Source organism: Piliocolobus tephrosceles, chromosome 1, assembly GCF_002776525.5.
Source record: "Piliocolobus tephrosceles isolate RC106 chromosome 1, ASM277652v3, whole genome shotgun sequence".
NCBI lineage: Eukaryota > Metazoa > Chordata > Mammalia > Primates > Cercopithecidae > Piliocolobus > Piliocolobus tephrosceles.
In genome coordinates this window covers 49,421,153-49,487,774 of record NC_045434.1, presented here as the reverse complement: position 1 = coordinate 49,487,774, position 66,622 = coordinate 49,421,153, and the positions used below count along the sequence as shown (strand labels likewise).

Here is a 66,622-nt window from a genome sequence, read left to right as displayed (position 1 = left end):
CCTTCCTTCCTTCCTTCCTTCCTTCCTTCCTTCCTTCCTTCCTTCCCTTTCTTTCTCTCTCTCTCTCTTCTTTCTTGATTTCTCATGAAGAGGGAAGAGTGTGGGTGAAAGGGGTTGCAGTCTCTGCCTTTGTCTGTAGAGGGAGGTAACTGAGGGGAGTAGTATCCTAGCAACCTCAGCAAACAATCCTCTGGTTTCTGTGCTGAAAGGCAGGCACTAAGAAAATCTCTCTACTTCTCTGCAGGCAGTTTTCTTCTTTTTCAGGTTATAAACATGTATCATCGAAAGACTGTGATTCCTAAATCAGCTGCCTGGGGCATTAGAGTAGCAGAATTTCCTCTCAGAAGCTGGTAATAAATTGCCTGTCAATCATAGATTTTAGTGTTTTGCTTTATTTTTATTATTATTATTATACTTTAAGTTCCAAGATACATGTGCAGAACATGCAGGTTTGTTACATAACTATACACATGCCATGGTGGTTTGCTGCACCCATCAACCCGTCATCTACATTAGGTATTTCTCTTAATGCTGTCCCTCCCCTAGCTCCCCATCCCCCAACAGGCCCTGGTGTGTGATGTTCCCCTCCCTGTGTTCATGTGTTCTCATTGTTCAACTCCCACTTATGAGTGAGAACACGTGGTGTTTGGTTTTCTGTTCCTGTGTTAGTTGCTGAGAATGATGGTTTCCAGTTTCATCCATGTCTCTGCAAGGGACATGAACTCATCCTTGTTTATGGCCACATAGTATTCCATGGTGTATGTGTGCCACATTTTCTTTTTCCAGTCTGTCGTTGACAGGCATTTGGGTTGATTCCAAGTCTTTGGTATTGTGAACAGTACTGCAATAAACTTACATGTGCATGTGTCTTTATAGTAGAATGATTTATAATCCTGTGAGTATATACCTAGTAATGGAATTGCTGGTTCAAATGGTATTTCTGGTTCTAGATCCTTGAGGAATCGCCACACTGTCTTCCATAGTGGTTGAATGAATTTACACTCCCAGCAACAGTGTAAAAGTGTTTCTATTTCTTCACATCCTCTCCAGCATCTGTTGTTTCCTGACTCTTTAATGATCGCCATTCTAACTGGCACGAGTGGTATCTCATTGTGGTTTTGATTTGCATTTCTGTAATGACCAGTGATGATGAGCTTTTTTTCATATGGTTGTTGGCTGCATAAATGTCTTCTTTCGAGAAGTGTCTGTTCATATCCTTTGCTCACTTTTTGATGGGGTGGTTTTTTTCTTGTAAATTTGTTTAAGTTCCTTGTAGATTCTGGATATTAACCCTTTGTCAGATGGGTAGATTGCAAAAATTTTCTAGCATTCTATAGGTTGCCTGCTCACTTTGATTATTGTTTCTTTTGCTGTGCAGAAGCGCTTTAGTTTAATTAGATCCCATTTGTCTATTTTGGCTTTTGTTGCCATCGCTTTTGGTGTTTTAGTCATGAAGTCTTTGCCCATGCCTGTGTCCTGAATGGTGTTGCCTAGGTTTTATTCTCGGGTTTTTATGGTTTTAGGTCTTATGTTTAAGTCTTTAATCAATCTTGAGTTAATTTTTGTATAAGGTGTAAGGAATGGATCCAGTTTCAGTTTTCTGTGTATGGCTAGCCAGTTTTCCCAACACCATTTATTAAATAGGGAATCCTTTCCCCATTGCTTGTTTTTGTCAGGTCTGTCAAAGATCAGATGGTTGTAGATGTGGGGCATTATTTCTGAGGCCTCTGTTCTGTTCCATTGGTCTACGTATCTGTTTTGGTACCAGTACCATGCTGTTTTGGTTACTGTAATATTGTAGTGTAGTTTGAAGTTGAAGTCAGGTAGCATGATGCCTCCAGCTTTGTTCTTTTTGCTTAGTATCATCTTGGCTATATGGGCTCTTTTTTGGTTTCCTATGAAATTTAAAGGAGTTTTTTTTCTAATTATATGAAGAAAGTCATTGGTAGCTTGATGGGGATACCATTGAATCTATACATTACTTTGGGCATTATGGCCATTTTCATGATATTGATTCTTCCTGTCCGTGAGCATGGAATATTTTTTCATTTGTTTGTGTCCTCTCTTATTTCCTTGAACAGTGATTTGTAGCTCTCCTTGAAGAGGTTCTTCACATCCCTTGTAAGTTGTATTCCTAGGTATTTTATTCTCTTTGTAGCAATTGTGAATGGGAGTTCACTCATGATTTGGCTCCCTGTTTGTCTCTTATTGGTGTATAGGAATACTTGTGATTTTTTTCTCATTGATTTTGTATCCTGAGAATTTGCTGAGATTGCTTATCAGCTTAAAGAGATTTCAGGCTGAGACGATGGGGTTTTCTAAATATACAATCATGTCATCTTCAAACAGAGACAATTTGATTTCCTCTCTTCCTATTTGAATACCCTTTATTTATTTCTCTTTCCTGAGTGCCCTCGCCAGAATTTACAATACTGTGTTGAATAGGAGTGGTGAGATAGGGCATCCTTGTCTTGTGATGGTTTTCAAAGGGAATGCTTCCAGTTTTTGCCCATTTAGTATGATATTGGCTGTGGGTTTGTTATAAATAGCTCTTATTATTTTGAGATACATTCCATCAATATTTAATTTATTGAGAGTTTTTAGCATGAAATGGTGTTGAATTTTATCGAAGGCCTTTTCTGCGTCTATTGAGATAATCATGTGGTTTTCGTCACTGGTTCTGTTTATGTGATGGATTACGATTATTGATTTGTGTATGTTGAACCAGCCTTGCATCTCAGGGAAGAAGCCCACTTGATTGTGGTGGATAGGTTTTTGATGTGCTGCTGGATTCGGGTGGCTGTTTTGCTTTTTTTTAAAAAAATTCTTCACAGAAACTTTAGGGAGCATTGTGAGATACACCCTCAAGGAGTGCTAGCCAAATGGTCATTTAAAACTGTAATCTTGGCTGCAGCATTTAAATAAGCACATTTATAAGGCCAATCAAAATAATTTTTTCTATTTAGAAATAAAAAAGAAGTTATCAATACTAATTTGCTGTGATGCCTATTTAAATGCCTAACTCCACTTTGACTTAATTACTGATTTTTCTACTGGAAGTTAATACATAATTTTTAAAGCAATATTTTCTCTTCAAATCTAAAAAAAAGTTGTCTAGCTTCTTTAGAAAAGTATGTTGAGTGAACTACCTATACCCAAACTTCTTTATCAAAGCATTCCTGATATCAGCACTTATTGTACATGCCACAGAATTTCTTCTTAGCAAGTAATATGGACTTGTAACTAACTTTACAAATATCTGTGTTTTGTATGCACTGTGCTCATAACATATCTAAAATATGTTTTGTATTTTATTGAAACTTTGTTTACTTCCATTTTTGTTTTATTTTAATTCAAACCACAAATCTATTTTTATTTAAGCATAGAAATCAAATCATCTACCTTAAAAATCCTCTTTTCTTATCTATCTGGGCTATGCAGAAGGTGTGCCCTCTGAAACCTGACTGAATCTATTAATTCTTCCATGGTTCCTATCTCACTGATGAAGAGTTCTGGACAGGTTATTCATTCATTACTGTCGTCAGTGGCCTCACTCACAGTATTAGCTGTCAGTTTCACTGCCAAGCTGTCTTTGTCATTGGCCTTAGTAAGACAAACCCAGATTTATCTTTTATGACAGTTCATAGGATGTCCTGTAAGCCCTACCCAGATAGGAGGCGTGGAATGTCACCCTTCTTTACAAATTGTCATACTTGATGCTGGAACCATTTTCTAACTCTTAGTCATTTCCTTTCAATTCCTGGATAATATTCATTCCACTTCTTGAACTTATCTGGGTAGCTAGTTAACATAAGAAGTTAATTTTTTAAATCATTATTTGCTTTCAGGAAGACTTTGCTATGGAGTAGGGCTACATAAGTTTAAGATTTATGAGATTACACTCAAGATTTTTATCTTTTTGTATTTTTGAACTCTGGCTAACTAAAGATATTACCATTAGTCACTGGCAGATCACTCGGGGGTTTATCTGAATCAATCTTATTTCTAGGGTTATACTCTCCAGACTGTTGCCCCAGGACGTATTTCTCTTGGCCTTTAGAATGTGGTTAAGGAAGTGGAGGAGGGAATGGTATTTTTGTGATTGGACCTGGAAACTTTGTGTCACTCATTAACATATCTATGAGGTAGCAACAACATACATGACATCTGTGCCAGATGGTCTGTGAAATAGAGAAAATGTGCATACATTTTGTTGTCCAAATTCAGATCAGTAGTAGTGGTGGATAAGTAAGAAGATACTAAAAGCATTACAGCCCAATAAATAACTAGTAATATTTGTTTTAAATAATCTAAGAATACTTTTTAAAATTAAAATAGAAATACACAAACACGAGGTATTTGATAAATCCTAAATATACCATTTTTTCTCCAGTATAGACTTACTCATTCATTTAGCAACATTTATTAGGCATCTGCCATGTGCTTTATACTCTGCTGAACACTGAGAATAAAAGGAAAAAATGAAACACAGTTCATTTCCTCTGAGGAATTCACCATCTAATGAAAGAGTAGATACACATTTAAATGCAAAATGGGTGGATGAATTTTCCCTGCTGCTTCACCACTTGCCACCAGGATGACAAATACCTGTACCTCCCTTCAGAGTGGAAGGCATGTCTGTGAATATTCTGGGCCATTGAAAAGGGATTTCCAATGTAGTGGAAATTAAGGAGGGGCTATCCTGGAGAATGGAAAGCCCATACCCAAAGCAATGGAAGAATGGTTAGCTTTACTGCTCAAGTAGGGTGACAGGTGGTGATCTCTGAGTTTGTAGGCTTGGGCTACCAAGGCAACAAGCTTGCAAGACAATAGATGGCTCCCTACTCCTCTCCAAGTCATCATTCTAGCTCTAGTTACTCTTCTCCCTGTGACCCTTGGTGGGGTTAGAGAGGGTACCTGGAAGTTAGAAGAGCCAACATGTGCTCTAAAGAAGGGAGTTGTGCCCATTGCTTCATCTTGGAACAGAATTCTGTGCTGCTTCTTTCTGGTCTCAAACTTTTATGATTTTTCTCTAAAGTGGCCCATGGTGGTTCCATGCCATGGACCTTGACGGCCATGTGGTGGTTCTCAGAAAAAAGTTTGTAAATGCATAAACAAAATTTATAGAATTACAAAAGAAACTAATTGTATTTAAATATAATAATCAAACTATTAAAAATAGTGATAGAGAAGACTTCTACTTTTTGGAAGATGGAATAGACATATCTTTCCCTCTTTCTCCCACCAAATTCAACAAAAAACCCTGCACATTATGTATGAAACAAGTATTAAAAATGCTAGCAAGTGTAGAGAGGTAGTAGGAAGAGTGGCTGGATACTTTGGGTCCCAATGAATGATATGGTGGTTAGTTCCTTAGATTGTCTTTTTGCCTTATATATCTCAGACCTGGAGCCAAAAAACTAGCAATCCACAATAGCCAAGGAGAACAGAAAAAAAAGTGCCCCAAGAAAAGCCTTTTTTCTTCAGCCAAAGAACTAGGAAAGGGGAAGCCTAGCAAGACAGATACTTTTAAACAATAACTGCCCACCTCCACCTAAGCCAGTAAAGGCTGAGTGGGGAGTATAATCTTCTACCCTTGTCAAGCTGTAAGACAGATGACCATCAGTGGCAACCTACTGGGAAGCTGAAATTTTCACCCCTGTCAAAAAGTAAAAAGGAGAATCTCTTCCTATTGGGTATCAATAAAGGCTAAACAAGAAACCTGGACTTATATCCCACCTGAAAAAATAAGGCAGCATCCCCCTTCTGCTGAAGTAGCATCAAATGAAGTCAGCTAAAACAGAAGTTTAAATAAGATCCAAGGTCTCATCATAAAATATTCAAAAATTTCAAGTTTTAATAGAAAATCACTTGGCATATTAAGAATCAGTAAAATCTCAAGTTGAATGTAACAAGACAACCAGTAGATGCCAACACTGACATGATAAAGATATTAGAGTTATCTGACAAAGATTTCAAAGAAGGCCTTATGAAAATCCTTTAATAAACAAATATAAACATACTTAAAACAAATGAAAAAATAGAAAATGTAAGCAAAGAAATAGGAAGTCTCAACAAAGATATAGAAGATATATAAGCAACCAAATGGGAAAACGGGAACTGAAAAATATAATAACTTAAATCAAAATACTCGATGAATGGACCTAACATCAGAATAGATGAAACAGAGGAAGCAGTTAGTAACACTGAAGATAGTATAGAAATTACCCAATCTGAAAAAAAGAGAAAATAGGCTGAAAAAAACATACAAAGCTTCAGAGACCTCTGAGACTACAGCAAAAAAGAAACTAACAATTGTGTCACTAGACTTCTGAAAGGAAAGAAAAAAGAGAGTGGAGCTGGAAAAGAACCAAAAAATGTAATGGCTGAAAACTTCCAAAGTTGGCAAGAGAGCTGAACCTACATAATCAAGGAGGCAAGTAAATCTCAAAAAGGATAAACTCATAGAAATCTACATTAAGACACCTCATCTTTAATGTGGTGTCTTAAACTGTCGTAAACTGTGATCACACTTTACAACTAAAGATTACAACTAAAGACAAAGGAAAACATCCAAAAATCTTTTGGACCTAGGGCTAGACAAAGAGTTATTAAGCTTGACATTAGGAGCATGATTCATACAAGGAAAAATTAATAAATTGGAGTTCATCAAAATTAAAAACTTTTGCTCTGTTAAAAGGATAAAGAAACAAGCTATAGGTTGGGCAGAAAATGCAAACCACATATCTGATGAAGGACTTGTATGTAGAAAATACAAAGAACACTCAAGGCTCAACAGTAAAATAAATAATCCAATTAGAAAATGGAAAAAAGATACAAAGAGACATATCACCATTAACACAAACTGCTCTGAGGATGGGCAAAACCGGGATCACTCATAAATACATTGCTGATGAGAATGTAAAATGGTGCCGAGCCACTCTGAAAAAGTTTGGTGGTTTTCTCATAAAACTAAATATGCAACTAGTATGTGACCTAGCAATTATACTCCCAGGCAGTTATTCCAGAGAAGTGCAAACTTATGTTGACACAGCAACATGTACATGAATGTTTATAATAGTTTAATTTATAATAGCCAAAACCAAGGCAGTCCAGATGTTTTTCAATGGGTTAAACAAGCTGCAGTATAGTGACACTATGGAATACTAATCAGCAGTAAAAGGAACAAACCACTGATACATGCAACATCTTGAATGAATCTCCAGAGAGTTGTACTGAGTGGAAAGGTCATCACAAAGTGTTACATACTATGGGATTCCATATCAATAACATTTGATAAATGACAAAATTACAGAAATGGAGACGAGATTAGCGGTTTCCAGGGTTTAAGCATGGGATGGGATGGGAGGGAAGTATATGAGGCTATCAAAGTGTAACATGGGATCCTTGTGGTGATGAAAATGTTCTCTATATCTTGACCATATCAGTAGCCATATCCTAGTTCTGATATTTTACTATACTTTTGCAAGATGTTATCACTGAGGAAAACTGGGTAGCGAGTACGCAGGATCTATTTTTTTTTTACAACTGCCTGAGAATCTACAATTATTTCAAAATAAAACATTTAATTAAAAAACTATGATATCGTAATATACTGTTTGTATTTTATTAACACTTTAAACAAGATTTATTTTTAGGTCTAGTTACTATTGAATTTTGGAAATAATCTTCAACAATTGTAATGTGAAAAGATCTGCAAATTCTGTTTGTGGCAGTCACATGCACTGCTACTGCTGCTATGGCTTCTCCCTCCCTCCCTCCCTCCCTCCCTTCCTTCCTTCCCTCCCTCCCTTCCTTCCTTCCTTCCTTCATTCCTTCTTTCCTTCATTCCTTCCTTCCTTCGAGACAGAGTCTTCCTCTGTCACCCAGGCTGGAGTACAGTGTGCGATCTCAGCTAATTGCAACCTCCACCGCCTGGGTTCAAGCGATTCTCATGCCTCAGCCTCCCTGGTAGCTGGGACTACTGGTGCGCAGTACCACGCCTGGCTAATCTGTGTGTGTGTGTGTGTGTGTGTGTTTACTAGAGACAGGCTTCACCATGTTGGTCCGGCTGGTCTTGAACTCCGGACCTCAGGTGATACACCCACCTCAGCCTCCCAAAGTGGTGGGATTACAGGCATGAGCCACTGCGATTGGCCTGGCTTGTTTCTTAGACTCACAAAGGAAGAAAATGCTACATTTAATTAGGGGTTAGAAAAAATAATGTGTAGTTTTTTCTTATCCAAGGGCAGAGACTACTAAAAGGTCTATGGACAGAGCCTATATTTTAAATGTTAAAAAATAACAAACCAAGTGGACATTGACCAAGATATAGAGGTCCCTTTCCTCCTCTGGAACAATTTGATTGACAGGGGAAATGTAAATACAGAAAACACTAATGTTTTGAGATAGATGTTATTTCAATAAAAATGCTATCATGGAGGTATGAACAAAATAATGCAGACAACCAGAAGAAGGAAGTATTCATTCTCTAGGGTTCATCTGTGAAATTTTGCAGAAGTCAAAGTTTGTCAAGGATTTGAGAAAAAAAGAAAAATACCAATCAGAGAAGAAAAGGGCATTTCAGGCAAGAAAACAGTACATGCAAAGGGCTAAAGGAATGGAGCTGCCCGAGAACCTGGTGCTGTCAAGGAACAGTGAGATGTTTGCTTGGTGGCAGGCCAGAGTGAGTTAGTGGAGGGTGAAGGGGATCATCAAGAAACTGTAACAGAAAACTAGAAAAGGAAGTTGAGAGCCAAAATGAGAAGAGCCTGCTAGTAGGTTTGGAGTTGATTCTGTAAGTTATTTGTGGTGCTGTACAGGTTTTCCTAGATGGAGAAATTAAATGTTCTGATGAGATTTTTAAGTAGACAAATTTGGATGTCTACTAATTGCCCAGCATAGTGATTAAGTACAACTTATGCAATATTTCTTACATTTCTTAAAACTGTTTATAAAGTTGATAGTGATATAGGGTTAGGATCCATAATCTGAAAATGTGAAATAAAAAACACTCCTAAATCCAACACATCATGAGTGCTGATATGATGCTACAGGTAAAAAATTCTACACCTGACCTCATATGATGGGTTGCTGTCAAAATGCGGGCGCACAACGACGACGATGCTGTTAACACTGCAGAAAAGTGACCACTGATGACATGGTGAACATGTGTGATGGGCTTATTGAAGGACTACAGCAGTATGCATTTGTGACAGAAAAGAACAAATCACATCAGTTTACAAAACAAAGAGAGACGTCTAAGATAAAAACTGTTGTTAGTGAAGCAGATGACTCTGGAGGAAACATTTTACAAAGCCATCCAGCAGAGTGCCTCCTCCTCCCTAGAGGACCCACTTCCTGGTCCTTCAACTGTTTCTGAAGTTTCTTCTCACCTAGAAAAATAAAATACAGCGCACAGTAACTTTTTAATAAAAACAAACATCATGAGTGGAGACCAAAAGCTTGCCATTGTTTGTTGCTGCAGTTAACAGCCGATACAGATATTCTGGTGATGCTACAGCACTGCTTAGTTCCCTAGAGTGCATTATTTTTTCACTGTATTAATGATATGTCATATTTTTTACTGTTACATACTGCTATGTGAATAAGTATTAGAAAATGATTACTTATTGGTAGCAGATACATTCAGAGTCAGGAATGATAGTGATGCCAGACAACCACGGATTGTCCACAAGGGTGACTGAGTTAGTGAAACCTTTGCTTTCTGATGGCATGTACACAAACTTTGTTTTAAGAGCAAACTTATTAAAATATTGCGTACGATTACGTTTAGGCTATAAGTATAAGGTGTATATGAAACATAGATCAATTTCGTATTTTACTTGGGTCCCCTGCCCAATGTATTTCATCATGTGTATGCAAACATTTGAAAATCCAAAGAAATACAAAAATCTAAAAGACTTCCGGTCCTAAGCATTTGGGTAAGGGATAATCAACCTGTTCTGTCCTTAATTAACAAGTAAGAAAACAGTCCCGATAGAAGCTCAGTATTGTATCAAAGGCTGAGCAACTAATTCAATTGGTGGAATCAAGATGACAGTAGAAGTCTTCACAGCCTTTCAGCTCCACATTCTTTCCACTCCAGTCTTCTGGTGGGATGAAATGGACTCAGCTGTTTGGAGGCAGGAGAGCTTTCAGGCAAAAGTTGTAGTCAAGAATCTAGGTAATTCAAAAAGGACAATTTCTATTTAAAGAAAAAAAAAAAAAAAAAAAAGAATCCAGATAAGAGATGGTGATGGACTCCCCATAAGTAGACTGCCTTCACATTAATTTAATGGAGTGGAATTCTCAGGGGGAACCTCTGGAGTTTTGTGACTCAGTAAGTTTGAATGGCTGAGGTTTACAGCTTTCAAAAAAATCTCTGTGTAATGGCAGGTTTTTAGCTGGAAGGATAGAGTGGATGAAAACATCAGTGACATGACAGGGCATGAAAGAGAAGCATGTTAGATGGCACCTAAGGAAATATGCTATTTAAAAAAACAATTAGAAGGATAAAGGTTATTTAGAAACATTAACCTGGTATATTATAATAACATTAGCAAAATATTTGGGTAGACCTGGTAGGCCTGGTGATTTAAGAGATACCTCTCAAGGATTATTTATATTTTAGGCCTTTGATAATACTGGATGTAATGAGTTGCTGAAAAGATTATTCTTTTTAAACATAAAAATTATTTTGGAATTAATAGAAAGTTATGGCTTAGCTAAAACAACTTTTATGTGTGTTCCATTCAAAGAATATTTACTATTGCAAAGCAGAAGCAGGCTTTACCTTAATTTATTGGTCAATGAACACAAACTCACGCAGCCTCTAACAACCCTCTGCACAGGCAAACATGTACCTTTCTAGACCAGCTAGTGTCTTTCCTATCTCACTGTATAGTTTATTTCCTTCATCAGCATTTGCCATACTCTAGAATTATCTTATTTGTTTATTTGCTCATTTGGTCATTATCTACTGACCCCAGCAGAATATAGGTTCCATGGGAGCAGGCAACCTCTCTTTTTTATTTGGCATGGTGTTCCAGTGCTTTGCACAGAGTAGGCACTCAGCAAGTATTTGTTGAATGCAAGATTGGGTGCAGAGATTAATGAAATTTGTGTCATGGGAAGCTGAGTTGGGTCTTGAGGAATATTAGGTTATGGGTAGAATAAATGGAGTAGGGGCCTATCCAGACAGAAAGTCAACATGAGTGAAATGATAGGAGTTTTGTTAATGAGAATAGGAAGGAAGGCAGATGGAATAAAGCGGTAATTTTATGTTAGATTGTTTGAGGAAAAAAAATTAAAATTGTCAGGGTAGGGATAGAATGCAGAAAATAATCCAAAGCCAAGCAAGATTTTAGAGCTGGAAGAGATGTTAGCAATCCAGTCAACTCTCTTACAGTGAAATAGCTGAGGTCATAAGAGGTGATGACTCCCAAGTTAGCTAGAAAGTTAATGGCAACAGAATCTCATTCTGTTGGTTTTTAATCTGGTACTCTTTGCATGCTACTTTGGAAATAGGAAGACAATAAAACTTTGTGAATGGAAAACAATATATGGTAAAATTGGTGTTTATGAAAAATAGTCTTGCTCCATATGCAGGGCGAATTGGACCGAGGCAACTCTAATTTCAAGAGAGCAGGGAAAAGACTGTAGAGTAATAGTGGTATGATATGCAGAAGGCCTAAATAATGGTAGCAGAGTGGTAGCAGGGAAAGAACAGATAATCATTAGAGGACAAATAGGCAGAACTAAACTAAGTTATACTGTTTCTAAAATGGAACTTTCTGTGAGAAAGTATTTAATTCTTACCCCTAAGATATTTTTATTCAGTCCCATCTTGAATATTTACTTTTTAGAATGCATTTTGAGTGATGAAGTAATTAACAGTTTGCCTTTGCATAAGTTAAAAAAGAAATGTGTATTATATTTTAAGTAGTTAGAACACAAAAATAATATGTCAACATGAGGTCTACCTTAGGTTTTTAAATCATATCAATCATAACTGAGAGCTTATCAAATCAAAGATATAGGGCTGGGAACTGCCTTGCCTAAAACTTGTTTAGTATGAAATATGTCTGACATGGATCTGCATGGGCTGCAAGTGTAAAATATGCACCAGAATTTGAAGACCAAATAAAAAAATTAAACTATCTCTTTCATAATTTATCATATTGATTACATGTTCAAATGATAATATTATAAATATACTGGGTTACATAAAATATATTATTCAAATCAATTTTACCTATTTCTTTTAAATTATTTAAATTTGGTTATAATATTTAACATTACATATGTGGCATATATTCTTTTTTTTCTCTTTTTTTTGAGATGGCGTCTCACTCTGTCCTCCAGGCTGGAGTGCAGTGGCGCCATCTCAGCTCACTGCAACCTCCGCCTCCTGGGTTCAAGCCATTCTCATGCCTCAGCCTCCCAAGTAGCTGGAATTACAGGCATGTGCCATGATGCCCGGCTAATTGTTTTGTATTTTTAGTAGAGATGGGATTTCACCATGTTGGCCAGGCTGATCTCAACTTCCTGACCTCAGGTGATCCACCCACCTTGACCTCCCAAAGTGCTGGGATTACAGGCGTGAGCCACCCTGCCCTATGGCATATAGTCTTATATCATATTATTATAATATAATATATAATGATATATAATATATTATAATTTTTTTATTGTATAGCACTACTTTACTGCTTTTGTGGTTCATATTCTTTCTGAGTTATTTTTTATATTCTCTGGTTAATGTCTCAAAGTTCAGAAGTACTTCATTAGTATTAACATTTTCAGTGGTAACTGGTTTTTCTGAAAATAATTGTGTGATGACTACAATTATTTTTGAAATAGTTGTATTATTAGTTGCTCTTAAAATGTTAATCATATTACTAGAACTTTTTTTCTTTTTTCTTTTTTTTTTTCTGAGACGGAGTCTCACTCTGTCACCCAGGCTGGTGTGCAGTGGTGCCATCTTGGCTCACTGCAAGCCCCGCCTCCCAGGTTCACGCCATTCCTCTGCCTCAGCCTCCTGAGTAGCTGGGACTACAGGCACCCGCCACCACGCCCGGCTAATTTTTTTTTTTTGTATTTTTAGTAGAGACGGGGGTTTCACCGTGTTTGCCAGGATGGTTTCGATCTCCTGACCTCATAATCCGCCTGCCTCGGCTTCCCAAAGTGCTGGGATTACAGGTGTGAGCCACTGTGCCCAGCCATTACTAGAGCTTTTATAGATTGTTATAGGAGTTGTGAAGCTCTAGAATCTGAAAAACAGAAGTAGAAGGAATTAGAAAGAAGTAGAACTTTAAGTTGTGACATTTAGGTGACAATGCTCAGTGACCACTTTGGCAAGAAAATTACCCTGTGTGAGAATATGTTGGTTTGTGCCGAGTGGAGATTTAATACTGTAAGCTTCCCTGCAAGCAGGGAAAAGGTCTACTAAGTACCACCTGCTTTTTAAGCAAAAGTTTTACATCTGGTCTTTGTCAGACTGCAACACAGCTCATGTAAACCGCATACTTTTCTTAGTTCTTTCGACAGTGCAGTTTCAAATGCACTCATTGTCGATTACCTGTGGTTGCTTCTGAAGCTAAAGACTGGCAGAGTAATTTGGGGAGGAGGTGGGAATAGGCCTATGAGACTGGAAGTCGCAAACGCATTAAAAAAATACATATATATATCAACTCCCTCTTTACTCCAGATAGACAGCAGGAAATTGTTTCTTCTCACTCTTCCTTTTGGCCCATTTTTCTTTTTCATTATTTTGATTTTAGTGTGACATCTGTACATGTCTAAGATATACACCAGCTTAATAAACACACAGAATCACTCTTAAAGGAAGCTTCCTTAAAGGTCAGTGTACTTTTAAAACCGTACAAATATCAGATTAATTTGGGGTTTGAGGAAATCTAACATCAGGATCTTATCCAAGATCCACATAGTTCAGTTTTACTGTAAATTTGCAAGGCAAAAATGTAGAGCCAAGATGAAAACGATGTAGACTTCTGAAAAAGTCTTTTTTTCAAGTCACTTTTTACAAGTGAGTTTAGTATATTTAAATGAAATCATTTATATCACTGCATGGATTTTTACTTAAGAGTTTGTGAGTCAATCAATCAATAAGTTAATAAGATCATTAATAAACAATGAGTATCTCTCATATATGGAACTTTATTAGTCACTCTGAAAATGGAGTAAGTCGGAATGGTCCAGTTAGTGACCATTTAATTGGAGATATGACTAATGCACCTATGGAACTATTTTATGGAGGTAAAACTTGATCTGAGCCTTAAAAAATGAGTACAATTTAAGGGAAGAGAGAGGTTTTGGGCAAAGGGAAATTTTGATTTAATAATAGGAGAATAATATATCTCAGAGGCAATAAGAAAAATCATTATCAAATGTTTCATGTCAACAGTGGGAAATAAGATTGGATGGGCCAAAATTTTACAAAAGTGGTAGAGAGTTTTTTGCCTTAGGCATAGGAATTTCCCTTGATTTGGGAGATTCCAGAGAATTTATGTACTTTTCTGAGCATAACAGTAGTGTGAGAAAATTAGTGTTCAAATGGCATTCTAGGGAAGGGATGAGAAGCAGAATACAGGATCTGAGGCCTATTGAGATAGGTGAGAGGAGGATGACCATGGTGAATAAGCACTTGGCTGTAGTAAGGGAAGGGAAAGATGCCTGGGAAATCATGAAGAAAAATTTGATGAAGGTTAATAACTGTGCTGATGATCTTATGAAAATCAACTTTTAAGAAAAATTAAGTGCAGCTTTTAGTTGTGTTTTGACCTTCTAGTCTTCTACTCTTATAGACCTGTCTTACCTAGAGAAGTCCTTCATAAATATTTATCTATTTATCTATATATTTGCTTTTAATATTTGTTAAAAAATGAATCAGTGGACTAGGTTTCAAATATACATCCCCATTAAAAATGTCTGCCTACAAAAGTACCATAGCACAATGCAACAGGTAATCCTACTTTTCCCCTTTCCTTAGATTTAGACTGTTTCTCACCCTGAATAATCTCTCCTTTCTCTCTTAAATTCAATGCATTTGTTAAATATCAACAAAAATGCCACTTCACTGTTTCTTGATTTATTCCAGCTAAAGATATCTGCACTTTTATTTTCATAATTAATCAGTAATTATAGCTCACACTCTGTTTTAATTGGTATATTTATTTCATCAGCAACTTAATTAGTACTTCTTGGAGGATGGGGAATGTGTCTCACGGGTCTTTATATTTATTCCCTATGTGGTTTAGATCAGTGTTCTGCATGGAGTAGGTGATGTATAATTTATTATTAAGTTACACTGAATTATTTGGTGACACCATCCTGGTTCAGGCCCATGGCTGGTTCTCACGTGCGTGAGCTATCATTGCAGTCTCCTAACTCATCACCCTGTCTCCAATCCAGGCTTATATTGTTACCCAAGTCATTTCCATAAATTTTACTTGAGATTGGTGTCACATTCCTGCAGAATAATATCCCAACCACTAGTATTTAAGGCTATCACCTGTTGATTCCTTTTTTTATCCTTTAGGCCACAGGAGAAGCTCTTTGGGGTTGTTATCATTACCTCAAGCAGCTCCAAGCTGCTCTTTAGCTAAGATATCAGAAATTAGATAAAACACTTGTGCTCACTGCCATTGGCCAAAATGGTTTCCTAAAGTTGTCAAAAAGCATCAAAGTCAGACCCAAGGAACGTCTATACATGTCAACACTTACATCCAGTAATGGTGATATTCTCTGTAAAGTCAGGCTAAGTCCTTTAGCTGCAATTTTGAGCTAACATAGGAAAACAAAGAAATAGTCTAGTGGCTGGCACAGGGCAGGCACTTTCTAGTCTTTATATTGTCCAAATACACAATGCACTCCCATGCATAACACCTCTCAAGACACAGAGAAATGCACAATCACTGTTTCCCTTCACTGTCCAACCCCACAAGGTGAGAATCACTACCATACATGATCAAATACTGTGAATAAACAACACAACACAAACACATCTACCAAAGACCTGCTTCCTGTGACATTTTGGGTGACCACTATAGATAATTTTATTGATACTCATTTATTGTCTCCCTGTGCTCACATGACAGATAACATATAATTTTCTATTTTTTTTTTCAGTGAGATCATATGAAATTGATATATTTTAAAATATCCTTGGGCTGAAAATATATGAACGACGAAATATTATCAAAATGAGTAGACTGTGGATCCTACGTGTGTGAGCTCTGGGAAACTGGAACACTAAGTAATATTTATTTGTGGACGAATGTGGTTTCTAATCTTAAATCTATTTCAGTTTGTTCCACACTAGAGAACATTGGAAAATACTACCTGAATAAAGTCTGTCCTTTTAGCAGCCCTGAAAATCAACACTTTTGTTTTTTGTTAGTATAATCTGGCCTCTTCTTTTATTAAAGGTCAAAAGTTATAGAGACTTTGCCAAGTAAGAGGTAGTTAGTTATTTTTGCCAAAGAAAAAAGTTCTACAGATATTTTCAGACATTTGAGCCAGTGCGGTTTAAAAAAATCTTGTCCTTAATTACTTGTGCATTGGTAGATCCTTGTTTCATCAAAATTTGTTTGCAAGATCTTTTAATACTCATCCATTCATTCAACAATTATTTATGCAGCTCCCATTGTACACCAGGCACTATGCTAGGTGTTGGGATTCAGTGGTGAGCAGAAAAAGGCCAAGGGTCCTCAAATTGTGGTTCCCGCAATTTGGTAGAGGAAGACATAGAATTATTAAATAATCAGACAAATTAATGAGAACTCACAACTCCATTAAGTGCTCTAAATTAGAGAACCCGGTGCTATGAGAACATCTAAAAGGGGATCTGACCTAGGTAAGGAAGTCAGGGAAGCTTCCCTAAGGAAGTGGCAATTGCATTGATATGTGCATGAGTAAGAGCTAAAATTGAATTCCATGCAGAGGAACTATTAGGTGCTAAGGTCCTGTGAGGCCAGTGGGCATGGCACCTGCTAGGAAAGTAGGACAGTATGGCTTAGCAGAAAGAGCTGGGAGAAATGCGGTAGAGTCAAGGTTGGAAAAAAAGGAGGGGTCAAGCCATGCAGGTATTAGGCCATGTTAGCGATTTTCTCTTTATCCTAATTGTTTGCAAAACCTGTCAAGGTGTTTATAAGCAACTGGAGACAAGATCAGATTTGTCTTGAAGGGGTCCCTAGAGTTAAAAGGCAGGAACACATTGGTGTGGGAGAGTGGGAAGTGTGGGTGAGAGATGGGACTATTGCAGTAATCTAGGCATCATCAGATGGTGGTGTCTTTGATCAGTGGTAAGAGAGAGTAGGCTGTAGAGAGGTTTGAAGTAAAATAAATGACTTGGTGACAAATAGGATGATACATGGCATGACTCCTGAGTTCCTCTGTTGGCCAAAATCTTTCCAAATTAAGGATTATGCTAGACCTGACACATTTATTCTCCAAAGAAATATTTGTTTCAATGACTCTTTGGATTCATTTATTCAATCAATATTTATGGAGCACCTATTTTGTATTATTCTGGCTGCCAGTGATACAGGAGTAGACAAGGCAGTCTCTCTATGGAGCTTGTGTCTGTTGGTGCCAGAAACTCTGGCTAAGGTGAAAATTAGTGCAATCACAATGGAAACAGTAAACTACTGGAGGTCAATTTTTCTTTTGGCAAATCAGAAAAAAATGTTTAGTGCTTTATGATTTCTAAAATCCCTTACTAATTTGTAGAACTAGAAAGGCAGGAAAGTTTAAAATGAAGAGTCAGGGAAGACAATGGGGACACCCAAGGTCACAAAGCTATGAGAAATGATTACTTTGGGTTAGGTCTTCCAACTCTAAAATCAGGATTCCTCCTTTTGTATTAAGACCATAATCAAGGACATGGAAAAAACAGCCTGCTGAGGAAGGGGTGTTTTTTAATAATTCACCAGTTTGAAAACAGATTCAAGGGCTTCCTCTCTCACGTGGAAAAAAGCATATTTCTGGATTTAAGTCTAAGAAACAAAAGCACCCTTCTTTTGACTTTATCATTACATAAAGTAACACAGATTCTTTATTGGCCAAATGAAGGCATGAAAGTCAGGAAAATTCTGAGATTTTGTATTGATACATCATGGGAAGGAACAATTTCAGGTATGTATCTTGGAAACCCATGCCAGTACCTGTGGGTGAGCTTGGAAGCAATGAAAAGTAAATGAAGAGAGGCCTACATTGACCTTATTTGGCTCCTTGATTTGAGCAGCTTAATTATGTGAATTTTTGTGCTTGTCTCCATTACATTTACTTCTCGTATTTAGCTGGTACTTAGATGCTCACAGAAGGCTTTAGATCAGTATTTATTTTCATTAACAACAAGCTTGACTTTTTTAAGATTAGAAAGCATAAATGCAGTGGTTCTAAGGATGTGACTTCCTTAGGCCTACATAATGCTTATAGATTTTAAAGAGTTGTCTGTCTGCAACTATCATTTCTCAGTTCTGAAGACTGTCAGTTCTCCCTAGGCAGGCACAAAAACTGAAATGTCTTTCACTATAAAGATGTTTTCCCTTTATCTGCCACATTTCCAGTTATCAAAAATAAAATCACATCTAGACTCCAAGTGTTCAATATTATTTATCAAAATAAATTTATTAAAAGTATTCAAAGACCACTTCAAAGTGTAGCTGCCTTCAAGACAGATTTTTGGCACTCATAACGGAGAGTGCAGTTTTCAACACCATAGTACTCATTCTATTTCACATGTCATTTTTAACAATGCAAACATGGACCATTTCAGTTTCAGCATTACATGAGACAACAGTACTGATGATCTGTGGTCATAAGAACTCCAATACCCTTGCACATAGTAAACACTTTACTGTTATTGAGTCCTAAACTAAAACTACTATGTGGTAACATGGATCGATTTAGGGAAAGATGTACAGTCAGCTACCTAAGGCCACATAATCCCAGATCTATTGATTTTAAATGCTTTTGGACCAACAGTATTACATTGTCTCTTTCATCGTTTTACATTCCTGCTTTTCAGAGTGAGACACCACGTTCAGACCACCTATTCCCTTCTTGCGTTCTGTACACAGTGAGGGAAGCTGTTCTGATACCAGATTCTCCTAGTCAGTTACTGGCTTCCTGATTCACTACCCAGCTTTGAATCAATAGTTCTGAGTGATGTTTCCTGAACACTCAGGCTGAATTCAAGATCAGTCTTTATGGCAGATCAGTCTTTCCCCTTAGGAAAAAGAAAGAAATGTCCTCCATTTCTGGGCTCCCTTTTACATTTCATGTAGCATGAGGCTCTGTGGTGATTTGTGGCTTTTTACACAAGTCCTGGTAGAATTCTGACTCCAAGAAACGGGGATAAGAGTTGTTCTCCATCAAGCTGTATACCCTTTTCTGGGCAGTTGTGAAGCAGCCACTTGTAGCTTCTTGTATATTCTGGGCAATCAGAGTTTTGGTTTGAAAATCTATGTTTATCTGAAATAAAACAAAAAAGTTGTTTATTTGGTGTTCAGAGTTAAAGATTAAAATTTAGTATTTGAAAACAAAAAATAAAAATTATGTGTGATTAGCTTTACTACCTAAGTCACAGGAGAACTTTCACATAACTGAAAGCTACAATGTGGGGGGACTTTTTATCCCTCCTTCTAGCCCCACTTTGCCCTTGATTATTTTGTTTCACTTTTGTGCTAAAAATGTCCAGATTGTGCTGAATTTAGGAACTTGTTTCCTTACCTCTTTTGGAGCTTCCTTTTCTATAAAATCAGTATATATTTTCCTTGCTTTTGAGGACAATTTTTGGGGTGATTTGGTTTTTTTGAAGTCTTCACAGGCCAGCCAGAATTCAATATTCTCTTCACAGAATTCCGACTTTAAAAAAGCCCTGAATGCAGCAAGACCATCTGAAGGGGGGAGAAAAGAAAGCATGCAGAATGTGAAGAACCGAGTGACCAAATGATTCTTTATGTTTCTCCTAGTACTTCTCCCTCACATTTTAATTATTTCTAAATGACAGCAATTTTCTAGATTTCGCTTAAACCTGTAATTCTCAAAATTTAGCTTTTTAAAGACGAAGATACCAGTAGGCAAAATGCTTATGTTGGCCCTCTGCTGCAAAAATATAAGTACTTTGCTGTCAATGCAAAGTAAATATTTATAGGGGAGACATAAATTCTCTGGGAACTAAGCCTCTTGAAAACACTGTATGCAATGGAAAAACTGACTCAACCTTAACTATAAGCAACTGCCACTTTAATTTTTTTAGGCTGATTTTCTTCCCCACTTGGAGGAATACATGCATTTATTTCCATGGTTAAACCCTGGGAAATAAAGGAGAGAAAAACAGGCTTTATCCAATAGTGACTGCAGTCTAATCCCCCTCAGGCAAGCTGCTCTTTGGTTGTGTGGACCCAGCCTTTCCAGGCTTTTGCAATATTAGCAATGGCTCACGTTCAAGAGTTAACTTACATTTGCTGGCTAGCAGCTCGTCAAATGCTTCTGACCACAGCTGTGCTTCCTCAGGAGAAGGTCTGCAAGAGAGGTTCTGCATGTTAGCTTATGCACATCAGAGTTCCCCTTTTCAGTTCAGCAACTAACTATTAATATTTGCAAGTACAGGATTCTCAACTTACTTGATGAAAGCTTGTTGTTTGCCTTTTTTGCCGGTTTTGGGTTTCCCAGGAGTAGAGGAATTTTGCAAGAAGTAGCTCAAACGGGTCTTCCAATCTTTTAAACTAAAACAAACAAAAAAATTTAAAGAAGATAATCACTAAGTAGCAACACTTGCATATGCTACTGCAGCTGAACGCATTTTTACCAAATAAAGTCACCCAGTAACTAGAGACAAACCGCATAAGGCAAAGCAAGAACTCTTCAAATAACAGTCTTATCCACTTAACATTTAAACCTCATGTACTGAGCAGTTTCATACATTAATCTGATCGTATCTACTAGTTTTACAACTAAGGGCAGGGCTACCTACAATCACTACGGTATTTTAAAGAATTGTTAATGAATTTAGTTCAAAAGGCAGATACTATTTCTGGCTCACAAAGGGCATCAGTTTGTTTGCAAGGTTAATTACAATTCCGAGGGGTTTTACACTTTAATGAAAAGGACAGACGTGGAACTGTCTGGAGCCGACCCACGCTTCTCTCTTTAGAGCAGGAGGTTCTGGAGCATGCCAGAGACAGTGTACAAGGAGGTGGGTGACTGTTTCCCCTGCGCTCTTCCTTCCCCACCTACAACACTTCTTTTAAGCAGACGCTGCAGAACAATTATTTGTTCCACATTCGTGACTGGGTGAGATCTGCTCTATTATTAAAAAACAAAAATGGATTTTAAACGAGTATATTCACAACCAGCAAGAGGATCTCCTTCCAGGAGCTGTGTAAGCTGATGAGAACTCATCATGCAACATATGCATGCTGGGGACGCGCTTCAGCCGCAGGATTCTGATGTCATTTTGAATGGAGGACAAAAAGCCAACCCGCAATTTCTTAGCGCATCCACCACCGCCCTCATATCAACTATCTCCCTCGGTTCCTAAACTCTACCCGAGCATCACCCAGATTTAACCTTAACTGACCTTTTCGATTTTTTCTTTTCCCCCCCTGCAGAGGCTCGGGCTAGTTTCCTAACATCAAAGCCGAGCCCAAAATACCGCGCTTGCAGCTCGCAGTGTGTGGCAGGGGGTGGCGGGAGAGGGAAGAAAGCCATACTCACAGGGTCCGTTTCATCTTTTCCCGCTTCTCCTCGCTCTTGTGGCCGCTGCCAGCGCTAGTGTCCATGGGTCTGCAGTCGTGTTGAACAGCCAAGAACATAGCACTTTGCATTATCGTCCTCCCGCTGGGGCCGCGGCTGTTAGCTGCTGCCCCTGCGTCGCAGCATTTATAAGAAGCCGCGACTTGGGGGCGGGGCTTCGCGGCTCCGGCCCCGCCTCAAGAGGACGCGGATAGGTTGGTTGCAGACGGGCACTGGGATGGGGTCAGCGCCCGCCAACTGCAGTCACGGTTAACGCCGAAGGGTCTGGAAGCCGCGGAGCTGCTGACGTCTGTGGCCCCGGCTTCTTGCGCACTCGGACTACATAGCAGCGGCCAGCTGGGGCCGGTGTGGGAGCAGACAGGGACTTTTCAGTGTGGGCCGTTGCCCACGACCTTTTGCTGAAGCGTGGCGGCCAGGTGGGCTCGGGGGCTTGCAGCGGAGGGAAAGAGCCGAAGTTGGCCGCGGCCGGGCGCGGGGCTACGGCGCGCGGTCACCCACCCACCCTGACGGGCTCCCCAGCCCCAGACCAGAGCGGCGATTCCCTGGCAGGAGGAGGTCGCTCCCCGCGAGGCCGGAGTTCAGTGGCCTGATTTTGAATGAAGAGTGGAATTTTTCTTCTTTTTTTGAGCGCGTTCCCTGACCCCGCGCCTCATTTCTTGTTTGCTGTCCTACTGTAGGGACTCATTCGACACACCCTGGTCAATGAACTGAGGCTACGGGGAGGAGACCCTCGCCCGTTTCTCTCTGCCACTTAATTTGAGGAAGGTGTAACCTGAAACGTTGACTGCCCGGGGGCAGGGGGGGGACCTGCTCTGCAGCTTGCTGGGGCGTCTTGAAACACTTTGGGAATGAACATTAGGAATTGAACAAGAGAAGGTGACTTTATCAGAAGACAGTGCTTTAATTGGGTTTGCATTTTTGATCACTACTAGGCAAGTGGCTGGGTCTTGTCTATAGGGTCATTCCTCAGGAGCCCTTGGTCATATCTGCCAAAATAGAAATCACAGGTTTCCTTATGGTGGGAGAGAAAGCTGGAGACACAGAGATTTCATAGCTGTAATGCAGTAGAATCGTGAGTTCAAGGAGTCAGGATTGCCTCATGAGTTCATTCTTGTTTTGAGTTAGGATTTACCAGAACTTTTAATAACTGGCAAAAAGTAGGGGGGAGGAGGAGTTAACAGTTTCCTTCATTAAGTTTTTTGTTAATTCTTCAAGTATCATCTCTACTCCTGAAGGTTTTAAAACGACTTGATTGGTAAAAACAGATTACCTCAACCACAAAATGAGTTGATTTCGTATATTACCAGAACTGGCCAATGAAATGTTTAAGCGGCTTTGCAACCAAGCTGCAGATACGTTCTCTAGATAGTATTCGACTTGTTAAAAGAAAATTGAAAATAGTTAATATATTCTTACGGTGAGCTGCGAGTAGTTGGAGCTCCAAGTTTGACTTGGAGGGCAAAACCTGCAGTTATTATTTAAGAGAACGGTTGTGGACTTTATTGTGGAAAGGAAAATCATGTAGATTTCAGTAACAGATATTTTGAAACATGCTTATTAACTCAATGCCATTTTTCCTTAAGCATATGCTCTTCCTGTCCTAAACTTTGCATAATATTCCTACATCTATTTTCACTTTGTGATGACTCAATACGTATTTGTCAGCTGTCTGTAATACTCAGACACTTGCTTTTTCTCACCAATGTAAACCTCAATATATTTTGTACTTAGAACCTTAGATGTTAGAATTCACTCATAGACAGTTAAATTCGCTGGTAGGCCAGGAGTTCTCACAAAGAGGCCGCAGAGAGAGAGCTGGACTTCTGTCAGGAAACCCAATTAGAGCCTAGACTTAACCAGTAAATGATAAGTAACTGTTGGGACAGTAGCTTCACACCTCTTTGAGTCCCAGTTTCTCATCTGTAATAAGAGTAACATGTAGTTTCTTGCCAGCCTCATAGGATATTATGTGACTCTTACATGAAAGGTCTTTTCTAAGCTTTAAAGTACTGTACAAAAGTTTATTACTGATTTGCATATGTGTGGAAAAAGGAAATGTTCAAACCATAGCTATTCAAGATGGAAAAATCATACGAGGATTAACTCAGAGTTAATTAGGTTATAAATATGTAGGTACTATTAAATATCAAAATGTTTAAATTTGTAGGTACACAAATACACAAGATACACAAATTTGTAGAAGATCAAGCTTGTTGTAGATATTTAATAAATGCTCACTGGATAATAAATCAGAAAAATAAGGAAACTGATTAACATTTAAACTTTTCAGGCTGAGTATTGTGGTTCATGCTGGAAATTCCAGCACTTTGGGAAGCTGAGACAGGCGGAAGGCTTGAGCTCAGAAGTTCGAGGCTCAAGCATTCAAGTTACAGTGAGCTATGATTGTGCCATTGCACTCCAACTTGAGTGATAGAGTGAGACCCTGTCTTTTAAAATAATAATTAAGTACACTTTTCAGAGATCTCCACACCAAGGAAGTGTAATCATCTCAATATATTAATGAAGGTGAATATACATGTACCTGTGTAAGCAACTGATTTAAATATAGATTATTCTTGAGGTTTTTGTGTTTAATGTAATTCTTTGCTTTTTTCATAAACCCAAATCAGTGGCTGATGTCAGGTGGCAGAAAATGAATTTTTCTCTGAAAATTATATGGTTGGTTAATAAATCTGGATATAAATCAACTTGCAATTTTTCTGTCTACGTGTAATTTTAAGAGTTAAGGCAGTACCTGCTATAGAAACCTTTTCCTCAAAACTTGCCATGTTAATGTCTTTTAAAAGACAGGGCAATATATGTATATTTACATATACATGTTATATATAACATGAATATATACATCTTATATATTTCACACGTATGTGTAATATATATTACATGTATATTTACGTATATATATGTAAAACAAAAGCTGGAATCTTTGATGACTTCCCTTTTTGTTGTTGCAACTGGCTTTTAGGTAAATAGAATTGCTCCACATAAAGATGACACATATTTTCCATCCTGTGGTAGAGGAAGAAACAATGCAGTGGGTTGTAAAAGTTGCGCAGCAAAACCACAGTTTGAGAGTGGCTTATAAACTAACCATAACATTTTCTGTGTTGAACCTACCATGCCCTCTACTGGAGAGATTGATTGAACAGATTAGTGGTGGAGGTTTTCCAGATAGTTTATGAACTTTTTATAATTTTTTAAAAGTTTACAGAAGAAGGCAAACAAAAAATACAATTTCTTGCATAACATATCTTAGGTTCTTGTATGATATATTTTGCGTGTCTTAAATTATGAAGAGTAAAAATTTCCCCTGTCATACTTCTCCCTTCTGTTCCCACTGTATGCTAATTTTATTAATTCCTATTCCTGTTAACTAAAAATATTTATATAAAATAACTCTCCTACTTATGCTTTAGAAATGTAGAAACCACTGGACGCTGTGGCTTATGCCTGTAATCACAGCAGTTTGGAAGGCCAAGGAAGGAGGCTTGCTTGAGCCCAGGAGTTCAAGACCAGCTTGGGCAGCATAGCTAGACCCCGTCTGTACAAAAATATATTTTTAAAAAATTACCTAGGCATGGTGGTATGCACCTGTAGTCCCATCTACTCAGGCAGTTGAGGTGGGAGGATTGCTTGAGCCCAAGGAGTTTGAGGCTACAGTGAGCCATGATGGTGCCACTGCCCTCTAGCCTGGGTGACAGAGGGAGATCCTGCCTCTTAAAAAAAAAAAAAAAAAGGAAAAAAAAAAAAAAGGCAGTTTAGGAACCAAGATACTTGCTTTAAAAAACACAAAAGTATAATTCTGTCTATTATTCTGTGCTTTGGTTTTTTCAGTTGGTAAGATATTTTAGTTTCCAAATTTCTAAGAGCTGTAAACCTATTGACTACCTTATGAAATGTTAAATAGGTGCGTTAGTTAAAAATAAAAAAGGAAAAAGAATCAGGAAGTTAAATGCTATGTGGTGATGAGTAATTGGAAAAAATGAAAAATTTTATTACCCTAATTGTTGAATATATTTAAAGAAGTATAATGCCTGTGTTTTTAAAAATTTTTGTCCAATTTAACTTTAGTTGGTGAAATATTCTTTAACAGAATAAAAATATGACCCCATGAGATTTTGTACTTTACTCCTTAACCCCTAATATGATCTGAGATTTAAAAATTATGATTAATTTTTGACAATGTAATGTTCATACCCAGAAGCTGAGAGAAAATGAGTGTTTTTGTCAGAAATGAATCACAGGTTAAACCTATTTGACATGTATTAGAGCTAAGTTAATAATTTTACCAGTCCTTGAGTTGATACTTCCAGTTAGTGTAATTCCATGGTTCTGTCTTAAATTTATACCAAGTGTATGATACGGAGTATGTCATATTTCCAATGCAGGCAGGTCCTGCTTAAATTTAATAGCCCCCTCTTTACAAAAACATCTAGATGCCCTTCATAAACCAGCAGTAAGAGCGTCATGAAGTGTTTGTTTGTTTGTTTGTTTTTTCCTAAAAAATACTAACATATATTGAAATACCTTGGAAAGGTTTTTGTAGCTATTAGGTCTGTAAGGTAAAGGACTGTAAGTATGAGGTCTGAATAAGGGAATTGTTTCCAATGTGTTCCTGCTGCTGCACTCTTTTTGTGCATGGAATACCAGGGGAGAATAGGTGATATAAATGCTTTCTTATAAAATAGGTTACATAGTTGGCATATTGTCTATGAGGGTAAAGCTAGGAATTTCTTTTTTGGTGTTTCTTTTGACTGGGATTTTAATTTCTGTCCATGAAATTTTGCCAAACTATTGGAGTGTCAAGTGTCCTATCGACTACTTTTTTGAAATGTGGGAATAGTAAGTTAACAAAATACAAAATTTTAAATATCTATGTGATAATAGTCACAAAGCCTTTTTTAAAAAAGGCTGAAGAAAGCCATTTTTCATCTAATAAATAAGGAATCTGTTTATATTAGTATTCCTTTTTCAGTATACTGATGACTATTTCTATGTAGAGAGCATTAATCCATTTTAGAATTGGTTTTCACAGGTTTTTATTCATGGACTACTTCCTAATAACCTAAAACCTTGTGGATTTCTCTCCCAAACATATTTTTGAAACAAAAATTCCAAAATCTCAACAGAATTAATTAGAAAAAAATATAATGCTTTTAAGGAGATGTCTGTAGGCCTTGACACAGTTGCCATGTGGCACTAGTCCCCTCAAAAGTTCCCAGTTTCAAAAGACAGAATAATTTTGCATTTCTTTTCATGAAGTACCCTTAGGAGAGTGGGATGGCTGGAGGGGTTGTCCGTAATTGGGATACTTGCTTTTTGTTCCTAGTCTCTGCCCTAATTTATTTAGAACTCAGGCACATTGTTTGGCTTTGTTGTGCTTAGGCTACTTATCTTTCATGCACAAGTAGTTATAGCACTCTTCCTTTGTAGGAATTTAAAAGAAAACAATACTGGAAATGTCCTGGATAGCTTGGTAGATGATAGTACATAGTTCTCAGGCCTGGCCTTCAGCTAAACTTTGTAGTAGGACTAGTTTCTTCTAGGTGATTCTTTTGTCCATTTTTCTGTCTTGCTCCTGTGCAGAATCCTCATTCTTTTTTGGGGATCTGTTCATTTATGAAGTTTCCTGGTGGTCGTCTTGGGCCCTTTCAAATACTCCTTTGGGCACATCAGCGGTGTAAGGTTACTTTTTAATTTAAAGAGTACTTTTGTAGAGCAGATTACAGCACATTTGAGAGGAAGGTACAGAGATAGCACATATGTCTTCTGCTCCCATACACACATAACCACCCCATTACTAAAATCCGACAGTTGATAAACTTATATTGACACATCATTACCACCCAGAGTCCATAGTTGGCATTAGGGTTTGTTCTTGGTGTTGTATGTTCTGTGGGTTTAGACAAATTTATAATGACATGTATCCACCATTATAGCATTATAGTATTTTCACTCTGCCCTAAAAATTCTCTGTGTTCTGCCCATTCCTCCCTCCTTACCCATAACCCCATAACCCCTAGCAACCACCAATTTCCTGTTTTCTGTCTCCATAGTTTTGCCTTTTCTGGAGTGTTATAGTTGGAATCACACAATATGTAGCCTTTTCAGATTGACTTCTTTCACTTAGTAATATGCATTTATGTTTCCTCCATGTCTTTTCAGGGCTTAATAAATAGCTCATTTCTTTTTAGTGCTGAGTAGTATTCCATTGTCTAGATGTACCACAGTTTATCCACTCACCTACTGAAGGACATCTTGGTTGCTTCCAAGTTTTGACAAATATGAATAACGTTGCTATAAACATTCATGTGCAGGTTTTTGTGTGGGTGCAAGTTTTCAACTCCTTTGGGCAGATACTGAAGGGCATAATTGCTCAATCATAAGGTAAGAGTATGATTAGTTTCATGAGAAACCACCAACCACTTCCAAAGTGACTATACTATGTTGCATTCCCACCAGCAACAAATGAGAATTCCTGTTGTTGCATGTCCTTTTTGGCATTTGCTGTAGTCAGTTCTGGATTTTGGCCATTTTAACAGGTGTGTATTGGTATCTCGTTGTTTAATTTTGCATTTCTCTAATGACATATGATGTAGAGTATCTTTTCACATGCTTATTTGCCATCTTTATTTTTTTTTTTTTTTTTTTTTTTTTTTTTTTTTTGAGACGGAGTCTCGCTCTGTCTCCCAGGCTGGACTGCAGTGGCGGGATCTCAGCTCACTGCAAGCTCCGCCTCCCGGGTTTACACCATTCTCCTGCCTCAGCCTCCCAAGTAGCTGGGACTACAGGCGCCCGCCACCTCGCCCGGCTAATTTTTTTGTATTTTTTAGTAGAGACGGGGTTTCACCGTGTTAGCCAGGATGGTCTCGATCTCCTGACCTCGTGATCCGCCCGTCTCGGCCTCCCAAAGTGCTGGGATTACAGGCTTGAGCCACCGCGCCCAGCTGCCATCTTTATTATCTTGGGTGAGATGTCTGGTATGTTCTTTGGCCCATTTTTTAGTTGAATTGTTTTCTTATTGTTGAGTTTTAAGAATTCTTTGTGTATTTTGGATTAGAGATTTTTTAAAATCAGATATCCCCTTTGCAAGTATTTTCTCCCAATTCGTGACTTGTTTTTCCATTACATTGATGTTGTCTTTTGCAGAGCAGAGATTTTTTTTTTTTATTTTAATGAAGTCCAGTTTATCAATTCTTTCTTTCATGGATTGTATCTTGATGTGATATTCATTTTCATATCCAAGGTCATCTAGATTTTCTCCTTGGCAATTCTCTTCTAGGAGTTTATAGTTTTGCATTTTACATTTAGGTTGGTGATACATTTTGAGTTATTTTTCTGAATGAAGTTACCTTCCCAGATATTTATGTTCTTCCTTAAAAATGTTTTGGAAATGTACAGCTCTTTACATGTTAATCTTTTCATCTTTTTTTGTAGGCTTCTTCACTATCTTTACAGAGTGAATTATCTCCACATTAGATATTTGGTGAAAACATTTCTTTTTCTCAGGGTGCTGTAGGAAGGACTTAAAGTTGCCACTGGAGCTTTTGTCTCTCCCTTTCTGACTGCATTTCCCCCCATTTCTGATTGTAGTGAAGATTTCTCACTTGGAGACTTATAATTTTTCAGTGCATCAACTATTTTATCTCCTTCAGTTAATTTACAGTGAACATCTGGTTAAGAGTTTCTAAAATAAATTTGAAAATAAGCCCAACTGAAGCCAGGATAGCCACTTGGCCTAGCCCAGCCTAGATGAGCTGTATTTATGCAACATTACTCATATTTTTTCAGAATTCTTTTGGATTTATTTTTAGAAGTACCCATACTCTGATGCATTCATTATATCTAATTTCAGAATTCCACTGTTCATGTTTTCTTCTACATCAACAGCAGCCTTATCTGTCATCTTTAGCAAATGGTGGATCTGACTTTATCATTTAAAACTTATTCCATATGCACTAGCTTTTTAAAACTTTATTTTCCTGATTAATAAGTTTGCTCATCTCTCTATCCACTCTTTAGCTTCTTTTTTCCCCCACTGTTTAATATGCAACATCTTAATATAAAAAAATCAATATTTTACTTATTGCATTTTCTTAAGAAAATCCAGAAAAGGGATCACTTCATATTTCTGTAATAGTACAACATTGCAGATTGAAAACAACTGTTTGGAACACAGCTGAACTTTCAGACAAATTGACTTTCACTTGATTGCAGGATTCAGCATTTCTCAGATGTTAATACAGAGTCAAAAGTGGCAGATAGAACTTTTCAAATTGCTTATGTTTGTTCCACCTGGTTACACTGATGAACACACAGGCTGTATTCATCATTGCTTGCATCTGTGTTCCTCAGAGCCAATAAGATTTTTTCCACCCTCAGACCATCATCATAACACACCATCCTGAGGATTAAATATAGAACATGCCTATACAAAATATCATACTGATCTGATGTTGATACTTATATCACACTTGGAAACTCCCATTATGAATTTTTCCTCCGGAAGAACAAGAGGCAAGTAAAGACAGAGAACTAGCCACTGATGTTTCCATTCTTCTAGAGGAAAGACTTTCAAATGTTTTACACATTTAACCTTTTTCAAAAAGAATTTGAAGGCCTTGAATTAACTTTAATGGAATCCATGCTCAAAAACAAACTATCGGAAATGGAAAAACTGGAAGGTTTTTCCTTCCTTGCCTCTTGTTCTTCCGGAGGAAAAATTTATAATGGGAGTTTCCAAGTGTGATATAAGTATCAACATCAGATCAGTATGATATTTTGTATAGGCATGTTCTATATTTAATCCTTTTCATCTTGCTCGGCAACGTCTATATAATTTATCAGGTCTAGCGGCCCTTCAAGACATTTTCTCTGAGAGTTTCAGTGTCTTAATGGCACCACCATATTTTATTTGAAATTCTGCACACGTATTTGAATTATTGTTGCTTTGTCCTGAGCTCTTGGTGGAATTTGTATTGAGACTGGCCACAGGACTGGACTATGAAAGGCCCCCAATGCTAGAATCTACAGACTTGCTCTTAGTACTGATTTCACCTCTTTGGGAACTGCTACTACTGTGTCTTTTTTTTTTTTTTTTTTTTTGCCTTTCCAAAACATTTGTCATCATAGCTTCATATAGAGAATATCACCATAGAATCAAATATCATTTTATTATCTTCAAAGGTTCTAAAGACAGGTCTGCACAGATAGCTTCCTTTCATTCTAACATAGTTAGTTCTTTTTATAGAAACAATGTACATCAACACTGAGCATAGGCGGAGGACCGCCTATGTTTCTGTTATAGTCAGAGCACTGCACACCTCCTTAGTTTCTTGTGAAAGCAGTTTTTTACTTCTCATAATATAGAAATTTCATCAGAAGCATCTCCTCAGTGCTGTCTAAAGTTGTTCCTTAGTCTTCTGATATATTTTGAAGGCTGTTTGCTTGTAGCTACTTGAAATTGAATGTCTTTAATGCATTGTCTATTATTTTGCTTGATAAATCTTCTGGATATTTCTTGTAATGTCAGGTTCAACTTGTTCTAAATGCTCAGGTCACTCTTTGCTAAGCCTTTTTCTAAAAGAATGTGAATGTATTTTCTAAGTCCAAGCAAAGAGTTGGAGATTTTCAGCTCTTTTTCAATGTCTTCCAGTTTTTTCATTTCTGATAGTTTGTTTTTGAGCATGGATTCCATTAAAGTTAATTCAAGGCCTTCAAATTCTTTTTGAAAAAGGTTAAATGTGTAAAACATTTGAAAGTCTTTCCTCTAGAAGAATGGAAACATCAGTGGCTAGTTCTCTGTCTTTACTTGCATAAGATAGGCCTTTAATTATTAAAAATCTGACCATGACTATAAATAACACCATCTTCTACAGCAATCCTTGGGTATCGGGATCTGGTTGAAAGTCCTCTGGCAGGGCTGCCGCTGGCTGGCAGTGTCCCCTAGAACCAGTGCAACACTGAACATCACGGCCATGATCAGTCTCTCTGTGATCCCCTAGGCTGTTGTGAGGCACTTCAGTTTGTTAGGTCTCATAGACCATCATACAGCACCAGAGAGTATTCTGCCTGGAACCAAATTAGTGCCTGGTAGACTTCAGTGGAGGTGAGAGAGAAGGAATAAATACAGTAAATTACTGGCTAATTCTTCTCCTTCTCTCTATTTTTTTTTTAAAGAGACAGGGTCTTGTTATGTTGCCCAGGCTGGAGTGCAATGGCTATTCACAAGTACCATCATAGAATACTATGACCTCAGACTGGGCTCAGACAGTCCTCCCACCTCAGCCTCCTGAGTAGCTAGGAGGAGGTTTGCACCCCTGCACCTGGCTTCTCCCTGGATCTTTTAGCGACAGAGCACCAAAAACTTCTTATTCTCAGAGCCTCTTCATGTCTGGCTGGCCTTGACTATTCATAGAGAGGGCAGAACACAAGTGGGGAAAAGATTATGAAGGACCCTACAAAGGGTTTCAACTTACTTCACCAATTATACCTTTAAAAACAAAGGAAGAAATAAGTTGGAATTTTAGAAAGTTTTCACAGCTCAAGCCGGTACTGTACAGTTATGAGCCAGGAAAACTCAATTTTCTCAAACTCTTTTTGCACGTGGTAAAATGTTTGATGATGCAGAAGCCCTTCAAGATACTTCTTTTCAGAATGATAATCTTTGAGGGTATCAGATGCTGATGCAGCTTTCCTCACAGGAACTGATCCCTAGGCAGTGGGGGACCCAGGCTTTGTTCAACTGAGTTTAACAACTCAGTCTTGGCCAGGCTTGGTGACTCACACCTGTATCCCAGTACTTTGGAAGGCCAAGGTGGGAGGCTCACTTGAGCCCAAGAGTGCTAGATCAGACTGGGCAACATAGTGAGACCCTGTCTCTACAAACAAACAAATGAAACTTAGCTGGGCACAGTGGTGTTTTCCCACAGTACTAGCTATTCTGAGGCTGAGGTGCAAGGATTGCTTCAGCCCAGGGGTTTGAGACTGCAGTGAACTCTGTGCCACTGCACTTTAGCCTGGGCAACAGTGAGACCCTGTCTCTAAAAGTCACTTTATCAGGACATTCTTACGTTGCTATAAATAATTACCTGAGACTAGGGTAATTTATAAGAGGTTTAATTGGCTCATGGTTCTGCAGGCTGTACAGGAAGCATAGCACTGCGACTGCTTATGAGGATGCCTTGGGAACTTTTACTTATGGCGGAAGGCAAAGTGGGAGCTTGCACGTCACATGGTCAAAGCAGGAACAAGAGGGAGAGGGAAGGAGGGGAGGTGCCACACACTTTTAAAGGATTGCATCTTGTAAGAACTAAGTCACTAGGCCGGGTGTGGTGGCTCAAGCCTGTAATCCCAGCACTTTGGGAGGCTGAGACGGGCGGATCACAAGGTCAGGAGATCGAGACCATCCTGGCTAACACGGTGAAACCCCGTCTCTGCCAAAAAAAAAAAAAAAAAAACAAAAAGAACTAAGTCACTATGGTGAGGACAGCACCAAGCTGTGAGGGATCTGCCCCCATGATCGAAATACCTTTCACCAGGCCCTGCCTGCAACACTGGCGATTATATCGCAACAGGTGATTTGGAGGGCACATCTGAACTATATCACACACACCATCCCATTGACAACAAATTGGTAGGAATTTTTAAAATTCTACTTGTTTCTTCCTTTTTTCTTTTTTTTTTTTCTTTGAGACAGCATCTGTCTCTGTCACCCAGGCTGGAGCACAGTGGCATGATCATGGCTCACTTCAGCCTTGACCTCCTAGGCCGGGTGCAGTGGCTCAAGCCTATAATCCCAGCACTTTGGGAGGCTGAGACGGGCGGATCACAAGGTCAGGAGATCGAGACCATCCTGGCTAACACGGTGAAACCCCGTCTCTACTAAAAAAAAAAAAAAAAAAAAAATACAAAAAACTAGCCGGGCGAGGTGGCGGGCGCCTGTAGTCCCAGCTCCTCGGGAGGCTGAGGCAGGAGCCTCAGGTGGTCAGGTGATCCTCCCTCCTCAGCCTCCCGAGCATCTGTGACCATAGGTGTAAGTCACCACACCTGACTAAGTTTTTTGAGTTTTAGTAGAGACAAGGTCTTGCTATGTCACCCAGGCTAGTCTTGAACTCCTGAGCTCATGGTTCCTCCTGCTTCAGTCTCCGAAAGTGCTGGGATTACAGATGGGAGCCACTGTGCCCAGCACTTCCTTCATTTTAAAAGGTAAAATTGGTGAAGTAAGTTGCAACCCTTTGTGGGGCCCACTGGTTTTGGCAGGCCCAGGCCAGGCTGGGATGAATGGCTCTGCAGGTCTGACTGAGCTCCCTCATGTGTGCTGAGGTCAGCTGATATGGGCAAGTGCAGCTCCAGCCTTGGCTCTGGCCCACATATTTCTTACCCTTGTTTTATAACCTGTGTTACAAGCTGGGTGTTTTCTGCCCATGGTAATGGCAGATGCACAAAAGAGCCATTGGGGAGCAGTTATCCAATCTACATTTTCAAAAGTTCACCCTGACTACGAGATGTCAAAATCTCATTTGATTGCTTTTTCATGAAGTCATGATCCTCAGGGAGCCTGTAGGTTTTCTGGAAGTAGGATATAGAATAGGAGCTGATATAGTCACCCATTTCTTCTGTTTATGTGGCTCACTTCACCAGTCGCTGTCAAGAAAAGTTGGGATATTTGAGCTGACAGAGATGAGATCACAATAAACACCAACCCAGAGATGGCTACACATGTATTCTGAAATGACTACACTCTGTTGACCAGGTGAGGAGTGGCCCTCCACAGCACATACTGTCCTATGGGCAGAGCGACAACTTAGGTATCCAAGATGCTGATACAGCAAGGCCTAGTGCTGAGTAACTGCAGGATTCCAGGGAGCTCTTCATAGCTATAGGCCTCAGTTTCTTCTTTAAAGAGGAGGAAATACGTGAATAGAATCCATATCCTGAATCAGTGGAGTTCAAGCTGGTGTGAATACTTCATCTTTGAAAGGGCTGAGATACTTTTTCTAGTACGTTTAATTTTTTAATTCTTTTTAATTGATTGTAGAGTTTTCCTGAAAGCATAAATCAACACTGATACCAAGAGAGCAAGGAATGATGGACCAAGTCTTTCCAAAACCTATTACCTTGCCAAAAGGTGGTAACTCATTACTTCTTGTCCTGAAATACCAGCAGCAAATAAGAGCTCCAGAATTTCAGCCAACATGACATTTTGTTTTTTATATTCCCATTTCCATATCTGAGGTGCACAGCTCCTGGCTGACCTGCCTCTTGGGGAACACCATGATTCCTTCCTGGGCTGGCAGATGACTGATAAAACATAAAGAATGTCTGGAGGAAGTTGTCTATGCTTTGTGAAGCCCCTTTTAAATTTATTTACTTTTTCTTATTTTTTCAGTTTTTAATAACTTGTTTTTCCCACATGCCTTCTATCCTTCTGATCCCCCCATTTTTTTAATATAAAAATTAAGTATTTAGGGTTTCTTTTTGGCATGTAGCACATAAACAGACCTCCTTAATAGACTGCTTTTTGGTTTGAAAGAGAGAAGCAGTCAAGAACACAGGTTCTTGAAAATAAGGAAGTGTGTTTGTGAGTATATGTGTTTTGGGGGAGGGTAGAGAGTAGGATAAGTGATGATGGTTATGAGAATTTAAAGGCTTAGCAGAGCTGTGAGTTTAAGGTGGTCAGGAAAGTTTTCTCCATAGGTCTTTTATGTCTAAATCAGGGAATGTTTGTAGAAATATCAGATTTTCTTTCTATTTGGGAAAAGGTTGTCTCCCTTCAATCTTCTGTCTCCAAGAAAAAAAAAAAAGAAGAAGAAGGTAGATATAAGTGGAATTTTAAAAATTCCTACAATTTGTTGTCAATGAGATGGCGTGTGTGATAGTTTGGATATTATGTTGAGATGTAATCTTACTTGTCCCTCAACTGTTGAAGTTCCTTAGATGTCTTCTCTTTTCGTTCTGCAGATTTATTCTCTCTCTCAGATTTACTATCTATTCCCATAAATTCACGTGTGATCTGTATACTGACGAATCCTTGTGCTGATCTCTGCTCATCTCAGACCCTTACAGCTCATTGTCCTAACTGATTCACTTAGATGACAAAAAGGCAGTTCAAAAGAAAAACCCCACAGCATTTAGCATTTCCTATTCTTTGCCTTTGTTCTCTATCTCAGTGAATGGTACCATATCTGAGACAAAACACAGGAGGGAAAGAGTAGTCACCTTTGAATCCTAGCCTCTCTTTATCCCATATTGAATCTATCCTGCTTATTTCTGCCCATTATACAAATTTACAACTTTGTTAAAAAAAGTTTTATTTCTTTTTACAATTTTTTTTTTTAATTAAAAAAATATTTTTTGAGACAGAGTCTCCTTCTGTCACCCAGGCTGGAGTGCAGTGGCACAGTCACTGCTCACTGCAGTCCTGGGCTCAAGCCATCCTCCCACCTCAGCCTGTGGAGTAGCTGGGACTTAAGGTGCATACCACCACACCTGGTTAATTAAAAATTTTTTTAGAGATGGGGTCTCACTATGTTGTCCAGGCTGTATTTTACTCTTAAATATAAACTTCTCCTTCTCTCCACTTCCATTTCCACTTTTCTAATTCTCTCCTTATCTCTCTTATGAACTGAAGCAAGACTTCTTATCTTTGTCTGTTTTTTTTCTAAATTATATATTTTTCAGTCAGCCTGATTTTACTAAAACACTTATCTGATTATTGTTCCTTTTCTGCTTAAAACTACTAATGACTTTTCATTGCCCTTAAGTTCTAAATTCCTTACTTTGAATTACAAAAGTCTTTATATCTGGCTCCTGAATGCCTTCCCAGCCTCATCTTTTAGTGCCTCTGCTTTGCTCTCTATGCTATTATCCTATTAAATTGTTTTAGTTCCTTCTACATGCCATGCTTTCTTGTTCCTCTGTCTTGGATCTTTTCCATATTCATCCCATTCTTCATCTGACTAACTTGTATATTATTCATACTCCTTCAGGTATTGCTTAAATAAACTTTCTCTCCTGGAGACTTTTCCTCCCTCCACTAACACATCTGAGTGAGATGCCTCTCCTACATGTTCTCACAGCACCTATCAATTCTCACAGTACCTATTAATTTACTTACTGTAATGAATTGCAATTACCTAGTGTCTTGTCAGTACCTCTGACTAGACTGTAGTTATTGTGTGTATTTTTGTATGTTGGCACATACATAGAGGATACTCAGCCATTGCTGAGGGAATGGATGGATGACAGTGTTACAAACTCAGGTTCAGTTGCTCACTGCTTGCAGAGTCCGATTAACAAGAGGGAGGTCTGGTATAAAGAAGTTGACTTTTTATTCCAAAGCTAGCTCAGGGAAGAAGTACAGGCTTCCTGCCTTAAGGGTACTACTTTGCCTTTGAAGCAGAAAGTGGGTGCTTTTAAAGGGGGTCTATCATGAATGGCACACAGCAGTAGTAGTAAACAGGTGGGGACTCCATGTGCCAGCTTGGTGCCTTATCTACTGGGCAGTCAAGTTGCTGTCTTCATGGGCAGAAATCGGTTGTGAAGTGGCCACAAACTCTCCAGGTGAGAGAGAGTTTTGTAGCAGGACTTTGGGATGTAAATAGACTATTATCTCTCGAGGCAACCTTCCTACTGGTGGGTGAGAGTTCTGTTCTGGAGCTTCTAAGCACATAGTTAGATCAACTTGCCCTGTAGGGAGTGTCTGGTGAAGGGAAGGTAAAAGGTTATCCTTGCTTTCTAAAAGGCTAAATGGAAAGTGGGAGATAGGGAGAAATGTAGAAAAGAGAAAATAGTTAAAAAATAGTAACTGTTTCTTTTTTTCTTAGAAAAATTAGGATACTTGGTTACAGAAGTATGAATGAATGATTACTTTTCCAGGGAGTCTGCTCTCTGTATCAGTATCAGTGTTACTTGGTTCAGAGATTCATATGTTCATGATTTCTATAATTAAATTCTGTTTGTAACTTTATAAGGTTTCCATATTAACATTGAATTTTGCATTGCTTACAAATTAATTTTCTACTTTTTCTTATTAGTTTTTTTCTATTTGCAATTTAAGGCAGAACTTTTTTTTAAAAGTATGCTTCTTACCTGTTGTAAACGGAACACTTTGCAAAACTACTTAACGGAGATTCAAATCAAGGGGAAAATTGACAAGGCAGTGATATATAGGCTACTCATTTAAGCATTATTAACAGGTATATGATCTCATCTTTCCTTTAGTAAGAACATTTAAAAATACTCCACAGGATTAAAAAATCAGATGACATTATTATTTATTCTCATTTTATGATCTTTTGTAATATATATTTGAATAAAGCTATATATCTTAATTAATAATTAATAAAATCTAATATAAAAGTAGCTTATTTCTGAGACTTTTAAAGAATTTCCATTTTCAACCATTATATAATAGGTTAGTTATCCCTTTGTATCTTCTGTCAGGCAAATGGACTGAGGCCTAACACAATACAGACGTTAGAGGACAGAACATTCCCTAATGGTTTTAAATCTTTCATAATTATAGAAAACAACTTTCTTCATACTTTTACTACACTTAAGCTCTGGATTTCTGTACTTATAATAATGCACTATTGCATTATTTGGATTCAAATGTTGAAATCTATTATAGCAGTTATATAATACGCAAAATTATCAGTTTAGACAACGTACCGAGGTTCAAGAAGAGGAAAACAAATAGGAAATCCTTAAGAGTAGAGTCAGTGATAAGGACTCCAAAAGAAAAACCCATTGTGGATTTCTGCTTTTAGGTTTTTATCTGGAGCTTATGTACTTACCTCTCCTCCTCTGCCTCCCCCTCTTACAGTCCGTTGAAATCATAAAAATTGTAAAAAAAAAGAAAACTGCTCTAGGACTACTGGGAAAGACAGAAAAGGTTAACTTTATACCATTGACATATAAGAAATGTAGAACTTCTGGAGTATGTGAAACACAGGGAACCACACTGAAACCAAACTAATCAGACTTGCATAGCAGGTAAGTAGGGAGCCTCTTCAGAAGCTAGTAAGTGGGTAATTTCCTCAACTTATCCTGAAAGAGTTTTCATTTTGGAGCAACAGAGGTTTAAACGGGGATGTACTGAGGGCAAGAGGTGAGGGTTAAATTATATTATTTTAGAAACTTTACTAGTGACCCATATCATATATTTCCTTAGGTATTACTTTATATGGATAATGTACTAAATAAAGAACTAATAGGTTGAGGAGAAAATAAAAATAAAACTCAAAGGCTATTTAGAAATTATTAAAAGTGAAATAATCATATATGAAAATCTATGGGATGTGTTCAAAGATATACACAGAAAATAATCCAAGTCTTAAATTAATTTCATAATAGAGCAGAAAGATTGAAAACAAATTAATCCATGCTTGTCACTAATCCGTGGTTTTGAGGAATGCTGTATTAAGAAGGGTTCTAAAGATGAGTCTGTGCTGACCACTGAGTGCGGCTGTTAGAGTGTAGAGAAAACAGGGTTCAGTGGATTTTGTTAGATGCACTGTATAAAGCCATTAAGAACCAGATACTTTTTAAAATTTTTAAATTATTTTTAAATTTTGCTTTAAGTTCTGGGATACATGTGCAGAATGTGCAGGTTTGTTACATAGGTACACATGTACTTATCAACCCATCATCTAGGTTTTAAGACCCACATGCATTAGGTATTTGTCCTAATGCTTTCCCTCCCCTTGTCTCCCAACCCCCTGACAGGCCCTAGTGTGTGTTGTTCCCTTCCCTGTGTCATTGTTCAACTCCCACTTCTGAGTGACAACAGGTGGTGTTTGGTTTTCTGTTCCTTTGTGAGTTTGCTGAGAATGATGGCTTCCAGCTTCATCCATGTCCCTGCAAAGGACATGAATTCACCCTTTGTTATGGCTGCATAATATTCCATGGTGTATATGTGCTGTATTTTCTTTATCCAGTCTATCATTGATGGACATTTGGGTTGGTTCCAAGTCTTTGCTATTGTAAATAGTGCTGCAATAAACATATGTGTGCATGTGCCTTTATAGTAGAATGATTTGTAATCCTTTGGGTATATAACCAGTAGTAGGATTGCTGGGTCAAATGGATTTCTAAGAACCAGATAATTCTTATATTGCTCCAAAGCTCAGAGTGAGAGGAGGTTTCCCAATTATTTTTTGAAGGAAGCATAATTCTGATACCCAAATCTGAGGAAGAAAGCATTCAAAAGAAAACTAAAGGGCGGGATGGTGGCTCATGCTTATGATCTCAGCACTTTGGGAGGCTGAGGCAGGAGGATCACTTGTGGTCAGGAGTTTGAGATCAGTCTGGCCAATATGGTGAAACCCCGTCTCTACCAAAAATACAAAAATGAAATGGGCATGGCAACATGCACCTGTAGTCCTAGACACTTGGAAGGCTGAGGTGGGAGAATCGCTTGAACCCAGGAGGCAGAGGTTGCAGTGAGCAGAGATTGTGCCACTGCCCACCAGTCCAGCCTGGGTGACAGAGTGAGAACCTGTCTCAAAAAAAAAAAAAAAAAAAAAAAGAAAGAAAAACTAAAGATAAATTTGTAGAGATCTCAAATACAATATGTTCAAGTAGGTTTCACCAGTAAACATTGTAAAATAAGCAGAAACATTGTTTACAGTGAAATATAAAATTCACCTACAAGTGATAAAAGAAGCTCCTTTCAATTTCTGTTAATCTTAAATTAAATAAATTGTATTACAATTCACAGACAAGGTGGTGAATAATATCCATTCAGCTTTGTCCAGAACAGCACAGATGATAGTGACGTGGCGGAATTCACCTTTATGGCTAGTGACCCGTTATCACGTGGGCTGTGAGAAATCAGACTGCTAGTCTGGATTAGCATCTAGACTGAAAGTCTGAGAATAGATGAAAGCCGAAGTAGGATGCCCAGTACCTGATTTTTAATATGAAACTCTCCTTTGTCTCTTATGTTTTGAGTTGGTTATCTGAATGCCTGTCTTATTTGCCTTTGCTTTCAAGAGATAAGAACTATAATGATTCACCTTTGTTTCCATCTAGGACAGAGTTTTCCATAGAGCAGGTGCTAAGAAAACACTTAATTGAATTTAATTAAAGAGGCATTGGTATAGTAGGAAGTTTACTGGTCTTGGAGACAGCAATTTGGTTTCAAGACCAGGCTTTGGTCAGGATGCTTCCTTTCCAGCTCAGCTAGGACTTCCTCTCTGGGGAGCCTCCTTGCCACCCACTCTACCCTGCATTCTGAATGAGCTAATTCTCTGTGTTTTCCCACAAACCTGTTCTTCCCTTTCTGGGGCACTTAGCACTTTCCTGTGTCTCCTCTGTGAGACAGTGAGTGTGCTGGGTTCAGACTCTATCCTCTGAATCCTGTGTTTGCAGAGATTAGTACCCCCCATAGTGCTAAAAAATGTGTTACATGAATAAATGGTTTAGCTTCTCTGTGCTTAAGTTCTTCCCATCTAAAAATAATAATGTTAATAATACATAATGTTGGGATTTCCAAGAACTTCCCTTAGAAAAAAGGCTACCCCCTTTCATAAGAACAGCAGTTGTTTGTTATTGAACACTTATTAGATGTTCACTGACCAGACACTTCACATATATTATCATTATGTCCTGTCCTTGTGCCACAAAGAGATAGGTGCTATTGTTCCCATTTTATAGGTGTTTGGAGAGGTGAAGGCACTGCCCCAAATCAATAGCAAGCAAGGCAGTGGCAGAGGTGGGATTTGAATTCCAAGTCTGTAATTTTTCTACTGTAGAATTTAGTCACATGCGTTTAGTGTTTCCATAGGAAGCTCCTCTTGGGTTGCCATCAACAGGTCTCCTCATGGCTATCCTGACTGTGTCACGATGGTCTCCAAAAGTCTGGCCCTGAAAGTTAAGCTACTGAGATCCAGTCCCTAATGTATTACTGAGTAAATGGTAAGCTCAATATATAATTGTTGAATAAAATACTGAATTAGTGAATGAAAAGCTTATAGATGATACTAGTAATTTATGAAATAAACCAAGAGACTCTTCATGTATGTGTGACTGAAGAGTTTTTAAGCACAACTAACCTGGGCAACATGAAGAAACCCTCTCTCTCCAAAAATACAAAAATTAGCTAGGCGTGGTGGTGTGTGCCTGTAGTCCCAGCTACTCAGGCGGCTGAGGTGGGAGGTTCATTTAAGCCTACAAGGTCGAGGCCGCAGTGAGCTGCCACAGTGCCATAGGACTTCAGCCTGGGTGACAGAGCGAGACCCTGTCTCCAAACAAACAAACACTCACAACTTTAGCTGACATACAAATATTCCTAGAAAGGTAAAACTGGAATTGGATTCTCATTTAGTAGTGAAAAATGTGAAATAAGGGATTGATTAGTTAACTAGGGATCTTATTAAAAATGAACACTTCTACATTCCATTTACAGGGTTTGTTGTATTTAAACCCTCCATTTGTAAATGTGATATACAATGCTTTGTGAATTGTAAATTGCTAATAATACACTTAATATATTATTAAGGAATTGTTTTCTTTTATGTGAACTTTGAAGAAAGTGTCCTTTGGGATTTGTTGAAACTCAAGGAAGAACAGTTTTGAGACTCAGGAAGATCTAAAAAGAAAAGGGCTCTTTTATGCAGGGAAAATAATGTTTTCTGTTTTTTATTTTTTTTCTTGTCAGTGTCTCCTTAGAAACAAATCTGGTTGACTAAGCTTTAACAAATAGATTCAACCGGAGTATTTGGCTATTTCAGGGTAGCGACATACTTAGATTTCCTTAGGTGAGAGTGGCGTATTGTCACGATGCACACGAGGTCTGAAAGGACAGCCAGGAAATTCTGAGCAAGCCGGCAGCGTTCAGGATGAGCAGCAGCTCTGGGGAGCCCGGGCTGATTCTAGTTGCCTGTCAGACTTGTGACTCAGCAGCTCTTTGCTTCCCTCGGTTGATTTCTTCCTGTTCCATCACCAGTTCGTTACTCCTTTCTTCTCTCCTTGTTTCTGCCAGTGGCTTCTGCTTATTGCCATTTATTTTAAAAAATACAAATAAGAAACCATTAGAGGCTTACTGTGTGCCAAACAAAGTCTCATTTTTATTGTCACAGGGTACAGGGTGTCTTTCTTTTCTGACCATTCATTTCCTTAGTCCCCACAATGAGTGTGCAGGGAGCCCCAAAGCCATCACAATAAGAAAATATTCATGAATGAACAGAAAACTATATATTTCCCACCCAAAAGCTCCTCCCCACTTATTATTAGTCTTGATGATTAACAACCACTCATTATACAATGTAAATGTAATTCAAAGCATAATCATAAAATTTGCAAAAGATGTAGAATTTAATGAAGTTGTCACCAGAAAAGCCATTGGTAAGTGAGAATTTGGGAGTGTGGCCAGTTAACAATTGGAGAAGATAAAACTGACATGGATCACAACATAATAAACATGCTAAAAAAGAAAGATTTGAGTAGTAAAGTCTTGGAATAATTTTAGAAGTCGTGGAATATGTTTTTAAAAATGCGAAATGCAACGTGAACTGTATTATCCTAGCATTTTGTTTTGTCCTCCTAACTCCATGACTTGACACTTTGTTCATTCTAATACTTGGTATATACTGAAAGCTATAATCAAAATATTAGTAATATTTTAAGATACTTACTTTTATAATTCTATTTTTAAGATAAAGTCATAATCATACTTTTGACCATTTGCTCAAAATTTTTGGACTCTGTTTTAGTGGATTTATTTTAGGTGCCAAACAATTATCTAATGCCCTTTTTAAATGACTTATTTTTCTAATTTTACAGATGTGGAAAATGAAGTCCAGAGAGATTCACTCACTTGCTTTAAGGTTTTTTGTTGGTCACTGAGAGAACTGGGATTAGAATGTGGGCACTAAGACTTCCCATACCACATTCTTAAATACCAAGTTAAACTGTCCTTATGCCTTATTGAAAGGGTGGCCTGCCCCTCCACACTTGTGGGTGTTTCTCGTTAGGTGGAACGAGAGACTTGAGAAAAGAAATAAGACACAGAGACAAAGTATAGAGAAAGAAAAGCGGGGCCCAGGGGACTGGCGCTCAGCTTACAGAGGACCCACACCAGCACCGGTCTCTGAGTTCCCTTAGTATTTATTGATAATTATCTTTACCATCTAAAAGAAAAGGAAGTGGCAGGATAGTAGGATCATTGTAGGTAGAAAATTAGCAGTAAGACATATGGATAAAGATCTCTTGTGACCTGAATAAGTTCAAAGGAAAATGCTGTGCCTTGATATACATATGCAAACATCTCCATAAACCTTTTAGCAGCATTGTTTTAGACTATCACATGGGGAGAAACCTTGGACAATACCTAGCTTTCCTAGGCAGAGGTCCCTGCGACCTTTGGCCATGTACGTGTCCCTGGGTAGTTGAGATTAAGAGAATGGTGATGACTTTTTAACCAGCAAGCTGCCTTCAGGTACTTGTTTAACAAAGCACATCCTGCACAGCCCAAAATCCTTTAAACCTTAAGTCACCACAGCACATGTCTCTTGCAAGGACAAGGTTGGGGTTAGGGTCACAGATTAACAGCATCTCAAATACAGAACAAAATGGAGTCTCTTATGTCTGCTTCCTTCTATATAGACACAGTAACAGGCTGATCTCTCTTTCTTTTCCCCACACCCTATCAATTCCCTTTTTATATCTCAAATTCAAATTTTCAGGAAAGCTTCTTTTAGGCTGGCTCATCACTATTTGGCTTAGAGTACCCCAGTTTGACACAGCTCTGGTTCCAAAACATTCTTATGCTGCTGTCAGTTTCCAAATAGCTCTTCTAAAGTTAATGCCCAAATCTCTGGTTCAATCAGTTGCCACTAGCTTAATGGCAAGGTTATATAATGCATGGCTACTTACTCTCAAGGAATTGTCTTTCATCATTTGGAAAGATACTTTGGTTGTGGCACTCATTTTACATCTTCTCAAAAAAAGGGACGAATAATACACAGGCTTGTGGCACGGCCTATTTAATTTCTACATTTTTTGAATATGCTATGTAAATAGAAGATTTGCTCATAGCTTTACCTTCTTTGTTGGTAACTCAGAGAACTGGAATAAGAATGTCGGCACTAAGACTTCACAGGAATGAGTATAAACAAAAGACATCATTATTCTACCCACTGTTCCACATAGTCTGTCTCTCACTCTCAAGGACTATGTTAATTGTGCTACTTGAAAACTGGTTTTGCTATTTTGCTCTTCTGAAATACATTTTAGAAATCTTTGGTGTGTTCAGTATTATATGATTGAATGTAGGCATTAACATAGGCTAGACTTTTATCTTTTTTGGGTCACCAACCTTTTTATGAAATAAGAATCAGGCTCTTGGTGATTTTTGAGTGATATATGTTCATGGGGTTAGAGAAACATGAATAGCTACTTGGAGCCCTTAGAAACTGAAAGTCATCTAAGACTTGTAAATGATAAAGGCTGTGACAAATTATTAATAGGCCCAAATAATCTCTTTAGCTTTCACTTTAAAGTCCTGCTAATAACACCTTACTTTTATATAGGATATTACGACTTGAGAATTTTCTTACATTTATTATCTCATTCATGGTCACAAAGCTATATGATGTAGAAAAGGGAAATGGCATTACTCTGTTTTTAAGGTGAGGATACTGAGGTTGTTCTGATGTCTAGCAGTGACAGTCCAACACTAGAATAATTCCCTCAATTCCTGCTTTTTCCACTCCCCATAATAAAGAAGGAGAATAAGACGATAATGAAGATAAGAAGAAAGATACCTAATAATTGTTAAATACCAACCATGTGCTTAATACACTATTTAAGAAAGTTAATTTTCAATTATTTTGCATATTATAGTTGCAGAATATATGCTTTAAATTCTTTTCTCTGAATCAGCAAGATCAATATCATATCTACTTTGTAAGTGAAGAAATTGTAGAATATTAAACAATGTAGACACATTAGGAAAATCAGTTGGGAAATTAATTAGAATAGTTATGTGTTTATCATCAGGTAATTATTAAAATGATTAACAAGAGGGGATTTACCCAGACTAATTAGTTGTATCTTTTACCCAGGGCAGCTATTAGAATTTTGTCAGATTTTCTCATCTTTCTTCAGCAATAGGTTTTATTTTAATTTTTTCTTTGTTAAAATTGGCTTATTAACTATGGTAAATCACATAGGTCAGAACAGTTTTTACACTGCTCTTATTGGGAAAAATAATACTTTGTCCTAAGCATTTAATAGTAATAATTTAAAAAAAGTTAAAAACAAAACAAAATAACACCAGCTGGAGAGGTCTCACCCTTGGGGTGATTGGTAGCTTATCATACACTAATTGCATCTTATGTTCAAAATCACTGGCATGCAGTATATTACATTTAATCATAGTTCAGGCTCCAGGACTTTTTTTTGTGGGGTGCTACGGAGAGAACAATAATAATAATAAAAAAAACTGTGAGTCTCTGCATTTCTGACCCATGCTCTTTATTCTTCTTTACATGCATGTATTCAGAAAAGAGTGGTTTCTGTAGAATGGTTGATTATGGTAATAATCATAACTCATAGTTTTATTATAGGCAATTATTTGAGGTGGAAAATTCCAAAATTTGGACTAATGTTGTCCTATTACCCATATCATATTGAAACCGAGTTTATTGACTGAAAAATTTAGCTTATGAACCCCTTTTAACAAGCTCCTGAAATAAATCAAGGCTTTTTTTAGACACATGTCCTTGCCATGAGTGCTTATCGGAATGACATTTTTGTGACTCTTGGCACATTAAACTTTCTGATTTTCCTGACTGGTCATTTGAGGACAAATTAAGAAAACATTGAGGATAAAGAAAAAAATGACTCTGAAGGCAGTTGTATTTAATTCTAAGATACAAAGAAAGGCTGTGGAAATATCATTTCTGAATTTATTGAGACTTTCTGAGACTGACTGACAGGCAGAGAGTTTGCTTGGGATTTAAGTAGCCATTTTGTCAAGCAGAACACATGGAACAAAACATTTCATTCCACTGAATAGGACTCAAACATGGCTCAACTGTATTAATATCTTATATATAATATCTCATTTATCATTTATTTTATCAAAATATTAAGTTTTGGTCATATATTTGATTTATTTAACTTTATATAGCTAAATCCTCCTAACATAGATTAAATAGAATTTCTGGCTAAGTTTTCAACTTTTATCATTCTTGCACATAATTTTTTGTTAAGAACACCAAAATCTTATATTTAACAAAATTTAATTTAACCAACTGAAAAACATTGAGAATATTTACCTTTAAGGTTTACATTGTATTTTTAAATATTTTAAATAAAATCATGTTTGTTATGTCAGCAATTTAGGTATAACAGTATTTTATGACATCAAAGAAAAAATCGTGCAGTTTGTTTAAGTGGGAGGTGCTGTAAGGTTGGGAAAAAAAGTGAGGTTTACATTCTTATTGTATTATTTACTATCTTTGCTATCTGAGGCAATAATTTACTTAGTCTGGGTCCATGTTCCCTCAACTGTAAAATAATCTTTATTGCACATGGTGCCAAGGCATATGCTGGATGTCCCATAAATATTAATTTCTGTCTTCCCGTGTATTTAATATATGTGATATTTTATTTTTTAAAAATGTGATTATATGAATTTACGGCCTTTTTAAATTCCTAAAAGTTATATATATATTTCGTATTATAGTTGTTTCATAAATTTGATTTTAGGGTCAATTAGTCAAAAATCCTGTCTTTTGACAACTCTTTTTTTTTTCACTGTTACCAGTTAACTTTGTATTCATACTACACATACGGATTCACATTCTAGACTAGCAGTGCTTATTAACCATGTATCCTGCTAAAATACATGTGTGTACATGCCACACATTTCGTACACCAGGTACGGAGTGTGGAACATCCTGAATGGGCGGGCCAAGTCTACGCACGATGAGACTAGTTGGAAGACGTGTAGCTTCTGAATTTAAATGAAGGTGTGGAGATCGCAGCTCTGACTCGGACAGACAGAGCAGCGTGCAGAGGCTCACATCATGAATTTTAGCTCCAGATCAACTGCAAGAACAAACCAGCAATCCTGAGAGGACCCACAGACCCTCTCAAGGAAGCAGACTGCTCTTGCCGTACCCAGGAGACACCCCAAATACTGTGAATGCCCCAACTGCGGAAGTGGGAAAGGGAGTTCCTCTTCTCCTGAACACACATGCCCACTGGCGAAGCTAAAGGTTCTGGTATCCATGGCTGAGAGACCCACAGATGGTTCACATCATAGGACTCTGTGCAGACAATCCCTTCCCAGTACCAGCCTGGAGCAGGTAGACTTGCTGGATGGCTTGACCCAGAAGAGAGGTAACAATCACTACAGCTTGGCTCTCAGGAAGCCACATCCATAGGAAAAGGGGGAGAACACTATATCAAGGGAACGCCCTGTGGGACAAAAGAATCTGAACAACAGCCTTCAACCCTAGATCTTCCCTCTGACAGAGCCTACCCAAATGAGAAGGAACCAGGAAACCAACTCTGGTAATATAACAAAACAAGGCTCTTTAACACCCACCACCCCCCACTCCCCCCAAATCAAACTAGTTCATCAGCAGTGGATCCAAACCAAGAAGGAATCCCTGATTTACCTGAAAAATAATTCAGGAGGTCAGTTATTAAGCTAATCAGGGAGGCACCAGAGAAAGGTGAAGCCCAATGTAAGGAAATCCAAAAAAATAATACAAGAAATATTCAAGGAAATAGATAGCTTAAAGAATAAAACAACCAAAACTTCAGGAGACACTGGACACACTTATAGAAATACAAAATGCTCTGGAAAGTCTCAGCAATAGAATTGAACAAGTAGAAGATATAAATTCAGAGCTTGAAGACAAGGTCTTTGAATTAACCCAATCCAACAAAGACAAAGGAAAAAGAATAAGAAAATATGAACAAAGCCTCCAAGAAGTCTGGGATTATGTTAAATGACCAAACTTAAGAATAATCGGTGTTTCTGAAGAAGAAGATAAATCTAAAAGTTTGGAAAACATATTTGGGGGAATAATCAAATAAAACTTTCCCAGCCTTGCTAGAGACCTAGACATCCAAATACAAGAAGCACAAACAGCATCTGGGAAATTCATCACAAGATCATCACCTAGGCACATTGTCATCAGGTTATCTACAGTTAAGATGAAGGAAAGAATCTTAATAGCTGTGAGACATAAGCACCAGGCAACCTATAAAGGAAAACTTATCAGGTTAACAGCAGATTTCTCAGCAGAAACTCAACAAGCTAGAAGGGATTGGGGCCCTATCTTCAGCTTCCTCAAACAAAACAATTATTAGCCAAGAATTTTGTATCCAGTGAAACTAAGCAACATATATGAAGGAAAGATATAGTCTTTTTCAGATAAACAAATGCTGAGATAGTTTGCCACTTCCAAGCCACCACTACAAGAACTGGTAAGGAGCTCTAAATCTTGAAACAAATTTTGGAAACACACCAAAACAGAACCCCTTTAAAGCATAAATCACACAGGACCTATAAAACAAAAACAAGTTAAAAAGCAAAAAAAACTACAGAAAAGCCAAAGTACACAGGCAATAGACAGCACAATGAATGCAACGGTACCTCACATCTCAGTACTAACATTGGAGCCTAAGTGCTCCACTAGATGGGTTGTCATGTCTGCAAGTCAACAAAGAAACAATGAATTTAAACAAATGAACTTTATAGATACATACAGAACATTTCATCCAACAACTGCAGAATATACATTCTATTCAACAGCACATGGAACTTTCTCCAAGATAGACCATATGATAGGCCATAAACCAAGCCCCAATAAATTTAAGAAAATTGAAATTATATCAAGCACTTTCTCAGACCACAGTGGAATAAAACTGGCATTCAACTCCAAAAGGACCCTTCAAAACCATGCAAATACATGGACATTAAATAATCTGGTCCTGAATGATCGTTGGGTCAAAAACAAAGTCAAGATGGAAATTTAAAAATTATTCAAACTGAATGACAATAATGTCACAACATATCAAAACCTCTGGGATACAGTAAAGGTGGTGCTAAGAGGAACGTTCATAGCCCTAAAGACCTACATCAAAAAGACTGAAAGAGCATAAACTGACATTCTAAGGTCACATCTCAAGGAACTAGGGAAACAGCAAACCAAACACAAACCCAGCCGAAGAAAGGCGATGACCAAGATCAGAGCAGAACTAAATGAAATGGAAACAACAATAACAAAAAAATACAAAAGAGAAATGAAACAAAAAGCTGGTTCTTTGAAAGAGAAAATTAATAGACCCTTAGAAAGATTAACCAAGAAAAGAAGAGAGAAAATTCAAATAACCTCATTAAGAAATGAAACATGAGATATTACAACTGGCACCACTGAAAAGATCATTCAAGGCTACTATGAACACGTTTATGCAGATAAACTAGTAAACCTAGAAGAGATGGATAAATTCCTGGAAAAATACAACCCTCCTAGCTTAAATCAGGAAGAATTAGATACCCCAAACAGACCAATAACAAACTGTGAGATTGAAATGGTAATTTAAAAATTACCAACAAAAAAAGTCCAGGGTTAGATAGATTCACAGCAGAATTCTACCAGACATTGAAAGAAGAATTGGTACCAATCCTTTTGAGACTATTCCACAAGATACAGAAAGAAGGAACCCTCCCTAACTCATTCTATGAAGCCAGCATCACCCTAATACCAAAACCAAAAACCAGGAAAAGACATAACCAAAATAGAAAATTACAGACCAATATCCTTGATGAACATAGATGCTAAAATCCTTAACAAAATACTAGCTAAGTGAATCCAACAACATATCAAAAAGATAATCCACCAAGATCAAGTGGGTTTCATATCAGGGATGCAGGGATAGCTTAACATATGGGAGTCAATAAATGTGATACACTACATAAACAGAATTAAAAGCAAAAATCACATGATCATCTCAATAGATGCAGAAGAAGCATTTGACAAAATCCAGCATCCTTTATGATTGAAACTCTCAGCAAAATAAGCATACAAGGGATATACCTCAATGTAATAAAAGCCATCTATGACAGACTCACAGCCAACATAATAATGAATGGGGAAAAGTTGAAAGATTCCCTCTGAGAACTGGAACAAGACAGTTCCAGTTCTCTCACTACTCATCTTCAACATTGTACTGGAAGCCCTAGTCAGAGCAATCAGACAAGAGAGAAATAAAGGGCATCCAAATCAGTAAAAAGGAAGTCAAAGTGTTACTGTTTGCTGATGATATGATTGCATACTAGAAAACCCTAAAGACTCCTCCAAAAGCTCCTAGAACTGATAAAAGAATTCAGCAAAGTTTCCAGATACAAAATTAATGTATATGAATCAGTAGCTCTTCTATACACCAACAGTGACCAAGCAGAGAATCAAATCAAGAACTCAACCCCTTTTACAATAGCTGAAAAATAAAATAAAATAAAAATAAAATAAATAAAATAAAATAAAATAAAATAAAATTACTTAGGAATATACCTAACCAAGGAGGCAAAAGACCTCTACAAGGAAAACTACAAAACACTGCTGAAAGAACTCATGGATGACACAAATAGAAACACATCCCATGCTTGTGGATGGGTAGAATCAATATTGTGAAAATGACTATACTGCCAAAAGCAATCTACAAATTCATTTTAATGCAATTCTCATCAAAATACCACCATCATTATTCACAGAATTAGAAAAAACAATTCTAAAATCCCTATGGAACCAAAAAAGAACCCACATAGCCAAAGCAAGACTAAGCAAAAAGGATAAATGTGGAGGCATCACACTATTGGATTTCAAACTATACTATAAAGCCATGCTGTCACCAAAACAGCATGGTACTGGTATAAAAATAGGCACATAGACCAATGGAACAGAATAGAGAACCCAGAAATAAGCCCAAATACTTAAGCCAACTAATCTTTGACAAGGCAAACAGAAACATAAAGTGAGGAAAGGACACCCTATTCAACAAATGGTGCTGGGATAATTGGTTAGCCACATGTAGGAGAATGAAACTGGATCCTCATCTCTCACCTTATGCAAATCTCAACTCAAGATGGATTAAGGACTTAAAACTAAGATCTGAAACTGTAAGAATTCTAGAAGAAAACGTTGGAAAAACCCTTCTAGACATTGGCTTAGGCAAGGATTTCATGACCAAGAACCCAAAAGCAAATACAATAAAAACAAAGATAAATAGTTGGGACTTAATTAAATTAAAGAGCGTTTGCATTGCACAAGGAACAGTCTGCAGGGTAAACAGACAGCCCACAGAGTGGGAGAAAATCTGCCCAATCTATACATCTGACAGAGGACTAATATCCAGAATCCACAATGAACTCAAACAATCAGTAAGTAAAAAAATAATCAATCCCATTGAAAAGTGGACAAAGGACATGAATAGATAATTTTTAAAAGAAGATATACAAATGGCCAACAAACATGAAAAAATACTCAACGTCACTAATGATCAGGGAAATGCAAATCAAAACCATGATGCAATACCACCTAACTCCTACAAGAATGGCCATAATCAAAAAATCAAGAAACAGTAGATGTTGGTGTGGATGCGATGATCAGGGAATGCTATACTGCTGGTGGGAATGTAAACTAGTACAACCACTATGAAAAACAGTGTGGAAATTCCTTAAAGACCTACAAGGAGAACTACTGTTTGATCCAGCAATCCCACTACTGGGTTTCTACCCAGAGGAAAAGAAGTCATTTTCCGAAAAAGATACTTGCACATGCATGCTTATAGCGGCACAATTTACAATTGCAAAATCATGGAACCAAACCAAATGTCCATCAATCAACAAGTGGATAAAGAGAGTGTGAGATATGTATATATATGTGTGTATATATATATGAGCACACAAATCACCACTAAAGAACTTACTCATGTCACCAGATACCACCTGTACCCCAATAACTTATGGAAAAATAAAATATAAAAATAAGAAATAAATGAATTTATGATCATAAAAGAGTTGCAAGGTCAGATAAGTTTCTAAATACTTTCACAGAGAGCAGCTCAAAGACTCAGGCAGAAGGACCAATTCTATGAAAAATGAACCATGTGTTTCCTGTTAACATTTACCTTTGCAATGCATGATTATGTTTTGTTTCATGGATTTGACATAGTTCACTGCAATAAGACTAAAGGAAAAGAAATATAGTTCACTGCAATAAAACCAAAAAGATTAAATGGGCCGGGCATGGTGGCTTACGCCTGGAAGCTCAGCATTTTGGGAGGCCGAGGTGGGCAGATCACTTGAGGTCAGGAGTTCAAGAGAAGACTGACCAACATAATGAAACCCCATCTCTACTAAAAATAGAAAAAATTAGCTGGGCATGGTGACATATGTCTGTAATCCCAGCTACTCGGAGGCTGAGGCAGAAGAATTGCTTGAATGGGGAAGTGGAGGCCACAGTAAGCCGAGTTCAGGCCACTGCACCCCAGCTTGGGCAAAAGAACAAGACTCTGTTTCCAAAAAAAAAAAAAAAAAAATGCTAAATGGGAAAAGGGGTTGGGGAGAAGAGTGTGGTGTAAGTAAGAGACACATGATGGGTGTTAAAGAAAACCCATTGATCATATCAATCTTTGTAATGAAGGAATGGCCATATAGTCAAAATTCTTTATGTTGCTTCTTTTTGAAATTTCATTTCTTCTTGCTTTCCTTTGCTGCTGCTTATCCTCTGGATGAAAGCTCACCAAGTGTGCTGGTAAGACACACTCACAAAATAACTACCTGCCTTCACTGTGTGTCCAAGGACTCTTGGTGGTATTTGAGTAGGGGTGAGTGGAAGTGAGAAACTTACACTTTTTCCTAATTATTTTATTTTCTCTTTCCCTTGAGACTACTACTGGTAATATGGCATCTATATAATCATCTGGTAACATTGACAATGTTTGACAATAAGGGTTAAAGTGGAGCTTAGGAGAAAGAACAATGATGACTGTAAGAACTCATGGACTTTGTCTTTGATGGTTAAGTTCTGAAATTAGTACTTGAAAGATCAGAGCAGAGATATCACTTTAAAGAACTGGTTCTCAACAAGATGGATTTTGTCCGTAGAAGATATTTGGCAATGCCTGGAGATATTTTTATTGACTTACATGTTCTTACTCGTTCTTCCTTCTCAAATTCCTCCTTCTACTCTACCCTACTCCACCCCAAGCCAATCCTATTTTCATTTAGTCTTATTGAAGTGAACTATGTCAAAATCATGAAACAATATACAATCATGCATTTCAAAGGTAAATGTTAACAGGACACACAGGAGAGGGTATGTATGTGCTACTGGCATTGGGGCATAGAGGCCAGTGATGCAGTTAAACATTCTACAAGGCACAAGACAGCCTGCCATAACAAAGAATTATTTAGTAGAAAATGTCAATAGTGCTAAGTTTGAGAAACTTTGCTTTAAAAAGACCAACTGGCTTTGAAATTAGTGAGTCTTGACTATAAGGGATTGAAGGTATTATATATCATGAAAATTGTCCTGATTAGAGTAATGAATTTAGAATGTTTTTAAAAGATAAACTTTGGCAATACCTATCCAGACAGTGTTCAGGGGGAGCTTTTATTCCTTCAGCAAATATTATTGAATGCTTACTGTGAGCCATACTACATTCTAGGAGTTCAACATGAGTTATGGCATTATTGCATGTCTTCTTCCTTATTAAGGATATGGACCCATAAGCCCATTACACCTGCTATTATCAAACATTCAAATAATAAAATTAACTGCATCTGCTTCCCGTTCTGAGCCTAGGTTTAGCAAGCTTCTTTGAAAATTTTGTTTCCGTGAAGCATGTGCCAAAAAATGATTGTACTATTTAGGCCAATGCCCCTATTCGACTGACAATTACATTTATCTGTGTGAAGTAACCCATTAGCATTATTGTCATATAGGTTTTTTTTGCATGAATTAGCATTCCTGAGTTTTATCACTCTGAGACATTGTTGAGATCCAGTTTCTGGTCCTACATGGTTGTGTGCCAGCGACCCCAGATAGTGAGCAATTTTCTGAGGTACATGTGGTATGTGGGCCTCCGTGAATGGCAATCTCATTTTTTTCTAGGGTCCTACTCTTACTCAGCATGTTCTTTAATTGAACTTCTAACAGTAAATTTTTTATTCTTAAGAGGAAAATAAAAATAGATTAAAACATTAAACTTCTTAGTACTTACATACTTCCTTTTAGGCATGTTGTTAACATTAATTTTTTGATGATTGAGATTTGTATAGCTTATTGCAATCATGAGCGCAATAATTTTTATATAAAAAGGTATTACCCAGCTCAAAATAATGCCTTTTTTCCCTCTAATTCCTGCAGCATTTAGTGTTGGGATATTTACTTTTAGACTTAATCACATTCTGGCTTTTGTTGCTATTCAAATTTGTGTGTATTTAAGTTACAATCAAAGTGGAATGTCAACTTCAAGAGTGCACAAAACAGGGTCTGTAACTTCTTGTGAACTTCTAGGACTTTCTTTATACTGGGTACCACCTAGGTACTCAGTGAAATTGGCTACTGTTTACTCAGCATCTACCGGGCATACTCAGCATCTACCGGGCATCGAGTGCTTTGTAGAAATTCTCTCACTAGCATTGAATGCATTCAGATTTATTATGTGTTTTGGAGATCTGCATATGAGTGAAATGATTCAGATTAGAGTTTAGAAAAAAATGCTTGTTTTATATAAAATGAATATGACTCCATCTCTATCTCACAATCTGCAGCAGCCTATTTTTTTTTTTTTTTCCTTTTCTTCTCCTATCTCCAGATTTCCCTTTGGACCCCCAGGGTTATTTACTTAGTCTAATGAGACTGTCCCAAGTTTCTATCTCCAGAAAATTGAGAGAATTGGCTGATTGGCATCATTCTGAGTTGCCATTGCAAATGTTGCTGCTTTTGGTGTTACATCTGAAACCGAGGTGAGTCTGGGCAGACCAGAGCAAACGTCCTTTCACTGAGATTGCAGCCAGTCCACACAGTAGTTCTTCAGAGGGCTGCATCAGGGTGGAAGGTCATCAGCCACAGTCTGTGTTTAGAACTAGATGTTTCTTACTAGATTTCTACAAACAGGAACACAATCTCACCCTAAAAGCACTGCTAAAGGAGACTCCAACATTCAGACAAGGTAAGTCCAGTAAGCCACAGGATATATTCCAACATCTTGCCCCACTGGCTAGTATACCAGAGATACAGAGAGATTTACTACATCTCCGACCACCCCCAGAGACCTGGAACACTTGACTCTTCCTACCCTCTTCTGTCCCAGTGCATTACTTTAGGAAGAGTCTAACTTGGTTGTTACTTTTCCTTTGAAAGCATCTGAAAAAAGAGAATGCTTATTGATCGTCACCTTTCAGATTTAATCAGTTTGTTAGAGTGAGAACTCAGTTTGCTGCACGTTTCACGCACTATTAGACAACAGCAGGGTAGCCACTGGAAGTACAAAGGGAAGATCTACCAAACCCATTCTGGCTTATTTTAATGCAACTATGAATAAGCCTTGGTTTTAAAACAAAAGATGAGCCTGAGACAAATGCTCAAGTGCAAATGCAAAAGTGAATAGGACATCAGAACAATAGGCAAAATCCTGGACCACACAGGGAAACTGGGATGTAAACTCACTCTAAGGAAAGGGGTCCTGTAATATCCAAGAAAGAAAAAGAAGGTCAATATTGCTAAAATGTGTTGAGCAATGACTAGAGCAGCAGGAGATGAGATCACAGAGGTGGAAATGAGCCAGATAGTGCAGGGGCTTCTAGGCCATGGTGACGGTTTTGGATTTTATTCTAGGTGTAATGGAAAGTAATGGGAAGATGTTCACCAGGGAAGCAACATGATCTAATTTGCATTTTGTAAGCAAGTCAGCTTGCTCATAAAGTTATATATTCTACATGAAAGCAAACTGATTCTTGCTTTCATGTAGAATATAGCATTTTTGGTAAAAGAATGATGGATGGGCAAATAGAAGGAAATTTCAGCAGCCCAAAGTAAAGATGATAATGGCTTAGACTACCATGATAAAGAATGGAAAGAAATGGTTAGATCTAAGATATATTTTGGGGCTGCTGATGAGATTAATTTGGAGTGTGAGAAAAAAGGTAACCATTAGGTTTCCAGCTTGAGCAACTGGGTGAGCTATTGTGTCATTTGCTGATGAAGGGAAGATGGTGGAAGAACAGATATGGTGGGGAAGCAAAAATTCTGTTTTGGACATGTTGAAATAGAAATGAGTGCCATTTTTAGAGAATTCAAGGGAGAGGCTGGAGCTGTAAAAATAGATTTTTGAGAATGAATATAAAGGTTGTATCTAAAGATTTGAAGAATGAACTCACAACGAGCAATTAGTTAGGCAAGAACACCAGAACAATGTAATGCTACAAAAGAAGAAAATGCTTCAAAGGGAAGGGAGTATTACAGTAGCTGTGTGCTACTGAGGGCTTAAGGGCAGAGAAGTGATATTGGATTGGACGTGATGGAGATTATTGATGATCTTGCTTAGAACAATTTCTGTGGAATGGTGGGGACAAAGTCCAGTTAGATCAAATTGAAGAGAGAATAGGAAGTGAGAAAATGGAGAAAATGACTTTAGACATCACTTTGGATGTTTCTCTTGGAAAGGAAGCAGAGAAATTAGGTTGTAGCTGCAAAGGTGTGAACAAGGGAACATCTCTTTCTCCATCCATCCATCCATCCATTCATCTATTTATCCATCCATTCTTCCATTATGTATAATAATCCAATTGACAGATAGGCAGTAATTATATACATCAAGTCCTTGAAAAAGTCATGGGGATCCAGAGCACGAGGGGACAGTCATTTATGAGCAGGAATACCTTATCTTTTGGGAGAGGAGGAAAGGTAGAATTTACTAGTAGGAAAGGTATATTTGATGGTAGGAAAATGAGGGCATTCCCATTGCACTCTTTCTTCTTGCTTAATGAGGTATGAGGTCATTAGCAAATAATGAGAAGGATGGTCAGGAGTGTCGTGTATTTGAGAAGGAAGAAAAATGTGTGAAATAGTAATTTGGATAGTAGGGGGACAAATATACCAGAAAGGTGTAGTGCAGTGCCCACCAGCGTTGAATGTCCATTTAAGATTTGAGATCATGAATGTAACAATGAAATTTTTTAGCTTTATTGTGTGTTTTCTTCATTTCTGAGTTAGATGCAGAATACACAAGATGCTGTATTTAAATAGGGCCAGGGCTGGGTGCCATGGCTCATGTCTGTAATACCAGCTCTTTGGGAGGCCAAGGTGGGTGGATCACCAGGAATCAGGAGTTTGAGACCAGTCTGCTCAACATGGTGAAACCCTGTCTCTACTAAAAATACAAAAATGAGCCAGGAGTGGTGGTGGGCACCTGTAATCCCAACTACTTGGGAGGCTGAGGCAGGAGACTTGCTTGAACCCAGGAGGCAGAGCTTGCAGTGAGCTGAAATCGCACCTTTGCATTCCAGTCTGCAGCCTGGGCAACAGAGTGAGACTCTATCTCAAAAAAAAAAAAAAAAAAAAAAAAAAAAAAAAAAAAAAAGCCAGTACTTTTGCTGAGTCCTACAGAGAGAAGAAGGTGTATAAGAGCAGTGGTGTAACGGAAATGTGGGCAGTAGGGGTGGTCTGCCACGGAGCAAAGTTTTTCAGCATTGGCAATATTTAGAATCAGCAGCATGTGGTAATAATAAACAGCATTTGGACTTTTAGTTGGTTTTATTATTGTTTTAAAATTCTCTTTAGGTGATATACCCTTTATTGCCTTCACCTGAGAAGGATGACGCCTACTATGAACCCTGCCTGGGCCACTATAAGGGAGTTATGAATATTTACAGAGAATGGAAATGAGGATTATGCTGACTAACATGGAGTCCAAAGAGATGAATAAATCTACCTCCATAGGCTATTCCTTAATTTAAAAAAATCCTTTCACGTTAGGTACCCCTCATACTTATAATCCTATCTAAAAAATGTTATCTCCATTTTACAAATAAGGAATGGAGGAGGTTCACAGATGTCGTGTAAGTTGCTCAGGCCAGTGGATGAGCAATAGGCATGGTTGTAAAAATCTAGATTCTTTTTGTCCATGGCTTTTGTGCTTTTCTCTCCACTGAGGTACCTTTCCTCAGCGAAGGAAGTCCTCTCATTTTTCTCATGTAAAAAAGCCACAGGCTATCATAGGAGAATTTATGATTACTATCAGGATTGTTGGTTAAATAAAAGAATATGAGGCTGGTAAATATAGTTTATTTATATAAATACACAATAGGAGACTTTATCTCTTTAATATGTGATCAGAAAATAGAATTTCGTAAAGCTGATGATGAACATTTTACATCTACTCAGGGTTACAAGATAATCAGTTCTATGTGGCCCTCTCTGATAAGCCATTTCACCTCTTTCCCCCTAAGAGATGGTGTTTAGCGTGTGTGTGTGTGTGTAGCAGGTAACGTCTGCAAAACTTCCTTGTACACTTGTGAAACAATGAATGTGGAAAAGCAAAAAAATCTTAGTATTATGAAAATAGTTTTGATCTTGTAGATTCCTTGAAAGAAGAGTCTTAGGGAGCCTCTAGGGTTCTTCAGGCCACACATATATCCTAGAACCACTGCTCTAAGATACATATTGAGTGGAATTTTGTGGTTGTATATGAAGGACTGAATGATATGCCATCCTGAAATATGCTGGGTTGATATATTGACTACGTTGAGTTGAAAACATTGCAGAAATGATAGTTTCAGAAAGGTCTAGCTGACCTATCTCTTCCTGCAGGCAGCAAGCCATAAAGACTCCTCTGGGAGGAGTACCTTCCCAGTACCAGGGCTAGAAAATAACCCTTATCACCAGAGACTGGGAACTAGGGGCTACAATGAGCCTTCATATACTTACTGTCCCTAGCCAGATTTTCTTTGTCCTGTCATTTCTTCTCAAATTTATCATTATTTGTCTAAAAAGTATAGAAGCATCTTTTTTTTACTACTTCTTTCGACTTTACTCTTTTGTGAAGTCCCCATGTACATGCAAAACTAATAAAATGTGTATGCTTTTGCTTTGTTAATCTGCCTGGTGTCAATTTGGTTTATAGATTCAGTTGAAGGGCCCACATAAGAGCTTAAAGATGGGTAGAGGTGATCTCTAACTCCCCTAATTATGGTGAGTACATCTTTCACACACTTCCAAACATTTCCAAAGTGCTTTTGTCAACTTAAACTCCCATCAGTAGTTTGTTAGAATTCCCATTCCTCTACATTTTCACAGACACTTGGTATTATCAGTCCTCTTAATTTTCCCTTAACTTTATGGGTTTTAAATGGTATGTTACTGTAGCTTTAATACATCTTTACATAAATACTAGCAAAGTTGAACATGTTTTCATACATTTGTTATCAATTTAGGTTTTTGTTTCTATGAAAGATCTGGTCATTTTCTCATTTTTCCATTTTGTTGTTTGTCTTTTTAAAAAGCTTTATTTAGGTATAATTGATAAAAATATTTCTATATATTTAAGGTATACAACTTAATGTTTTGGTTAAGTATACATTATGAAATGATCATCACAATCAAGCTGATTAACATACCTATCACTTCAGAGTTACCCCCTTTTTTGATGAAGACACAAGATTACCTTCTTAAAAAATTTCAAGTATACAATATAGTATTGTTAACTATAGTTAGCATGCTTTACATTAGATCTGCAGAACTTATTCATGCTGCATGAGTGAAACTTTATATCCTTTGTGTTGTCTTTTTTCATACTGATTTTATAGATGTTCTTTATATATTCTATACTGTCTTTGTCAGTTATATGAGCTGTAAATTATTTCTTCTACTCTGAGCCTTATCATTTTATTATTTTAATATTGACTTTTGATATTTTAAGTAATTGAATGTAAAATAAAATTTTACAGTTGTAGATTTTTGGGTCTTATTTAAGAAAATATTTTTTACCTTGAAGTTATCAAGGAATTTTAAAGTATTTTCTTCTAAAGTTTGTAAAGTTTGATGTTTTTATATTTAGTTTTAAAATCTACCTGAAATTTACTTTTGTGTATGGTTTAAGGTAGGGACCTTGTGTGAGTGTGTGTGTGTGCATGTGTGCATGTGTGCCTGTATTATTTATTGAATAGTGTTCTTTGCTTCCTTCCTATATGGCAAAATATCATTACAGAATGGCATACAGCCCTCTATTGTTGTATATATAAACATTTCTATTCTAATTTGTTTTATGTAAATTGATGCCTCTATATGTTACATATTTCTTATCTAAAAAGATTAGTATTTTTGTGTATGTATGTATTTGTTTATAGTTAGGTCTTTCCCTAGATCCTGTGTCTATGATTCACTCTAGACGGCAGCCTGGGTGCTATTGTTTCTTTACAAAAAATTATTATTTTTATGGATACATAGTAGGTATAAATATTTATGAAGTACATGAGATATTTTGATAGCAGTATGTAATGTGTAATCATCACATCAGGGTTAATGGGATATCCATTACCTCAAGCATTTGATCTTTTCTGTGTTACGAACAATCTAGTTGTATTCTTTTAGCATTTTAAAATGTACAGTAAGTTACTTTCAACTGTAATCACCCTATTGTGCAACCAAATACTAGGTTTATTGATGGATTGATTGATTTTTAATTTTTTAGAGAAAGGGTCTTGCTCTGTCACTCAGGCTAGAGGGCAGTGGCAGGAATATGGCTTACTGTACCCTCTAGGTCCTGGGCTCAAAAAATCCTCCTGCAACAGCCTCCTGAGTAGCTGGGACTACAGGCACATGTCACCACTCCTGGCTAATTTTTCAAGTTTGTTTTGTAGATATGTGACTTGCTATGTTGCCTAGGCATAGGTATCAAACTCCTGACCTCAATTGATCCTCCCTCCTTGGCTTTCCAAAGCACTGGAATCACAAGTGTGAGCCACCATGCTCAGCCTTTAAATAGTAGATCTTATTTATTCTAACTATATTTTTGTCCCGTTAACAATCCACTCTTTCCTTCCACACCATCCCCCACTACCATTCCCAGCCTCTGGTAACCATCATTCTACTCTCTATCTTCATGAGTTACATTGTTTTCCCACAAATGAATGAGGACATGCAAACTTTGTCTTCAGTGCCTGACTTCTTTCACTTAACATATTGTCCTCCATTTCCATCCATGTTGTTGCAGATGACAGGATCTCATTCTGCTATTATGGCTGAGTAGTACTCCACTGTGTATATGTACCACATTTTCTCCACTGTGTTGATAGAAATGTAAGTTGCTTCCTCTATTGTTTCTTGAGGAAAGGTATAATTCAAAATATTTTGGAGGTTGAATCAATACTGAGGCCTGGGAGTCAAATTACACAATTGAATAAAATACAATTAATTAAATATTTCTGACAAAGATTGATACTATAAAGTGTACCATAGGCATGTATTAACTTATTTCAATGAATAAGTACAATTATCTGAAGAAGAGAAACCCTGGGGGTGAGATTTAGGGCATTATATTTAGTTAATAATATTAAATTTTTTATTTGCATTAATACTTGATGAAGCCCTCAGTAAGAGGCATTCAGCATAATCCCTCCAATACCATTGAGCATTCTGAGACATTCTGTTACCTAGAATGTGACAGTCAAGTGAGAAAGTTGGAACAGCTTGTTTTTTTCTAAGATAATAAAGGTGTGAAGAAAAATGCTCAGGAACATTTGGTTCAATCTCAGTCAGGAACACTGAGATTGTTCCGCTGATTACTTTGTTTTATTTGTTCCCTCAGGAGTCCACCTTTAAAAAATCTTTCAGAGAAGAAGTGTTTTTTCCTTCACTTCAGGAATTCTACATGAGGGAATGTGTGGGAACAGAACTGGATCACAGAGGCTCCAACAATCTGCATCCCCCTCTCCACACGCAACTAGGTGCTAAGACTCTTGAGGCACACATCAGACTCCCAAAGTCAGGAAGTGGGGATGTGAGGTAGTTTGAAAATTCTCCCTTGGTAATTCTAATATACCTTCTTTCGCCTTACACTATCTCACTCCCTACTCCCTCCTGAAAAATCACTCTTCTAATGCCAGTAGTTAACAACATAACTCTTCTATGCTGAAAAAGGAATGCAGTTAAAATCTTTAGGAATTTATGTTGGGAAAAGGTGCTGGGCTGAAAAATGTAGCCTTACATATATCTGAATATATATATCATAGATTTTCATTAGACCTAAGAGCTGTTCTAAATAGAGTTTATATTTCTTTAGGAATACATCAAGATGATGGGCAAGTGCATGTGTTCTTGGTTGTCCTGGGAGACCTAAATGTGTGCTTCCACTGCAACCACTTCAGCTTCACTGAAGTAGTGCAGAGCTGAATGACTTGGATTCCGAACATACCGGCTCATTCAGCTAAGTGAGACATATTAGCAATTAACATACATATTTGCACTTATAGACTTAGCCTAGTAGATTTCGATGCCACCTGGAGTTACGCTTACATTTTTTTCATTCTATTTATTGTAATTGATAAGATTCTGCCTTATACACAGTCCTTTTTGACACTGAGTGCCATTGCTTTTAATATGCAAATCTGATACTTTCACCTTATCACATATACTTCTTAATGCAAAGAAACTGATTTCTGATACTTTTTGTATATTGTTCTCAAATGAACAAATGACATTTAGACCTCTGGGTGCTGTCTTTTCCTTTCCTATTTGTGAAAGAAGTCACTTTAACAATTCCTTAAAGCTACTGCTACAAGTTAATGTAAAGAACCTCTATCAGCACACTCTTCTTAAATTCCTTGATCATTAGTTGCATTGAATAATACCTCTTGCCATAATCACTCTTTCTTAGTTATTAAGGATATCTAAAATACAGGATAAACTTTTACCACAAACTTGGATTAAGAAGGTGAATTAGCCCAAGTATCTCAGGGTGTGTTTATCAAATATTAAGCTTGTAGGCAATCAGAACTCTTAAATAATCTGTGACTGTCAAATTAATGTAAATAAACAACAATCTTTATTCTCCCACAGGACCACATTCAAAACTGTGGAATAGTGCATCATATTTCAAGTCTCATAGCTTCCCTTTTGTCTTCACTTCCATCCTCATCAAGGTCCTTACTAGAAGCATCTCGGTCATTTGTTCCTCTCCTGAGGCTTGTTTTCATGCGCTGTTGACACTAAAACTTGAGGCCAGGCAAAGAACCTCCTCTGAACCATCCCAGCAGAACTGCCATTGTTCTGTGACCCTGCTGGAGGCCACATAGAGACCATTAGCTGCCTCTCACCTTCCTTATTCTGTACCTTTAAACACATGACAACTCAATCCCCCTCCCGCTACAATCTCCTTTTCCATTTTTCCTTAAATTTCTGAGATGGTCCTTGAGAATTTCTCTGTAGTATATTTTTCACTTCAGTCCATTATATACTGAGGTAGTTTTCCTTATGGTGTTTTAAATTGAACATGGTAAACATAATGTCTAAGGATAATGAAGAAAAAGGGAGAAAGTTTTGCTTAATCTACAGACTGATGACTATGGATATTTCATTTTATAACATACAGCAAAATAAGGAAAATTCCTAAAGTAATTTAGAGAATAAAATAGAAAGTCTAAATTAATTTCATGGTGTAACAAAAAGTTTAGACTTTGATAAAAGTCATCCCAACACCACATCCTTTAGAATATGGGACACAAAATCTATTGGAGAAAGGTCAGTTCGAATTTACACAGAGCTTAAGACCCCAACTACTTTTTATTTTGATGTTCAACATTGTTAGAACATCTCTCATCACCGAAATGAGAGATGAGGAATTCAGGAGTTTGAACTGGTGACAGCCTCTCCTGGGGCGGGGTTGGCTCTAGGCATTGTATATGTCTGACTCAGCCACTATAGCATTGTGTACATACCTTGGGATTAATGACCGAGACTTTAAATATAAAATAAAAAGCTGTAACACTGGGAGGCCACAGCTACAGTAACTTGGGACAAACATAGCTGAGACTAACCCTGGGAGCTGAGACTTTGCTTTTCCCTGTATACTCTGAGAAGCTACCATCTGATCAGAAGAGATATCACTGTTGCAGTGAATAAGGTCAGCATGTAATCTTCCTGTTTTCACAGCAGACCATACGGCAGTGACAGCGCCTTCTGCAAGAAGAGAAACTCTAAACCGATTACAACAGTATCATTTCTGTGTTGAACCATAAGTCACTGGAAACCCACTGCAACCATGCTTCCATAATAGTAGCTGGAATCTCCAATTCTAGAAAGAAAAGGTAATAATTCCTCTTATAATAAAACCTCAAAAATTAATTTCTTATTGGAAAAACTATCATTTATGCTAATAGCACAAGGATAAATTTCCTAAATGAAAAGTCAAATGGAAGGATAATTGTTATCTACAAATATGATTTTTTGTACCTGTTCTCATGATTTCATATATATATAAATTTTCTTTTGAGATAGAGTCTCTGTTGCCCAAGCTGGATTGCAGTGGCACAATCTCAGGTCACTGCAGGCTCCACCTCCCAGGTTCAAGTGATTCTCCCATCTCAGTCTCCCAAGTAGCTGGGGCTACAGGCATGCACCACCATGCCCGACTAATTTTAGTATTTTTTGGCAGAGACAGGGTTTCATCACATTGGCCAGGCTGGTCTCAAACTCCTGGTCTCAAGTGATTGGCCTGCTTTGGCCTCCCAAAGTGTTGGTATTACAGGTATGAGCCACCATGCCCATCCTCATGATCATATGTTAATTTGTAGACAACATGTAAAAATCAAATCATAAATCAACTTCTTTATGTAGAAAAAATACTAAGGAATAGTACTTTTCTTCACTGGGTGAAAGGATAGACAGAATAACTTCTAAGGCATTACTAATTAAGTAAGCTAAACATTGGGCATGAAATTTATTGATTTCTGTATCTTTATTAGTCTCTGAGAAGACTTGCCCAAAGTGGGAGACTCCCTGGATTTGGGACTTTTCACTTTGGTTATAAGATCCCTTATAACATTAAGCGTTACCACCGCCTGGCCAAGTACTAGCTATAAAAAGTCACAGTATTTTCTAATTAGGGGTGCTGTAAATGTTCAATAATTAATATGCAGCAGCTATCTGCACTGGGAGTTGCATGGGATGGTTCTTGGCTTGTTTGTTCAGGTCTCAATGTTTAGATTCAGTAGCATCAATATAACTTGCCAACACAAAGTACTTCCAACTATATGCCATGCTCCTTCCCACACACATGCTGTCTAGCTTGAGGCTGCTGGGCAGGCATGTGTGTCAACTATTGATGACAATTCACACAAACTTTGTAAAAGAACCACTTTTTCTTTCCCCTTAAAATAATGATGAAGTAACATACATGTAGTTTTGAGGAGGAGGCAGGCACATTCAAGCTCATGGAGAAGACTGATAGCCACAGGTAGGTACTCGTGAGAAGTGAATGTAAATCATCAGACAGAACATACTCAGGAGGCACTGTCTAGCATAGGTAAGCATTGCAATTGTTATTTAATATGGGAAAAGCATAAGAATGAAGCCTGACAGATACGGCCTTAACCAAGTGATCAAAGTTAAAATCACCAGAGATAAATCACATTACTATCATCTGTCCTCTGACATGATGCAATGAGAAAGATGCTTCACCTAGTGGGGTTCTTTGTAGAAATTCATAACCTCAGTGTAATAATAAGAAATTGTGAGGCAAATGCAAAGTGAAGGCCATTCTACAAAATGCCTAACCAGAACTCTTG

At 37.6% G+C, this 66,622-nt stretch overlaps 1 protein-coding gene and 1 pseudogene across 1 annotated transcript; both read right to left on the bottom strand.

Annotated features, from left to right (window-relative positions):
- Positions 1–18,626: 18,626 nt before the first annotated feature.
- Positions 18,627–21,884, bottom strand: RGS2 (regulator of G protein signaling 2). Its single transcript, XM_023203412.1, has 5 exons — positions 21,748–21,884; positions 20,655–20,756; positions 20,491–20,552; positions 19,759–19,925; positions 18,627–19,500 (listed from the first exon to the last, which is right to left on the bottom strand). Exons 1-5 carry the CDS (start codon positions 21,855–21,857, stop codon positions 19,306–19,308), a joined length of 636 nt encoding a protein of 211 aa, XP_023059180.1. The 5' UTR covers positions 21,858–21,884; the 3' UTR covers positions 18,627–19,305.
- An 8,140-nt stretch (positions 21,885–30,024) lies between these two features.
- Positions 30,025–31,783, bottom strand: LOC111536891 (annotated as a pseudogene).
- Positions 31,784–66,622: the final 34,839 nt, after the last annotated feature.

Coding starts and splice junctions, on each gene's coding strand:
- RGS2 (XM_023203412.1), bottom strand. CDS start 21,857: ATGCAAAGTGCTATGTTCTTGGCTGTTCAACACGACTGCAGACCCATG. Junction 20,553..20,654: donor AAACAACAAGCTTTCATCAA/GTAAGTTGAGAA, acceptor CCTCTCTTGCAG/ACCTTCTCCTGAGGAAGCAC. Junction 19,926..20,490: donor CGAGCTGCTAGCCAGCAAAT/GTAAGTTAACTC, acceptor TCCCCCCTTCAG/ATGGTCTTGCTGCATTCAGG.